Genomic DNA, 72089 nt, shown 5'->3' with positions numbered 1-72089 from the left:
AAATGCCTCTTTTGCCATTGCTATCTATGTTTTAATTTCTGTGGTGCACTTCCAGCCAGTGTCTATCCTGCTTCCAAGATACTTAAAATTTTGCACCTGTTTTAGTATTTCTCCATTCAGCATAATTTTTATTTCCTCCTAGTGTTAATACTTTTGTTGTCTTTGTGTTAATTTTCATTCCGTAATTTTTTTCCTTTAGCTTCAATGGTGTCCACAAAATACTGCAATTCTTTTTCCCTGTGGGTAGAAGGACCATGTCATCAGCAAACCTCAAACACCCTACTCTTCTTCCTCCAATTTCTACTCCTTTGTCATCTAATGATCATTGGTAAAACATATTTTCCAAGTAGAGGTTGAAAAGAGTAGGTGATAGATAGCATCCTTGTCTTACTCATTTTCCTAGTCTGATCCAGTTTGTGCTTTCTCCTCTCACTTCAACTGAGGCTTTTTGATTAAGATATAATGAGTTTATGAGTCTTCTGGTTTTCCAGTCAACTCTCTTTTCCCTCATTATAGTCACCAGCTTGTCCCAAACCACATTGTCAAATGCCTTTTCTAGATCGATGAAGAACATACACTCCTGGAAATGGAAAAAAGAACACATTGACACCGGTGTGTCAGACCCACCATACTTGCTCCGGACACTGCGAGAGGGCTGTACAAGCAATGATCACACGCACGGCACAGCGGACACACCAGGAACCGCGGTGTTGGCCGTCGAATGGCGCTAGCTGCGCAGCATTTGTGCACCGCCGCCGTCAGTGTCAGCCAGTTTGCCGTGGCATACGGAGCTCCATCGCAGTCTTTAACACTGGTAGCATGCCGCGACAGCGTGGACGTGAACCGTATGAGCAGTTGACGGACTTTGAGCGAGGGCGTATAGTGGGCATGCGGGAGGCCGGGTGGACGTACCGCCGAATTGCTCAACATGTGGGGCGTGAGGTCTCCACAGTACATCGATGTTGTCGCCAGTGGTCGGCGGAAGGTGCACGTGCCCGTCGACCTGGGACCGGACCGCAGCGACGCACGGATGCACGCCAAGACCGTAGGATCCTACGCAGTGCCGTAGGGGACCGCACCGCCACTTCCCAGCAAATTAGGGACACTGTTGCTCCTGGGGTATCGGCGAGGACCATTCGCAACCGTCTCCATGAAGCTGGGCTACGGTCCCGCACACCGTTAGGCCGTCTTCCGCTCACGCCCCAACATCGTGCAGCCCGCCTCCAGTGGTGTCGCGACAGGCGTGAATGGAGGGACGAATGGAGACGTGTCATCTTCAGCGATGAGAGTCGCTTCTGCCTTGGTGCCAATGATGGTCGTATGCGTGTTTGGCGCCGTGCAGGTGAGCGCCACAATCAGGACTGCATACGACCGAGGCACACAGGGCCAACACCCGGCATCATGGTGTGGGGAGCGATCTCCTACACTGGCCGTACACCACTGGTGATCGTCGAGGGGACACTGAATAGTGCACGGTACATCCAAACCGTCATCGAACCCATCGTTCTACCATTCCTAGACCGGCAAGGGAACTTGCTGTTCCAACAGGACAATGCACGTCCGCATGTATCCCGTGCCACCCAACGTGCTCTAGAAGGTGTAAGTCAACTACCCTGGCCAGCAAGATCTCCGGATCTGTCCCCCATTGAGCATGTTTGGGACTGGATGAAGCGTCGTCTCACGCGGTCTGCACGTCCAGCACGAACGCTGGTCCAACTGAGGCGCCAGGTGGAAATGGCATGGCAAGCCGTTCCACAGGACTACATCCAGCATCTCTACGATCGTCTCCATGGGAGAATAGCAGCCTGCATTGCTGCGAAAGGTGGATATACACTGTACTAGTGCCGACATTGTGCATGCTCTGTTGCCTGTGTCTATGTGCCTGTGGTTCTGTCAGTGTGATCATGTGATGTATCTGACCCCAGGAATGTGTCAATAAAGTTTCCCCTTCCTGGGACAATGAATTCACGGTGTTCTTATTTCAATTTCCAGGAGTGTATATTCCCATTTTTACTTGTTATTGGCGGCAGTCTATGAACTAATACTTTTATTAAATGAATTTCTTCAATAGAATCATCTAAATATTTAGATCTTGTTAACTGTCATTTGATATACTTCTTACTACTACCCCAACTATTGTTATAATATCTAGGCCCCAATAGCTCCAGTGCTAACTTCTCGAGTACTTGCTTGTTTTTACAAACCATGTTCCTCCATTAATTCTGTAGGGTACACACAGTCTTCATTATGCTTCTCCTTATTAAATTGATCTTTCATTTTCGCTAACTCGAACTGAAATTCCGCTTTCGTCCTATCTATGTCAGCTGACGAATGAGGCACACTGACAGATGATTCAATCTTTTCTTGAACCTTCCGTTCTGTTCGATCCCTGATGATGTGAGAGTGGAGCCTGAGATTGTAGTTTCTAAAACATTTAACCTTATTGCAGTGTCTGAAATTTGCGTACATCATAAATTTCTGTTTTTATTTTTTGAAATCCTTAATAATCTCTCGAAATTGTTCATTTACTTCATTTCTCATTAAGTCACACTTTTTAATAACCAGCGTGACTCACCTGATAAAGTGAAAATGGTATATTGTAGCTTGGATATTTTTATTATTTATTTGTGGGAATCACCTGATGCGTTCATCTAATTGCGGATTTTATACTTGTAATTCAGCTTTTAAGCAACTGTCTGAGCATTTGTCTCACCCAGCACTTTCTCAACTCTTAGCACCTTATATTCACATTCAAATCAACAATAGCTTCAACACTTCTTCCATTTTCCTGGTTATCACTGGCATATAATAAGAACACTTGAATAACACTACTTCAAATTTCAACTGACACAAACGTATTCTAAAAAATTCTATTAACTCCAAATTATCTTCACTTAACCCCCCCCCCCCCCATGAGAAGAAAATACAGCTGCTCAAACTTATTTGGGCAGTATGCTGTATCATAATGATCAACGAATCACACTGCACGCAACCCAGTGAAACTGTAGTGCTGTTGGTGGATGAGCAGCTAACATACTCTGCTGCTTGTGGCATAGTTACGGACCAGATGTCTCGGACATAAATCTCCTTACTTGTGGAGTTAGGAAGTTCTTTTGCAACGTATATGACGGTGTGCTCAAACATAGTGCATACAAATTTTTTATTCCGTTCTCTATATCGGTTGAGGTACTACACATCACGCATATTACTCTGTTGACTTTCCTGCTTTACTGACGCAACCTACTGCCTTTAGAAGGCTCTGAATTGTAGCATGTAACGTGGCAGTATGTAGTGGGACTGTGTCAGTGTATTAGAAAGGGCGTGCTGTAATCAAGTTTCTAACTGCAGAAAATGTGCCTCAAATTGAATTCCATACCAGAATGAAACCTGTGTACGGTGGTGACTGTATCGGCATCAGTAATGTGTGACGTCGGGTTGTTTGTTCTCGTCATGGAGGAAATGGTGGTGTTAACCTCAACAAGTGTGGCAGTGCTCAGAGCGTTTGCAAAGCTTAAAGATCACTTTAAAGGACTTCACTCTTATAGTGATGAAATGGTGCTAGCTGGAATGAGGTTGTGGCTCCGCCAATGGAGCCTACAGTGTCAGTATCGACAAACTAGTCATTCGTTGGGAATAATGTATTAGTCACCAGGGTGACTCTTCTTTAAAAAGCTTTGGGTGCTTTCACATAAAATATTCAGAGGCATTACTTTTCAGAACACCCTTGTATCTTGTCTATAATTGAATTAGTATACACCGACTAACTATTATTTCTTCTTAAATTTCTGTGTGTGTAGTGCTTATAACTAGCTGTCAGTGACAACAATGACAATTTGTAGTGCGCCTTCAATTAAAAATTGCAAATCTTTAATAATCCTGTTTGCTGGTTATTTTTGTTCACCAAGTTAATTCACTTCCAGCACGTATTTGTTCTGGGTACTTTCACTAGTTCACAGAATGTAACGATTTCACTCAATATAGAAGATTAATTCGCTCGTGAGACATAATTCTTGTTATTAGTTGACCACATTTTTATTTCTTCGTGACTAAATACTAAAAAGCTCAGCCTTCTTTTCTATTTTCTGCAGTAGTTGCTGGAAGTACAGTATTTAGTATAATATGCAATTTCATAAATAAATACGACACTGAAGAATTTTAGTGCTACAAATCGATGGAGGTTCACTTCCTTCATTTCACCTGTTGCGTGCAGTCGTGAAGGTCTAAAGATGTGTGTCTTACACAAACAGCAATTTCAAATTCTCTTGTTTGCCTGTGAAACTAGTTTGTTACATGTAAATGTTGCTTAAGTCACATCGTAGATACTATAGAACAAAAAATAATTTTCAGAACTGAACTTCTGTGTGTCTATACTGTGCTCATTCACTTAGAGCAGAAGCCAGACTGTCTCGAGTACAGTTAAGTATGATAATATAATAGAGGGAAACATTCCACGTGGGAAAAATATATCTGAAAACAAAGATGATGTGACTTACCGAACGAAAGTGCTGGCAGGTCGATAGACACACAAACAAACACAAACACACACACAAAATTCAAGCTTTCGCAACAAACTGTTGCCTCATCAGGAAAGAGGGAAGGAGAGGGAAAGACGAAAGGATGTGGGTTTTAAGGGAGAGGATAACGAGTCATTCCAATCCCGGGAGTGGAAAGACTTACCTTAGGGGGAAAAAAGGAGGAAAAAAGGACGGGTATACACTCGCGCACACACACATATCCATCCACACATATACAGACACAAGCAGACATATTTAAAGACAAAGAGTTTGGGCAGAGATGTCAGTTGAGGCGGAAGTGAAGAGGCAAAGATGATGTTGAATGACAGGTGAGGTATGAGTGGCGGCAACTTGAAATTAGTGGAGATTGAGGCCTGGTGGGTAACGGAAAGAGCGGATATATTGAAGAGCAAGTTCCCATCTCCGGAGTTCGGATAGGTTGGTGTTGGTGGGAAGTATCCAGATAACCCGGACGGTGTAACACTGTGCCAAGATGTGCTGGCCGTGCACCGAGGCATGTTTAGCCACAGGGTGATCCTCATTACCAACAAACACTGTCTGCCTGTGTCCATTCATGCGAATGGACAGTTTGTTGCTGGTCATTCCCACATAGAACGCATCACAGTGTAGGCAGGTCAGTTGGTAAATCACGTGGGTGCTTTCACACGTGGCTCTGCCTTTGATCGTGTACACCTTCCGGGTTACAGGACTGGAGTAGGTGGTGGTGGGAGAGTGCATGGGACAGGTTTTACACCGGGGGCGGTTACAAGGATAGGAGCCAGAGGGTAGGGAAGGTGGTTTGGGGATTTCATAGGGATGAACTAACAGGTTACGAAGGTTAGGTGGACGGCGGAAAGACACTCTTGGTGGAGTGGGGAGGATTTCATGAAGGATGGATCTCATTTCAGGGCAGGATTTGAGGAAGTCGTATCCCTGCTGGAGAGCCACATTCAGAGTCTGATCCAGTCCCGGAAAGTATCCTGTCACAAGTGGGGCACTTTTGTGGTTCTTCTGTGGGGGATTCTGGGTTCGAGGGGATGAGGAGGTGGCTCTGGTTATTTGCTTCTGTACCAGGTCGGGAGGGTAGTTGCGGGATGCGAAAGCTGTTTTCAGGTTGTTGGTGTAATGGTTCAGGGATTCCGGACTGGAGCAGATTCGTTTGCCACGAAGACCTAGGCTGTAGGGAAGGGACCGTTTGATGTGGAATGGGTGGCAGCTGTCATAATGGAGGTACTGTTGCTTGTTGGTGGGTTTGATGTGGACGGACGTGTGAAGCTGGCCATTGGACAGGTGGAGGTCAACGTCAAGGAAAGTGGCATGGGATTTGGAGTAGGACCATTACACCCACAACCTGACAACAGCTTTCGCATCTCGCAACTACCCTCCCGACCTGGTACAGAAGCAAATAACCAGAGCCACCTCCTCATCCCCTCGAACCCAGAATCCCCCACAGAAGAACCACAAAAGTGCCCCACTTGTGACAGGATACTTTCCGGGACTGGACCAGACTCTGAATGTGGCTCTCCAGCAGGGATACGACTTCCTCAAATCCTGCCCTGAAATGAGATCCATCCTTCATGAAATCCTCCCCACTCCACCAAGAGTGTCTTTCCGCCGTCCACCTAACCTTCGTAACCTGTTAGTTCATCCCTATGAAATCCCCAAACCACCTTCTCTACCCTCTGGCTCCTATCCTTGTAACCGCCCCCGGTGTAAAACCTGTCCCATGCACTCTCCCACCACCACCTACTCCAGTCCTGTAACCCGGAAGGTGTACACGATGAAAGGCAGAGCCACGTGTGAAAGCACCCACGTGATTTACCAACTGACCTGCCTACACTGTGATGCATTCTATGTGGGAATGACCAGCAACAAACTGTCCATTCGCATGAATGGACACAGGCAGACAGTGTTTGTTGGTAATAAGGATCACCCTGTGGCTAAACATGCCTCGGTGCACGGCCAGCACATCTTGGCACAGTGTTGCACCGTCCGGGTTATCTGGATACTTCCCACCAACACCAACCTATCCGAACTCCGGAGATGGGAACTTGCTCTTCAATATATCCTCTCTTCCCGTTACCCACCAGGCCTCAATCTCCACTAATTTCAAGTTGCCGCCACTCATACTTCACCTGTCATTCAACATCATCTTTGCCTCTTCACTTCCGCCTCAACTGACATCTCTGCCCAAACTCTTTGTCTTTAAATATGTCTGCTTGTGAGATGTCTGCTTGTGTCTGTATATGTGTGGATGGATATGTGTGTGTGCGCGAGTGTATACCCGTCCTTTTTTCCTCCTTTTTTCCCCCTAAGGTAAGTCTTTCCGCTCCCGGGATTGGAATGACTCGTTATCCTCTCCCTTAAAACCCACATCCTTTCGTCTTTCCCTCTCCTTCCCTCTTTCCTGATGAGGCAACAGTTTGTTGCGAAAGCTTGAATTTTGTGTGTGTGTTTGTGTTTGTTTGTGTGTCTATCGACCTGCCAGTGCTTTCGTTCGGTAAGTCACATCATCTTTGTTTTTAGATATAAGTATGATAATAGGTATACATTTTATTCTCTGTGTTACACACACATCGACTGAATGATATTTATTTATTTATTTATTTTTATTTATTCACTTGTCATTAGCCAACATTTGTTGAAGTAGACAGTTTTGACATTACATTTGATAGTGAATCTAAAATTGGGAAACTATATACATTCACATTACATTACATTACATTACATGAGGATAAAGAGTTATTATGTACATTATAATTCCTTAACACCATAGTTACTCTCTACCACATTACAATTCCCTTACATCATAGATACACTTATCAGCTAACAGTTTGTGCAGCTGCTTCTTGAAGGCATCACCTTGTAGGTCTTTCAGTGATGGTGGTAACTTGTTATATAATTTTAACCCTGTTTGCTTAAAGCTACTTTGGACCTTAGACAGCCTAGTAAAGTCTACATCAAGATTGTTTCTGCCACATGAACACTGTCTGAGCACCAGATGAGTTGCCCCATAATTTTATTCCATACTGTAAGTGAGATTCAAAGAAGGCATAAGAAGAAGATAAAAGTTGTTTTCTGCTAACTAATGTTTTTAGTTTCCTTACCAAAAGGCTACTCTAGATAGTCTGGTACATAACAGTTCTGTGTGGGTGTTCTGTGCTAATTTTCTGTCCAGGTGGATCCTAGAAGTCTTACATAGTCAGACTCATTTAATTTTTCCTGTAGATTCTGCAAGAAGAAATACATAGTTTCAGTCTTGCTACTGTTGAGTATCAGCTTGTTACTGTGGAGCCATATGGAAGACTTTTCAAGCATTACTTTCGTTTGTTTCTTCACTTCCTCCAATTTGTTACCTGAGGTAATCAGGGTTGTGTCGTCACCATATATTATTGACTTGTGAAGCATGAAAGTAGGCAAGTCATTCATGTATACCAGGAAGAGAAAAGGTCCAAGCACTGAGCCTTGTGGCATGCCTCTTACAACTGGTAGGGCATTTGATTGCTGGCTATTTACTATAACTACCTGAGTTGTGTTTGTCAGGTATGATCTGATTAGTGCCAGTTCTTCATTGCATGTAGGCTTTCACGGCCGGTGTCTTCATCAGTAAACACTTCCGGGCTAAGTTGCCGTGGTCGATCTGTAGAACTTCTTCTCCCTGACGTTTCGTTCTCAACTACGGAGAACGAAACGTCAGGGAGAAGAAGTTCTACAGATCGACCATGGCAACTTAGCCCGGAAGTGTTTACTGATGATAGTGCCAGTTCGTTATTTTTGACACCATAGCACTCCAGTTTATTTATTAGTATTTCATGGGATACAGGATAATACAGGACAACAGCTTTACCGGCCCACGAGGTTGCTTTTCTATAATGTGTAATACGAGGTAGGGCTTCTCAGCCTGCAGTGTTTAAACTGCAATTTTATATGCAATTCATTTGAAAATTTGAACTTAAGCAATAACATTTATTTTCCCATTATTTAAATGTTGTTTAAATACTACTCACTGATTTTGTCACACTAAACAAAGCCAGCAGTATTTTACATTTTATCACAGAAAACCACATACTTTTTTGCTTTTTATTTTTAAATAGTACACACAAATGAACTGTTAGCAAGTAAATTTTGGTTTGACTTGCACATAAAAATTACATTCAATAGGTACAAAAAGATACTCCAAAATTGACATTTAGTGCTCGGTCTCTACATTTTATCTTAACTAACACTTTAAAGTGTGCCATTGGTAAAACAGAAAGGTCCCCATCACAATTGTCACGAAGTTCTTCTTCCGAAGGATCCTTCACTAGCAGAACCGTGATTACTGTTATAAAATCATCAGCTTGCTTTTTCATCTATTTCTTGATCTACATTACTGACATCTTCCCCCATCCACTGAAAATCAGTTTCATCAAACTTACGATCGTTGAAACTGACAAGTTCCTGCGAACATATTTTGAACTATACTGAAGAAACATATATGTAGTTCATGAGGTGTAGTCTAGGAGATCCCAACATGTCTAAACAACATACAAAGAAATGTCGTCCAATATTTGATCAAATCTAGGGCCTCGCTTGTCTTCTCTTCACTGCAATGTGACATGTTACCACATGGAGCGCTAGCATCGCTGCAGCGTTCTGTCGCCTGTAGTGTTTTTATAAACATTGCCAGTAAATACAATTGGTGTGTGCCGACAACTACAAAATTAATAGAGATGTATGAAGCTGATGAGGCGCTTTACAATGTGAGGCACCTTTAATACAAAAATAGATTAAGAAGATTGGCGACCTGACCTGACCTGACCTGACCTGACCCAACCCTCTCCTGTAGCAAGGAATCGGAGTGTTACAGTGAGCCTGTCTTCTGCAGATGTAGCAGTTCTTAAGTGAATATTGTGCTTTGTGATATGAGGATACACTTCACTGAGCACATACAGAAATGTATGCTCATCCATTCTTAAGTAATTGATGTACGACTTGACGTCCTCCACTATAAGCTCACGTAACAGGTTTTGTTGAATGCTTTATCGTGTCGTCATAAAACCCACGGCTTCACCCAGGTATGTTTCCTTTTTTTTCCCCTCACTTCTCTTCCGCATGTGCTCACAGTACAATTGTGGTACATGCAAACGCTGTTGGCAAGTTGTTATTGTCAGCCATCTTGAACATTGACGAAAAATATGATGACAGTGTAATACGCCTTCTAGTGCTATGTCAAAGATCTTTGCCAAAAATATTTGATCACATCTTTGATCAAATTTTTGACAAAGAAATTTGATAGTATAATACCGGACTAAACAATCGTTGAGTGTGCAAGCTCCCATTTGACAATGTGCGCCATTGTATTCCCTGCACCAGCGGTCTAAAGTGGCAACAGCCAGCCGCTGACTGACTTTTTATGTTGCCGGCTCATGTCCAAGTTCAATGCCCTCCAGTGGTTCACTACTGGAATGTGGACGGCCAATATTTTACCGGCTGTCCAAAATCGGTGTGTGTGCAACTAACCATACGCCGCGTGATGGCAGACAGATACAGGGCGGCAATACAAATGGGGAAAGCCTGTCCCATATTTACTACAAAAACAAAAGAAAAGCTGCCTCGGTTGATTGCGTCCTGCAATTCCTAATACTACCTGGCCACAATAATTTGACAGTTCGCATGGCGGCTGCTGAGAACAGCCTTGTGCCTACACTAAAGCTGTTGAGGGGAGACTAGTGGTAAGGTGAGGGCAGCGCCTGCTGCTTGCAACACTAGCACCATTACCCCGGACACACAAATGAATATCTTTCAATTAGTGCTGGTTTTCTCTGCTTGTGCCAGCACAAGGGCAATCGTCAAGTTATTGTGGTCAAATAATACAAATTAATATTTCTGTGTTTGTGGATTGTATAAATGATCTCATAAAATAATATCACTAGTGCGAACAAACTTATAGTAGTTGAGTAATCATAATATATTACAATATATCATCCATAATTTAAATTGATAAATAGCTGCTTCGATAGCTACGCAAAGAAATTTTGATTTTTTGTTATATCCTACTTAAATAAATTTCTCGAACTTATGTTAGGTGATTATTCAATGTCTGAAGTCGGAACAATGGTTTCTGCTAATTACAGATGAGAAAGAAAACTCCCAATGTAATCTTTTTTAGTTTCGTTATTGGATAAAAAGTTGTTAGAATGAGTGATGCGAGAAAGAGACTTAGTGGAGCCGAGTATAAAAAGGCCAAAATGCAAAAAACTGTTTAGTGTTGAAAGACCTGCAACTTCAGTAACATGCAATGACACAACACAATCTGGAAAAGATGAAACAGATTAGACCTCTGCAGCTCAACAACAACAGTCATCTGTTGAATACCCTACTTTCGAAAAAAGGGACATTTTGTTTTGGAGAAAATGGCAGTTGTGGAATCACAATTGAAGATGTGTCTCAGATGTTATGTAATAACCAGGTGCAAACATCAGCAAATCTGAACGAAGATCCAGCTTTATAGGAAACCGACGATACCTTGAGGGGGATTATTGCTAGGAATGGCTTTAATCAAAACAAGTCTTGGTGACTTCTCTAAAACTGAAAAAAATATATGCTGATCAGTGTCATTCATTGCCAGTGACTATCTTCCAAGGAAAAATGAAAACTAATAAGTGAGTAACTGAATTTGGCTGGTTTATTCTAAAAGTAAAAGATCCACATATTGTGGGCCCTGTTTGGCATTCAGTCCATTGGAGAAGAAGACTAAGTCTGAGAACGAAGGATTTAATGACTGGAAAAATCTAGAAAGCCGAGTAGCTGAGCATGAAAACTCTGCATGTCTAGTATCCTTAGTTTGAAAGTAAGAAGTGAGATTTATGTCCAGCTTGGATTTACTGCATGTCTAGATTGACAAAGAAATTACTTATTGGAGAAATGTTCTGAAGAGGGTTGTTGCTGTAGTGAAGCGACTGTGTACGAGAGACCTCGCTTTCAGAGGAAAAAGTGAAGAGTTCAGTGATTTGCATAATGGAAATTATTCTATGATTTTGGAACTGTTAGCCGAATTCGATCCTTTTTTTAGCCACTCATATTGAAGATTTGGGAATCAAGGGTCTGGAAGTACCAGTTACTTATCAAAGACTGTTTGCAATGAGTTTATTTTCTTGATGGGTTGCAAAATCCTAAAACAGATTCCAAATGACATAAGAAGGGCAAATATTTTTCCCTAATAACTGATTCCGCACCAGATATAGCACACGTGGACCAACTCACCACTGTCAACAAATATGTTTTAGAAACAGGCGAACAGTGTGTAAGATTTCTCAAGTTTTTTCTCTCAGCAGGACATAATGCTGAAGAAATGTTTTCTGCCATTATTCCAGAATGCAAAACACTGGGCACGGACAATCATATATGATGATACTGCTGCAAACATGCCTGGTGTGTGCTCTGCCAACTCTTTAAATTTAGTGGCAACTACGGCTGCTGAATCTTGCACAGAAGCTTGTTGCTTCTACATTTCCTTTTGTAAGTTCAATGCAATGTCGGCAAAAATTAATGACTGAAATCGATAAAGGGAAAATGCTAACGTGAGTAAATCTGACACGTCGGTCAGTTAGATGGGATGCATGTAGAGGTTTGAGAGCTTCTTGGCACAAAGTCCTAAAAACTTTGGAATTACTCAAAGATGATTGTACCGAAAAGTCTATAACGTGAAACAAAGTGATGGGAATACTTTTGAATTTAGAAAAACTAGAAACAGTGCTAATGGTTGTTGTGTGGAGTTTCTTTTTTTGGAAAGAATAAACAAAGTGAATGTCCGAATAAAGGTGTCTACAGTGTGTGTGATCACTATTGCCGATCTTTACGGACCTGTTTGCAAGTTTTTCATAGCTGAACAAGAAAATTTTACGTATTTCGAAGAAAACACTATGGAATTAAGTGTGCCAAAGTAGTGCACAAAAGACATAGGAAAAAGACAACCAAAAAGGAAAGAAATTTATGACGAGACTCATGATGAAGAAATGCCAATGACTGCAAATGATACTTTCTGGATTACACATTTCTTGTCCTCGGTGTCAAACTCGTATCTGAATTAATAAAACGACAGGAGGCCTACACCAGATTCAATAAAAAGTTTTCATTTCTAACCAAAATCAACCCTTATGGAAAAGGCCCTTTTTCTGGAAGAAATGTATCCTAAGGATTTACAGACTGACTTAATTGTAGAAAGCACACATTTTCAATGGCACTTTTCTTCTGAAAGAATTTTAGTAAAACCATATTCTGGACCACTGAAAAGTCTATCTTCATTCCTGCGAAAAACATAATTTGCAAAATGTTTATTCAAACTTTCATATAGTAGTTCACATGACTATTTACACCAGCAACAAACTGTTTGGGTGAGAGAAGCTTTTCTTGCTTAAAATGGATGAAAAATTATCTAAGACCTACCTTAAGCCAAGAAAAGCTTAACACCTTAGCTCTTCTGTGCATAGAGTCTGAACTAAAAAATAAGATTTCATGTGACAATATAAAAATGAGTTTGCGAATAGAAAATTGTGCAAATAGGTACTGTAAAACTTTCATAACTCAATTAACTGAATTTAGTCATCATCACCAGCTGGATTGTTACCATATAACTGAATATACTGTTTTTAAGCTGTAAGTAAAGGCAATAAAAATCATTTAATTATGTTTACTGAATGTGCATTATTGTGTAAGTAGTATTAAGGCATATCTTACCCAATATTATTAGTAGTACATGATTGAGCTCGCATTAGCTCAGAAATATACCCAACAACTATTTCTTGTGCAATCTTAACCAAATTGTTAAGGTTGTAAAAATAACTAGGAATTGACAAATCGCCCTAGTTCACAATCAGAATAAATATGGGGAAAATGTGGTGCAATTAGGATGAGAGTGCACAAATCGTGAAGTTACAATTGCATTGACAAAAAATTGTAATTAATATGATTGTGAAGTAGGGTACCAAACTGCAGATATCGATAGGGGCGGTAAAATTTGAATAACCTACTGGTGGCAAATGTGTAAATCCGCTGCTGCTGTCTGCAGTTATTCAGTTCAAAAAATGCCTCTATCACAAGGAGATGAATTCCAGTACTTGTTACGGATAACATTTTGTACTATCCAATATACAAGATAAGGCTCTCACAATGGCAATGGGCAAAAAAGACCATTTGCTGGTTAGAAAAGATGCAACATATCAGCTAGCTAGTCAGCTTACCTTGCATATGACTTGGGGGGGGGGGGGATGAGAATAAAATGCTCAGACTGCCTCCCTATCACTGATATTTCAATGCAACAGAATTCAATTGGGTTCGTGTGAAAATACATATTGCTACAGAGAATACAATAAATTATATTGACTGAAGTGGATGCCTTTTAAAAGAGGTTATTGAAAAAGTGACACCTAAAGAGTTGCACACAGTAGTGAAACGTGTGAAATTAGTGATGCTGAAAGAAGGGGAAAAAGAAGGTATATTGCAACAGTGCAGTAAAGACTCGATTGTATCTTCCACTAAGAACAGGTAACTCGGTAGTTCTACCGAGACCGATTTAAGTGGTGTTTCTCCATTGTCTGACTACTGTGTGGTGTATAATGTTCTTAAATGAAGCTCTGACGCCAATCAAATCTTGTGTTTGTCAATTTATCTTTCCTGTTGTAAGACTATGGTGTTGAGTAAGCTGCCATCCCCTCCTTATGGTAATTTAACTGCATTTGTGCACACACGAGCTGCTTCACTGTCTGAGCCGTTCGGATTCTCTCTCTACCGTCACAAGTGTGTGTTAACTACGAAGGAGGGAATCGTCCCTCCTACACGTCCTGCGTTCTTGCAATGCCCCTGGCCTAAATCTCCACCAACGTGTCAATGAAAGGAACTGATGTAGTGGTACTGAAGACTGATAAAGGTAATGCAACTGTTTTGTTACCTCAGGTTGTGTATGATGGTAAGATGTATGATCTACTAAGTGACTCTACCTATAGGAGGGTTGATTACAACCCTAAAGGATTCGTGCACTGTGAACCTTCTGCACTATTAAATTCCTCCTCCTTACCTCAAGAGATCATCAAGTGGTTAAGACCTCGTGGCTGTGTACCACCAATACTGCACGGCCTTTCAAAAATTCATAAGGACGTTCGTGGAGTCCGTGATTCCTGGTCCGTTCACTGCCACTGCCTACCATCGTGATATGAAGTCTGGAGACGGCCAGGAACTGTGCGAAACCTGTAACCCCGAGAATAAAGGTTTCTTGCGGTCGAGACTGTTTATGTTCACTTCAAAATACTAAGAAAAACTGCTGTTCTCTACAAGAGATGATCTCAAAAACCACACGAGGAAAGTGTTCCGTACGTCCAATAATGCGTAACATTGGAGCACCTACCTACGGTTTAGCCAAACATCTTGGTTTGTTGCTGAGACTGTTGGTGGGAAAATGGCCTCCTTTTCATGGAGGATTTCAAGGGGAGAGCACTTGAATCAGCTGGCCTTAAACCAATTATATTTTGGAAGTATGTGGACAATGCTTTCGTAGAGTGTCCTCACGGAATAGATAAATTGACGTATTTTCTTCACCATTTCAAATCCATTCACAACATTTGGTTCACCACGGAAATAGAGAAAGACGGTTGTCTGCCTTTCTTGGATGTCTCGGTTAGACAAACGAATGATGGCTCTCTGGGGCGTCCAGTTTGTTGTAAGCCCACTCGCACTGATTTCTATTTGCAAGTGTCAAGTTGTCGTCACCAATCGCAAACTGTGAGCTCGGTTAAAACATTTGTTTACAGAGTTCCCAACACCTCAGATCTAGATACTTTATCTAAAGAGCTAGTCCCCCATAAGACAATGTTTATAAAGGATAGATATTCCACCCACCAGATTGATAGGGTTCTGTCAGATAAAATCACGTATAAGGAAGCAGATAAGGAGGAGAACAAGTCGGCAAAATCTTTAGCTTTTCTTCCTTTTGTGGGCAACATTTTGTTTAAAACAGTGGTAATACGCTGTAAATTTCAAGAGAAAATGATTTTCCGTCCACCATCTAAGGCTGCAGACCTTTTGGGATAGGTGAAGGACGACTCGTTATTGCGGAAAGCCAGAATTTACAAAATACCTTGTCAGTGGGGTATGGCTTACATTGGACAGACCACATGTACTGTGAAAGAACCCTGCACCGAACATCAATATTGCATTTGCCTTTTGCAACCAAACAAGTCTGCTCTTGCCAAATGCTGCATTTCCACTGACATTCAATAGAGTACGACAGAACTGTGATACAGACCACAGCTACAACTGTTTCGGGCTCCATTACTAAAGAATCCACAGAAACACGCCTCCTGAAAAATCTGACAAACCGTGATAGCGGCTAACAGATGGACAGCGCACGGAGCCCAGTCGTCTTCACAATCTGTTCTAATCAAAGACGAGAGAGTGCGGCAATCGCCACGGCGAGCGGTAACACGGAGGACAACTGAATTCACAGCTCCACCAGTGAGGGCACTGCCCCCGTGACATGTGGTTTGCCTGTCAACTTGAATTTTGATGCATGCACGGGACACTTGCAGCTTGCTATAACGGAGCGAGTCTCTGTCAGTCTCCAACGGCTCACTTGAAGGTGACTCGCAGATGCCCACCGAATATTGGGCAGTGAATTACACGGTGACCGGCTGCAAGCCCAAAATTCGTTTGCACACTCCACTAATGTGTTGCCTTTTCCCTGTGCTATTCTGTCCACACCACTCCTCCTCCATCCATATCAAGCACTGCTTCCTCTCACCACTCTTACCTGCCCCTCCCTATGCAGACATATTCTCTCTCTCTCTCTCTCTCTCTCTCTCTCTCTCACACACACACACACACACACACACACACACACACACACACACACACACACTCTCCCCCCCTGCCCTCAACCTCTCTCCCTTGTCCTCCCCACCATTTGTCCCTCTTCACCTTCACCCTTCTGTTCTTTTTCCCACTGCCTTTCCCTCCCCTCATGCCCCCTCTCCCTCTTCCTACATTTCTTTTGTTGTATCCTCTGTAGTGTTTTTGTCTTGTCCACCCTTCCCTACCCTTCTTCACCTCCATCTCGTCAGGCAACTGCTTTAAGTAATCGGTATCAACAATTACACCTGTTGTGCACGTGGAAGAGTGTGTTTGTGTGGCTGCATGTGGGAATGCGTGTACTATTGCTAGACAAAGAGCTAGTGCTCGAAAGCTGGTGTGAATGCTGTTTTCTGTGTGTTTCTGTGATGCCGAGCACCAATCCACTATAGGTAGGTGGATGCCTCTGCTGTATTTTACATTTTGCTTCATCTAGGAATTTCCATTATGTTTTAAATTAAGAAAAGGTTTTTTTACAAGCTTAGTAGACTAGTGAGAGCTATACTACATATGAATTTCATAACTTTCACATGATTTTTGTAGGAGATAGAGACTTTAAACTAGATAACTCTTAGTTACAGAGCGAGGTGGTGCAGTCGTTAGCACACTGGACTCACGTTTGGGAGGATGACAGTTCAAACCCGCGTCCGGCCATCCCGATTTTGGTTTTCCGTGATTTCCCTAAATCATTTCAGGCAAATGCCAGGATGGTTACCTCGAAAGTGTACAGCTGATTTCCTTCCCTATCCTTCCCTAATCCGACCTTGTCCCTTACGAGTCAAGTATTGACACAATTGCATAAAAAATGCAATTTTCAAAAGCTTAGATATAGGAAACTCAATGCAATACATAATTTTTAAAAGATCTGTCATTGAACGAGGTATTTTGGTAACCGAAGAAAAATAAGTATTACTGTGTGTTCAATAGTTTTTGAGGTATGATGCGATAATTTTGAAGCTGTTTACGACGGGAAAACCGTCTGTTTTTTTAAAAAAAATAATGTAAGTCCTACTCTAATAAAAATTAACAACAGATTTTTGACATACTTACAAACAGTATAGAGATCTATAAAGTACATGAATTTGAGGTTTTTTACTTGATTTTTGTTGGAGATAGACTTTTAAGGCAATTTTCTATCACCGCAGTGTACGATGCACTGCGTCAGGTGCCTACAGATGTCGGAACTTTGTATCGAGTGCCAGTTAGTTTTAATCATACCATATGTTTGTTGAAAAACGCGTCTTTTAGTGAGTAAGGAGTTGGGCTGAAGATGATTGAATTTGTACTAGCAAGTTTTTCTTGTGGCAGTTTCAAAAGTTCCATTATTAATCTCTTCTTTTCTCAGACTATCATATCGCACCTCGTACGGTCAACTTGAAATTTACAGCAGTTAGGGAATTCACCCATGCCCTACCCCCTGCAACCCCCCCCCCCTCCCCCCACCCACCCCGCCACACACACACACCTGAGAGAGAGACAGAGAGAATCACACAGTCATTCTTTGTGATTCTGTATGATACAAGATAATTTCATACAACAAACCAAAGTATCAAGAAGATATCAGCCATCCACTTGCTCCTGCAGTGTCTGTTCACACTGCATTTGGCTGCTATCTCAGAAACAAGCAACAGCTTTTGTTTCACCTTCCACCAATTTACTGGGCTATATGTCCTATCCACCTCAATTTGTTTGTTCCAATAACGAGTCCAACTGGCAGAAGTGTATGTTTTCCTTTTCATAAACACTAGAAACTTAGCTTTCATTCTATTTAATTTACCAAAACCTCCTCAACTCAGTTTTGACCTTCAATTTCTTTTTTTTGCGAGCCCTCCAGTCATTATCATCATCTTCAACTCCTCTCAGTACGAAATCTTATCTACTTGGAGTCTCTCAGAGGTTCAGCACATGGCCTATATAAATGACTTACCAAAGATATTGCAAGACCCTTCAAAAAACTGAAACTGTGAAGCTTCCCAAAAACACAAGTACACTGACAAAAGGACAAAACAACACACACACACACACACACACACACACACACACACACACAAAATGATGCAATATCAAACAAATAAAAATATTTATGGGTAACAGATGTAGACATCAATGGGCACAACCTTCCATGTGTAAAGTTTCTAGGTGTTTTTTGTTTGTTTAACGTGGATTGTAGCACATGTTGCTCTTCTTCTTCTTCTTCTTCTTCTTCTTCTTCTTCTTGTGATCTTCATCCGAACACCGGTTTGATGCAGCTCTCCATGTTACTCCATCCTACGCAAGCCTCTTCAACTCCAAATAACTACTGCAGCCTACATTCTTCTAAATCTGATTATTGTATTCAAGCTTTGGTTTCACTGTACAATTACACCGTTCTCCCCTTCCCCATTAAACTTCCTTCCATTGTCAACGTGATGAATCCTTGACACTTCACAATGTGTTCTACCAATCGATCCCTTCTTTTAATCAAGTTGTGCCATAGATAATTTGTTATTTCTTTTCTATCCAGTTCAGTTCAGTACTTCCTCATTATTCTTTTGTAACACCACACTTCAAAAGCTTCTATTCTCTCCTTATTTGTATGTCCATACAGATAAGAAACTTAAATAAGTTAAACCAAAAAAAGTTCAGTCCTACCTGTATCATGCCTATATAAGCTTTTCACAATTTATTGGCCTCAAGGTGGGCTTGCTAGCATACTTTTGGGGTAATGCAGCTAAGGTCAAAGAAGTCTCGTGCCATAAGGATATCGGGTACAGTTTATTAAGTGAACATCTCGCAGAAGCCTCTTCGGGGACTGAGCATGTGCCAACATAGTTATTTGTGGCTAGTAACAAGACTGAATTCAAATAATTAAAATAATTTCCGAGTAGACTAAGCATCCCTCTTTATGGATAAAAATAGTACCATATCAGCCACTGCTCATATAATTTGTGAGACTATTTGGACTTCTGGGGGACATGAAGTCCAATTAATACTGTTGTTCACATTAAACAAGTTTTTTGCTTTTCCAATCCACACACATTTACAGTGTTCTCAGAAATAAGTAAAGTTATATAAGTGGTCAACAGTGGATAAAAATAGGAGTCGGCTAGTGGCGAGGAGGGGAATGTTCTCGAAGTAGCTGCTCTTCTCCTAAATACACATATAAAAAGTAATCTGCAGCAGTGTCCACGATTATCAGGTAGTTAAACCGGTACAACTCCGGGTTAGCACCCCCAGAAGATAAAATGCTTAGTGACAGCCTAGTGGTTGTTTCCAGCACGAATCTTTGGGAGTCTGCTCCGTTTTCACACTTAGCAAATAAATGTTTGACTTTATTATCCCGGTAAGGCACATATGAGAATTTCTCTACATTTTGTATTCTGACTCGGCCCTTTTATCTATCAGGAAGTTTCGAAATGGCGGACTGTGATGCAGAGTGAGAGGTTTGTTCTGGAAGAGGAGCACTTTGGACACATCAGATCACCCCTCCCTGTCTTCTGCCTGGAGGCTCACAAATTTGTGTTGTTGACTGTTTTCTTCACCTGCTACAAAATGCTGTGCCTCTATCAGTTCTGTATACATTTTCTGTTAATATTCTGACACTATATTGTGGCACTCAGCCGCGGGCATAAATAAACGACGAGAACTGAGAACGATAGTGAATGCCGATACTAGTGAAGACACCTATTGCTACGAAGAGTGTAACAGTTCACAGATACAATATGAAATTATAGGTAAAGAAAATGTGTGACAGAAGACCAATGTAATTAAATATAAATATACACAACATTTGAAACATTTACATACTGCACAAAAAAGTCAGTAAACAAAGATTCATTTTCAGCTGTGTGTGTATCCAAAATGAGCTCTTCTGTTCCACTGTCTTTGCATTACATGAGTCATCACTAGAGTCATTAGAATGTATTATAATGTTGTCAATTGCAATTTCCGTGACACCTTTGTGCCTCCTATAATTGTTTTCCTCGTCTTATACTTCCCTGCAGTACCCTTCTCAGCTGACTGGTGTGACAGAACTAAGACATCATGTGTGAGTTTCTTGAGATTTGCTGCAAACGTGCCACCAAAAACATTTTTCTTCCTTACATAAAGTTTAATATTTGCCTACACGAATTCAGTGGTGTTCAGATCGCAGTTCTACAGGCAAGCAAACCACAGTGCGGCCCACACTATTAGCCCAGAGCGTACAGCTCACCCTCTGTCATATTGCTGTTTCATTTTAGCTTTCTTTTGTGTAGTTATTCTATGATCACCACCCTCAGACAGTATATCGGTGGAGTTTTGTCCACTCGCCTACAGTGACACAATGCGCTGTATGCGACAATGGGAGAACTGGACCGAACGAGTGGAGCACCGCCTCCAAAAACCACTTCTCGAAATTCTCAGAGTTCGTTTGGCCTCGGTAACCTCCTCGTGTCAACTTCAGCTTCCCTCGCTTTACAAACCCGTTTTTCGAACTGACACTTGCCACTACCATTTTTCTGGAGCCACTTCCCCATACTGTAACACCCAATTCGTCTCGTGGTATCTGCCGTCATCTGCCGCACATTACGATACTGTCAATCCGTGAACTGTCGAGGTAAAAAATGTTTTGTCGAGCTTCCGTAATGCTCCTCACGTGCGCGAGGAAATGTGCTCGCCCGAGAACAGTGTTACCACATTCCAGCAAGAGATTTCTTTGTTCAGTACAGATTTACGTACAAACCCCATCGCCTCGAGCGAGTTTTTTAGTGAGGTACTGCCCCATCTCCAATTTATCTTCTCACACAGCACTGGAAGGAGTTCTGCCACACTAGGAACTATTTTCTGTCGACTGTAGAAATCCTCGGCAGTACTCCTTACTACTAATTTATTGAACTTGTTGGCTTTTTCAATATCACTGCATCTCTTCCTAAGAGCAACAAAATAAAAATAAATTAATTTGAACGAAACAGCTGCCTACTTGAAAGCACTATCAAATATAAACAGCTATACACTTTTACAGTACAATTTCCAACCAAAATTGACCCTTTCTTCCCTGGGTTACCAAGTTTGCAAACTTTCTAATTTTGTTTAGGGTTGACACACTTCTGTTGATGTAAGTGGCAGCTCCCTTACAGATGTAGGCAGTTTTGGCACTCCTTTTCCACCTCGCAGTACTCTGGCAAATTGAGCATCGTTTTAAGTGCACCAGTCAGTATTCCAAATGTACCTTTCCTTTTAGGGGTCACTAGAGTCGTACCGGAAACCCGTGACGGACCCAGAGTGGCATCTTCACTCATTTCGAGTTACGAGACGTGAGCAATGAGCGACACACGGTACAGAGCAAAACAAAGTGTAGTAGTGAATGCGTGAGGCTTTTGTAACTGTCAGCAGTGCCACTAAGAGTGATGAGACAGGGCTGACTCTACCGGTAACTTTAGCAACCGTAAATAAAAACGTCACCCACCGAAAACTGTCACAGTATAGTGTCCGAGCAATAATAAAGAGTCAGGATTTTTCAATCGTCGTTTCTCTCGTGCCGGACTAATCGACGTGCCAACATTGCCCCGTGCGATACGGTTCGCAGTCTTCAGTATTGTCAATTTTCTACTTTTGCTACCATTCTGCAGTGAGACTATTACATTGTAGACACTTGCTAAAACTGAGTACTCAATGATGCCCCTTTCCATCCTCTAAAACATACGGAACTAACAACTTGCTAGGGTCACAGGTACTAACTGCAGTATAATGTAGAGAAAAACAGAGGTGTTTTACGTACCCTGTTCTTTAACTTCTATGGAAGTCCCTTTCTAGTGATGGTTGCTCTCTTGTTGTTAGCAAGTAGGCAGCAGGATAAAAAGAAACTCAAAGCAGTAGTCACTCCACTGGTTTACTAGTTCAACAACACAGGATTACATATTTTGTCCTTCGGCACATAGGCCTACGTGCCACTTAATGCTTACTGCTTCCCAAATGATCACACAGGTTCTCCCAGCAACAATTTTGTGACGTCTGCCGCAGCCAGCTTCCGGTCGACTGCTTTCAGGCGGACCGGCGTACGCTGTACAGATAAAAGAATATATGTTAGTATGCGACTGACACAGTGGAAATAGAAATACCAGTAATTACAACAAACAACCAGTCGGGTTAAATAACTGGTCCCCATTTACAGGCCCTTCCCCGACCACAACAAATAGCTTTGTGCTCTTTGCTGTAATGACATGTTAAATATTTGTCTAAGAATTACCTAAAAAACCACACAGGCACTCGATCCATTTCTATAAGGTTAATTTCACCTGAGATTACACACGTTTAAATATCACTCGTCACTCTGAAACTAGCAAACATCACACTTTTATTAGTTTGAATCACCAATGCCATCACAGCAAACTTTTTTCTGGTGGTGAATGTAACAAGCTGCAACATTTCCACAGTCAATATAAAGTGTGACTTTTGGCAGTCGTGGAGGGGAATGTCATCATCAGCACAAACTATCCGCACCGTGCGCACATACAGATTTTAGTTGTTAACTGGCTGTCAGAATATAATGTTAAGGAATGAAGAAATGGAAATACCAAAAAAGGTACTTCTGTCAGTGATTTTTTCTAACTACTGAGAGTTTTTGTGTAAGGCCGAACAACCCAATCGATGCCGTTCTCTTCCTCGGACCGAGAAATGGTACAAATTCTTAGACGAATGACCATCTCTTCGATTTGTTCTAGCAGTAATCATTCACAGATCCACGTCCTCAATTACCTTAGCACTGATCACGAGTCAAGATTCGTACAGGGTAGTAACTCTCACATCAGATTCTTTCGACAGCATTTCAAAATAAAATTTTTGTAGCTTCTTGCCACATTACTTTCCACTTGAACCTGTGTACAATGAATCACTTTGCAATATATGCTGTCCAAAGGAAGCCTAATTACGCTTTGGCCATTTAGCACAAACAGTTCGTCTAGATCTACATCGACTTACAAACTTCGCAATCCACTGTGTGGTTCGTGGGGGAGGGTACGTTACTGTTCATTTCCTTTCCTGTTTCACTCACCAAAAGAAACAGGATAAAATGACTGTCTATATGCCTCCACACGAGCCCTAATTTATCTTATATCATCTCCGTGGTCCTTATGTGAAGTGGAAGTAGAATTGTTCTAGAGACGGCTTTAAGTGCCAGCACTACAAATTTTGTCAATATTGCTTCTCGAAACAAACGTCACCTTTTCTCCAGGGATTCCCATTTCAGTTCCCGAAGTATCTCCGTATTACTCGCGTGTTGTTCGAACCTTCCAGTAACGAGTCTAGCAGCCTGCCTCTGAAACTATTCAGTGTCTTCCTTTAATCCAACACGGTGCAGATCCTAAACACTCAAGAACATGTCACAGGAGTGTCCTCTATGTGGTCTCCTTCACAAATGAATCACACTTTCCAAAAATTTTCCCAATCGACTGAAGCTAACCGTTTGCCTTCCGTATCACAATCCTCACATGCTCACTCCATTCTGTATCACTTTGTGCCATTACTCCCAGATACTTAAACGATGTGACTGTATCGAGCAGGACACTACTAATGTTGTATCAGAATGAGATGAGTTTGTTTTTCCTATTTATCGACATTAACTTACATTTTTGCCATTTAGAACCAGCTGGCACTCTTCACACAAACTAGACATTTTGTGTCGGTCACCTTGTACCACACTACAGGCACTCATCTTCAAAGACTGCCCATACAGCACAGCATCATCAGCAAACCACTACAAACTTCTGGATCATTCATGTATATAGAAAATAATAGTAGTCCTATCAGGGCACTCCTGATAACACCCTCATCTATGACGAATGCTCACTGTCGAGGACAACATTCTGGGTTCTATTACTTCAGAAGTCTTCGAACGAATCACGTACCTGGGAACCTATTCTGTACATTCGTACTTTCATTAACAGTCTGCAATGCGGCACCATTTTAAATGCTTTTCGGAACTCTATAAATATGGAATCTACCTGTTGGTCTTCATCCCTAGCTTGTAGTATATCACGTGAGAAAAGGGCAAGCTGAGTTTCATCTGAGTGATACGTGAACATGAGCTTTTTGGTCCCTAAGAATTTTATTATATTTGAACTTGGAATATGTTCTAGGATTCTGAGCAAACCAATTTTAAGGACATCTATCTGTAACTTTGTGGATCCATTCTTTCACCCTTCTTATGTACAGAAGTGACCTGCACGTTTTGCTGTCGACCAAATAGTGTGGGTTTTCTGGTCTCAACAGTAATACGAGCTCTGTAAACTACTTGTATCGGGTTAGATTTCCTCGGTGGAACGTTCCTCTCTACTTCGAACGACATCTTTACTTTCCTACAACACACTGTTTATTTACACTGATGAGCCAAAACACCTATAACCGTGTACTTAACGGTGTGTCGGTTCAAATATAGAACACAATAAGGCAGCGATTCTGTGTGGCACGGTTTTGACAAGAACTCGGTAGGTTTCCGGAGGTAGTAGCACGAGACATCTACACGCGGTCCGTGTAAATTATGGACCGATGGTTTTTAGGTGCGGAGCTGATGCCAGATAGTATCTCGTATGTATTGTCTGAGGTTCAGATCAAGTTAAGTGATCCAGAAACCAACATGCATTCACTATCATGCTCCTCAAACAATTGTAGCACAATTTTCACTTCGTGACAGGGACAGTTCCTGCCAAACAGTGCCGTCACCGTCGGGGTCGCCACAGAGCACGAAGATATGTGAGTGGTCCACAATAATGTTCGTGTAATACACAGCTACTGCAGTGCATTCGATTACTGCCACATGTCCCACATATGGCTAGGTCAATACTCCCCACAGCATACTACTTACCCACCTGACCCACGTGCGTTTCTAAGAGCAGTTTGCCTCCGGATAGTATATCCAGACACGACCGTCAATCGGATGTAAGAAGAAACGTGATTCGTTCAAATGAGCAACACATTTCCACTGATCCACATTCCAATGTCCACAATCTCGTGCCCACTGCAACCGAAGATGACGACGATGTCGGTCAAAGTGGGAATGTGTAGGTGATGTACGCTACAGAGCACCATCGTCAACAGCATCTGCCACATAGAATTCCCCGAAACACTAATGCCTGCACTAACATTGCACAGGGTGTTTGTAATTAAAGTTCCAATTTCAAAATGGTGCAGAAAGGAAACTGTTGCTAGAATGATGTCAAATTTTAACAGCATACCATTGATGCAGGGGGAAACGCCGTGGAATAAAAAAAAATAATAAAAAAAATTTAAAAAAAATGAAAATTTGACCAATAAATGGCGTCGTAAGTGACACAATATACACGTCGACAAACACGTGACACACGGCTGTTCCTCAGTTTGCGTCTGAGACGCCCGACACTACCGTCTCCACAAAGGATCACACACTGCTGGTACAACTCTGCTATGAGAATGGTGACTGTGGCCAGTAACCCTATAGAAGTTCCTGACACTCCAGAGTATGAAAATAGGCATTGGTCTGATGTCTGGAGAAGATTACAAAATTTGAAAAGACAGGTCAGTGATAGAGTGAGAAAAACAATTGATCTGACATCTGTCAAAGATGTGGCCACAGCACTGCACGAGGGATCGAGCGATGGTGTGCAAACGTACAGTGCACAGGGAATAATCCAAACGTCGGACTTCCCTGTGAACGTGATGCACAAAATCCTACAAAACATCCTACATTGCTATCCAAACAAAACCACTTGTGTTCAGGAGCTACTTCCTGATCTGCAAACTCTAGAATTTCTTGCTCCCACGGAAATGGACACTGAATGGCCACAGAATATTCTCCGGTCAGACAAAGCTCATCTGTACCTCCGAGACACGTCAATATGCAGAACTGCAGAATATCCGCAATTTATGCGAGATGGTGCTCCTCCGTACATTGCACAGCCAGTGAAGCGGCCGCTGCAGAAGCGTTACGGAGTTCCTACAATTATCAGTTGTCATTTCCCTACAGCATGGCTGTAAAGATCATTTGATCTTTTGCCATTTGGCTTCTGGCTGTGAGGTTATCTGAAAGATGATGTGTTCAGCACTCAAGTTACAAATGTAGTTAATCTAAAAGGCACACATTGCACAATGCACTCTGAATGTGACTGACGAGACACACTGATTTGTTGTGAAACACGCCGTTTCTCAATTTCAGCTTGTAATGGGAAACAGCGGACAGCATATCAAATACGTCTCACGCCGGTCTCTCGACAATTAGAAACCGATGTTAGTTTGCTTTTTATGTATTTTTGGCCACAGGACAATTAAAAAGACCCTAGAAGAATTACAAAATATTTGCAACGCTGCTTTTTATGCAGTTTTTAGCCTCGGAACAATTAAAAACCAATTTTTCCCATCCAGTGTTATACGACCTTGTCACGATGGATGAGCTTATCTAACTAATAACGTCACAGTCGTCGAGTGCACGAAGTCGTGCTCACTGGGCAGCACAGATGGTGTAATGTGCACCTCAAACCATATTAGTCAGATTGTGAATCATCTGTCATGTGTAGCAGACCTCATTTACATTAAGACAATTAAAGTTCCATCTGTTTATAGAATTTTTGTTAAATTTTTTCCTTCACTGACATTTACCCCTATGTGCTGTTCAATGTAATTCAGAGCAGTAGTTCTCTTCCTACAGCATTTAAAAACTGGAACTTTAATTACAGACACCTCGTCTTCTGTCATCCAATCTGCCACAGATTGACACGTATCCTGCGTTGCAGAGTGGGCGAGCCAGCCTCCACTTTAGTGAGGAGCCTCAGATGTCGTCACAGGTTGTCGCCTAATCGTGGGTCACCACCCTTAAAATACTACCGGCAGATGCTCACGACAGTAGCACACAATTAACCAACCAGCTTCACCACTTCTGGGAGGCTTGCTCCCTAGCCACAACAATTTGCTCTTTATTGTGGTCACTTATATCAGTGGACTTCCCCATCTGCAGCCCGTATTGTCACTAGGACGATTCCCGATTCATTTGTGTTCTTCTTTCCTCACCTCTCCACATACTTCAAATGCCTCCAGGCATTCAGTCTCACAGTGGGCAGGGGTCAGAATGTTGTAACACTACGGCCCACTGTCCGTTACTACTGTTGAATTTTTGGGAATATTTTGGATCAGAAAATTAGATAATCACTCTGTGAAACTGTCACGGTAGTACAGTGTGTATAAATGAACAAGGAGAAATAATTTCCAAGTTTTTCCCGGACTTAAGAGATAAAATACATTTTTTCCCCGGTGAAATAAGATTTTCCGGTGTGAAAATACACTTTCTCCGTGTTAAGTGACAGTATATGTTCTCTCGGAACTGTAAAACTTATCAATTCATTGAATGGTAAAGGTTATATACACCAGCATACAACTTCCCAGCACTTTAGGAAACAAAACGCAGAAAATAAAAAAAAGCATTCTGAAAAGATCTTTGACGTACAGCAACATGTAAACTGCATATTTTCGTATCACGAAAGCATAAATACAAATTCCGCCAAACACAGCACGGTAGCTTCCGAAGCACTGAAATCGAGACTGTGATGCGCTTTTGTCAGCAATGATCTCGCCAGCAGGTAACAGCAGATATTCAGATAACACGACACGTGATTTAGTCACCCGACAGCAATAATTACTGTTAAGTAGAGCGAACACACAAATACGAAAAGTTAACAGTTTAAATTAATACACGTATAGTAGAGCTACAAAAAAAGTTATGCTTTCACATGCACCATCACTCTTTTTTACGTGTTTTCCCCTTTAAGAAATACTGACCACAAATGTGCCAATAAAATTTTAAATAATGACACAATTGCCTGACCTTCTGGGCCCAAAATTTTTCTAAGTGGCTGGTCTTCAAATTCTTAATTTTTGAATGATAGTCAGATGTTCTTTAATTTAAGAAATTCATTAAACATTCTCACACGTAACGTAATTCATCTCGAGTAAAAGGAAATGTACTTTGAAAGTAACACTTCTCGAACCACCACTCACAGTATTTTCCAGCCCACATTTTGCTGTCGGCAGGCAATTGTGTGCACGTTGTGTTTTGTTTTATAAATCGTGCATTTTTTTCTGCAATTTAAGTTTTATTTTTGGTTTTTCCTCTCCCTTATGTTTTGTTGCTGCAGTATTATTCTGCATTAACAGGCTAAAGTAAAATTCTTTGTAAGAGTATCACTTCTTAGCAGTCAAAATTACAAAAATGTAATTGAAAACTAAAACAATGAAAAATCCCTGGAAATCTAAAAAATTCCCAGTTTTTCCCCAGATGAAAAAAGTCCTGGGTTTATCCCAGATTTCCCAGTTGGCCCTTTAGTAGCATATTCCTCATGTCAGCAATAACTGTACACTCCTATGCATATTGCATCCTGCCGGTATGCATCCATCTCAGTTATCTGTCTGTAACAACACGTTTTCCTGCCCAGCATTGCTACACTGTTCTCATGTTTCTGCAATGCCAACTCTCAGCACAGTAGACCAACAAATGTTAAGTGTAGCAGCTGTTCTGCCCATCACTGTCCTCTACATCTGCAATTGGACATCTACTACTGCACTCCAGTTCCAAACAGCCAGATCAGTGTCCTCGTCTGCAGACTGTAATTTCCCTTTCGACCCTCTGTATCTTCGAAGCTGGTGAATGTGTTCTCAGACTATCACTTTTACAGTAACTCACTTACCGGTATGTGTCGCTCGTTGATTAAAATAGTCCTAATCCAAAAACACTAGTTCACAACAGCAGACAAATGGAAGACTTACCGATACTCGAAAACACTATTCTGCAACAAAAGCTGACGAACACAGAAAACAGACACAATCTGTTCCTATCAACCGACAGGTCACGCCCGAGCTTGCCGATCTATCGGCAGTGCTAGAGAGGACTCTGCCTCGTCAGTGCTATTACCTGAGTAATGGCGGCACGATCCACTGTCGCAATTCACACAATTCACAAGTTATTTCGATCATACTGTAGTTTTACTGACAATATCTTGTTTTACAGAAAAACTAGATATATGAAATTTTTCAGTACTACTCATTTTGACCCTCTGAGAAACTTTTGCTAATACACTGACTTATAATGATTTAAATTACCAAGTTTCCTGAGAATTTGTTTCATTTTACCTAATATGTTTTAATTTGAAAAGTTACTTTAATTTACATATGAGGGCTATTTAGCAAGTAGGGAACGTTTCCGTCTGACACCGCTAGGCGCGTGGTGATCCGTGAAGCGGGAACATCTCTGTGCATCTGATTTTTTCGATTATTGAAATTTGAAATGTGCGCTGCAATCAAAAATCCCGTCAGTTGTGAGGTGCGGTCGAAAATCCCGTCAGTTGTGATGTGTGGTCTACGATATGGCTTTTGTTGACAAAAAACCTAAAACCTATAGAAATTTATCGTGAACTGTGCGAAGTGTACGAAAACAACGTAATGAGTGAATGTTCAGTCTGGAAATGTTGCATTCGGTTTAAAAATGGCCAAAACAATGTTCACGATGAAGAGAAGAGTGGACACCCGAGCATTGTGATTGACGATCTTGTCGCTAACGTCGATGAAACAATTCGTGAAAACCGTCGCTTCACAATAACAGAGCTTTAGCTTTCTTTTCGACAAGTTTCACGACATTTTGTTATTTGAAATTGTCACTCAAAAGCTAGGCTATCACAAATTTTGTGCACAATGGGTGCCCAAAATGCTTACAGAGCACCATAAAGAACAGTGAAAGGGGCAACGTTGACATTTCTGGAGGCCAACCACAAACATGGTAATTCATTACTGGATCAAATTTCAACTGGTGATGAGACTTGGGTGAAACACATCAAATGTGAAATAAAACTACAGTCCATGGAGTGGGGGCACACAAGGACCCCCCAAAAAAAACAAGAAAATGTTTGCAAACCTCGTCAGGAAGGAAGATGACGGTGACAGTGTTTTGGGATAGGCAAGGTGTGCTTCTTATTGATTTTCTCGAACATGGAGCAACTATAAATTCTGTCCAGTACTGCCAAACTTTGCAAAACCTTAGAAGAGCAGTTCAAAACGAAGGTTGAGGAAAACTGATTTCCAAAATTTTGTTTTTGCACGACAATGCCCAACCTCACTCGGCAAACCGCACTAAATAACTCCTCGATTCATTCAAATGGGAAATTTTCCCTCATCCGCCCTACATCCCCAATCTTGCACTGAGCACTTTCCACTTGTTTCCCAAGATGAAGAACTGGCTTGCAACGCAGCGCTTTGGTGACGACGTGGAACTCCAGGAGGGCGTGACTCGCCGACTGAAGTCTCAGGCGGCAGAATTTTACAACAAAGGTCTTTCAAAGCTTGTCCACCGCTATGATAAGTACCTCAATGTGTTTGGTGACTATGTGGAAAAGTAGTATGTAAGTCGCTCTTTCAGATGTATATAATAAAATGTATTTCTTGTACTTAGTTTTTTTTTTTATGCCTAAACATTTCCTACTTTCTGAAAGCCCTCATATTTCGTTGTTTACAAATACATAATAATTAATACTGCTTCATACTTTTGCTTAAAAAAATATGATATGATTAATTTACATGAGTGGTTTGATACATCTGGTAAATTTCCATGAAAGAATGGAAAATTTCTATTGCATCCTCATCATTGGTGAGCTAGATTATTCCAAGGACCACATAAAGAATTTCAACAATGTACGGTGTACAGTTCTTTGTCGACAGCACTCGTATTGGTCAGTTTTTTGACTGAGAAAACTGAGTTTCATGCTGTTATGAAACATTTTCATTTGAAGGGTTGCACTGGCACACAACCAAAACAGAACTGGATGAAGTTCATGCGAACCCTGTGCATCACTGAAGATCATTTACTTTTTGATTAATGAATTTAAACATGACTGGACAAGCACCAAAGATGAAGAGCACTCCGGCCATCCAACTAAGGTGACCACAAAGGAAACCATTGACAAAATGCACGATACGGTAATGTAAGACAGCCGAATAAAAATTCGTGAGATTGCCAAAACTGACAGTGAAAAACATTCTCCTTGCTTTTTGCCGGATTTATCAAACCACCTGTATATATTCAGAAGAGCAAGAGAACATATGGAAACATGTATCAATTATATTACACTATTGATTCAAAGTACATTAACATAGATTGTATGAAATAAGTTTATTTAAATAATCTGTGAATTATTAGTATAAATACAGTCCAATGTAGACGATATGTAGAGGCACAAAAGAAAGTGGGGATGGAGTTGTATTGTAGCAGTTGCAGAGTGGCTGTTAGTGCACGGAATAGCAGTTGTAATTGAGAGACGATGACCGACGGTCGGCGTAGTATCGTTCCGTATGTAATCGGTGCATTGTATTTTACACTGTTAATAGCACTTCTCATTCAGTGTACGATAATATATTGAGGCCTCATAAATACTTTTGTGCAGTTAGATTTCGAACGGTCACTGACGGATGTGATCACTATTACGAATATCAATTTTATTATTTGTGAAATTCTTTAACACAAACACTGCGCATCGATAACAACTGAGACTGGGGCGGTAGAATGCGTCTGCTCTAGATGCGTGAGCTATTCTCAGAAGTGTGACCACTTCGTGTCTGCAGATTTCTCAAATAGCCGAGCAACTGGCTACCCCCAACCTCTCGGCTACTGACAGAGCTCGGCTCGGCTCCACACGAAATCGAAACCACCGCGGAGTTGCATTTTGACTGCCGCCCACAGCCTCACAGATGTCAGTCAGAATTGGCTCTGGGGGAAACCCTTTGTTTGTTGGAATCCCAGATGTGCTCAAAATATCAGAGGAGGAGGAGGAAGGGGCAAAGAGTGCTATTCTCCATCCTCCATTTGGTTTCCAGCAAATCCTAACTTTTGCTATAGGAGCATATCAAAACTCATAACTCATCCGTTGTGGTAATGTTTTCCACATTCTGAGTATGCAGGGAAGGCACCCACGTGTCTCCTCTATCTTCTGCGGCAGTCACAGTTACACATACACGAGGCACTGACTTACCAACTGTGTGGCCACTGATCACCCATTACTGAGCACTACCAAAAGTGTGAATAATTGAATTAACTGGATCCTTCAATAGTGCTTCACCAACTCACAACTGAACTGTCACCTTCCAGGCTAATACGGAACTCGGGCTAAGCTAAAGATCAGCCAGTCACTATAACCTACATTACGTGACAAAAAAAGGATTACAACTCTTCTGTCCTCCTCTTTACGCACACCTAACATCACACACCACAGCACCACCGTGTTACGGGATGAAGGCCTCGCATCCGGTATCGGTAGATGCAACCGATCCACCTATCCGCAATTACAATCTGCAACAGTTTGCGGCAACCACTGCTGTCGAGGTGTAGTCCCCCACACGCGTCGCCTCTCGTCGTCTCCGCCTTACATGGTCACTCACGGCACACGCCAGATACGGCACCCGGTCGACCTCGGAGACAGATCGACCTACGTGGGCGACACACGAGTATCTCACTCGTACTACACTCGACCGTCACCCCGTCAGCCGAACGAGGCACGCGACACGTCGGACGTGTGACGAGCCGAGCTGCCCGAAAGCGGCAGTGACGGGACCATACTCTATCCGACGAGGTAGCCGGCTCTAAATCGTGACCACATGCAGGAATCTTAATAGACGTGTTTATTCTGTACACGTCTCGTACTCACCACTCGTACACTGAGGTCGAAACGGTTCTTGTCGAAAGATATTCCTGCGTCGACGTCGGCGCTCAGCCCGTAGTGCCGACACTCGTCCACGACTTCGGCCGCGCTGCCCGCCGAGAAGAGGTCCGCGAGCACGGCGGTCGGGTAGCGCAGGGTGCGGCTGCTGTAGGCCACACTCATCACCCGCAGGGCCTGCCTGGCAGATGCACAGCCCCATTACACGTCACAGCCACCGAGTCTGGTCAGGAGACTGGCTCCGTGCAGTTTTATGTAGTAATGTATCCCGTGTCAGCACGTCCATCTCCGAATAACTACTGCGACCTACATCCGTTCGAACCCGCTCAATGTATCCGAGCCTCGATCTCCGACTACAATTTTCACCTCCGACACTTTCCTCCGTTAACCAAATCGGTGATCTGTCGTCGCTTCGGAATGTGTCCTGTCGACCGATCCCTTCTGTTTGTGAAATTGTGCCATAAATTTCTTTTTTTACTCAGCTCAATTCAGTGCTTCCTCACTAGTTACTCAATCTACCTATCTAATCTTCAGCATTGTCATACATTGACACGTATAAAAAATTTCTACTCTCTTTCGATCTGAACTGCTTACCGCCAAAGTTTAACTTCTGTACGAGGCAACAGTTCACACAAATACCTTCAGAAAATACTTCCTACCACTTAAATTTATATTTAATGTTAACAAATTGCTCTTTTCAGAAAAGCTTTTTGCACTACAACCCGTCTGCATTCTATATCCTCCCTACTTTGGCCACCGTCAGTTATTTTGCTGCCCGAACAGCAAAACACGTGAATTACTTTTAGTTTCTCATTTCCTAGTCCAATTTCCACAGCACTGCCCAATAAATCCCACTCGTGGGGTACAGGGTAAGTTTTCCCTAAACATAGAGAGCATCTGAATAGACTTTGTGCCCTCAATGTTTGTGTACGATTGAGCAAGTGTGGACATTTCAAACGAGGTTCAGAGCAACGGCGTTCGTTAGTTAAAGTGTTTTTATTTGGCAGTAATTTTACATTTGAGGTACTCCCGGTGTGCTGTGCAGTGACACGAGGTCTCTTTACGACACGCTTACGTCATCGAACAGTGTGTCCACGGAGTCTGCGACACAGTGTGCCGTGGAGTCCCTCCTGGAGAAGTTCTGTGTCACGGACTTCTCACAATTTAATGAACAGATAATAAAGTGAGTCATTAACCGACACACAGATTTTCTATTAGGAAAGCATTGTGTGAAAATTTTTTGACACTCTGCAGGGCAGTCGTCCGACCTGCGTGAGGGCCTAACTGCGAGACGTTGCAATTCGTCAGCACGAACCCTTGCAGACTACAGTCTGTTATCCTAGTTTTACTGTTCTCGATATTTACCTCAAAATCTCTTTTTAAGACAGTATCCATTTCATTTCACTGTTCTTCCAAATTCTTTGCATGACAAAAGTTATTTCATCGTTAATCCCCAAAGTTTTTTATTCTCCTCCCTGAACTGTACTCCCGTTTCCATCTTTCTCATCAGTTTCCTTTACTATGAGCACTATTTTCGGATCGAACAATGTGGGAGATACACGACAACCCTATCTGACTCCCTTTCACATCATTCGATCTTACGAGTGCAGTCTGGATTCTGCACAAGTTGTAGATAACTTCCCCTGCCTCCCCGCTCTCCCTTAAGAGTCACCAGGTGGCCATCCTCTGTCCTCTGCCCCCGCCTTTCACATCCTCTTCTTATTTTCACTCCTCCTCCCCTTTCGATACAAAACGACTACTCGTCTCTATCAGGTTTGGTGTGCACAACGTTAGATATACAGTATACAAAAAATAAATTATTTTTGCAGAACGTAAAAAAGTTCCACCGAGAAAGAATCGGCATACAGTTCGAGACGTAAGCCATTCTAAATATTCAAATGAAATTCTGAATCCTTGTTAGAACTTGGAACAAAGGTGGATAGTGTAAAACTCTGCTTAAGATAAAACACATTATTTACAGCATACTCACAACAACGATTTCCATAATTCATGGAAATTGCATATAGGTGTCAATTAATTGCTACATTACTCTTGATTTATGTCAGGAAAAAAAATCAAGGCTTTGAGATACTGGGTAAAGAAACTGCAAGTTAGCACACTAGGTGATTGCACTAAATGGTTTAAATGTTTATAAAATATTCTAAGTGATTAGGCTGCATCATATTTCTCTTCTCCATTCTTCTTTTTCTTTTCAGACAAAAATGATGCAGCAGAATCAACAGAGCGATTTTATTTCCTTAACAAAGATTGCCAAATCTCACAGACTTGCATACTTACAACTACATCTACATTTGGGCTATGCAAACCACTGCAGCAGGGCAAAGGCTGCTTCCCACTGCACCACAAATACTGGTTGTCTTCTTGTTTCATTCACACACGAAGTTCTGGAAGAACAATTGTTTAAATGCTTATGTGCACGCTCAAATTAGTTTAACCTCGTCTTCGCATCTGAGAGATACGTGAAGTGTGAAATATATTCCTAGTTTCATCACTTAAAGCACATTCTCAAAGTAAGTGTTTGTGGGATGGCTGGCATCTGTGACTGTTCGTGGCCCTCTTCTTTGTATGCATTCTGTATCCCCTGTAGCCCTGTTTCGTATAGGACTGAAGCACTTGAGAAATATTCTAGAGCAAGCTGAGAAACCCACCACTGCCCATGTATTTATTTATTCATACGTTTGGAACTCATTTTTCACTTGTAAAGCTTCTTTGTACATGATGTCGGAAGCAGTACAATTGGGGCCACGAACGAAGAGCTCATCTGCTCATCTGCTTCACCGACACGGGAGAGAGCCACACAGAGCCGTCCGTGCGAAACGCAACTGGCACCGAGGTCCGTGCCCGCGACATGCAGTGTATGGCCTCGTCCTCTGTTTACGGTCGTGTTATAACACGAGATCGCCGGGAACTGTACACAGTTAAAGCAAAATCGTAAATTGTTAGGAATAACTGGGATTTGAGGTATAAAAACTCACTCGAGAATACCATTTCCCATCAGAATTTCTGCTTCTTTGAAGTTATGTCGAAGAGAAGAAACTTTAAACCTCTGCAAATGAAGGATTCTGAGTACTGAAATACTGCATCTTGTTCAGATTTACATTGTGCTTCGCTTTTGGAAAGAGTTTCTACACAGCAAGTTAAAGTCTGATGTTCTCGAGCTGCAGCAAGTCTCACCTCACGATCTTCTGTGGATTCTCGAGTCGGGCCCGGTCCTCAGTATTTTACCCACCCTGATGCATTAAGAAAGACTTTGCTGCTTGCTAGGGATCATTTTTATTTGTAAACAAAACGAAATCAAAATGTAATGGGTAGTCACCCAAATCAAAAAGAAATGATGATAAATCCATTTTTCCTAACAAAAAATATAAATAAAACCTATCAAAAAAAGTAAAGCAATTAATACACAAAGCAAAGTCAGTGTATCTGTATATCAAAGCCATGTAAATACAATGTTAGTTTGTATTCATATAAATGTAAGATTGTGGTACTTAATTCTGTCACTCACATAACCCAAAAATAAATTTGACCGAGTTAAAAAAATACGGGGTGTTCAAAAAGTCTCTTTGCAATGCCGTACGACTGTCAGCCTCACGTGCCGTACGATTGTTCGCCTACCCGGGTTTTTCAACGAAACAATAAACGCACAACGATACTGCAGTGATATTCTGTATCCATTCGTAGGAGAACTTGTGTTAAGTGAAACAGTGAACGGTTACTTTCAATCAGATGGTGCAACCGCGCATACAGCTCACGTTTCAATGTCACTGCTTGCCGATGTTTTTGGTGATCGCATAATTTCACAGGGACTCGGGCCTCCACAATCACCTGACCTGACACCACCTAACTTTTTCTTCTGGGGTGCAGCAAAAGCAACAGTCTATAAAAACTGTCCAAAATCTGTCGACAAATTGAAAACTGCAATATCCACTTTCACTGCTTCTGTTACGGAAGAAATGTTACAGCTCGTGTTTGGAAACACGATTAGACAAATTGAATTGTACATTCGACAACAACGGGGACACTTTCAACATTTAATGTGAAAATTCGTACATAAAAATGAATCTTCAATAAATTAATAACTCGCATTTCACCGAGTTTCATTTCGGTATATTCACTGTGGCATACGGCACGCGCGGCTAACAATCGTACGGCACTGCGGAGAGACTGTTTGGACACCTCGTACAATAATGTGACAAAAGTTGCGGAATAGTGATACGCACGCATACAGATGGCAGTAGTATTGCACACACGAGGTATATAAGGGCAGTGCATCGGCAGAGTTGTCATTTGTACTCGGGTGATTCGTGCGAAAAGGTTTGCGACGCGATCGAGCTACGCGCGAGGGACATTCCATTCAAAAAATCATTAGGGAGTTCAATATTGCGAGGCTGGCAACGTCAAGAGTTTGCCGAGAATACCAAATTTCGGTCACTACCTCTCACCGCAGACAATGGCCTTCACTCGATGACCGACAACAGTAGTGCATAGTGCTGTCAGTGCTAAACGACAAGCGGCACTGCACGAAATAACCACAGAAACCAAAACTGAATGCACTACAAACATATCTGTTCAGAGAGTGCAGCAAAATCTGTCACTAACGGGCCGCGGCAGCAGACGAACGACCCGAGTGTCTCCGCTAACGGCACGACATCGCCTGCAGTGCCTCTCCTGTCCTCGCGGCCACATCGGCCGGACCCCGCACGACCGGAAAAGTGTGGCCCGGTCAGACGAGTCCCAATTTCATTCGGTAAGAGCCGACGGCGGGGTTCGAGTCCGGTGTGGATCCCACAAAGCCACTGTACCGGTTGTCGACGAGGCACTGTGCAACCCGGTGGTGACTCCGTAACGGTAAGGGCCGTGTTTAAACAGAATGGACTGGTCCCCAGGTTCAAATGAACCGATCACTGACCAGAAACGGTTACATTCGGCTGCTCGGAGACCGTCTGCAGCCGTTCGTGGACTTCACGTTCCCAAACGGTGGCGGATTTACGGGACGTAGACGTAATCGAGAGGTCAGTTTGTGTACAAAATCCTGTGCCGGCAACACTTCTCCAATTGTGCACGGCTCAGGATGCGGCACGGCTCAGTATTTCTGCCCGGAACTTCCGTCGACCTGTCGAGTCCGTGCCACGTCGAAATGCTGCACTGTGCCGGGCAAAAGGAGGTCCGACACGATATTAGGAGGTATCCCACGACTCTTGTCACCTCACCGTTTACCGTGGTAGTTAAGTATCTGAACTACTAAGCTGAGCAGACAATTTTAGATAAAACTATAAATCGTATTTTTTCTTTGTGTTCTGATTTTCAAAAAAACAAAGCCTACACGATTCACCCAGCTGTACTCAAGTTAAATGTGAAAACCCCACGAAAATTTGTAATGTACTTTTGGGGATCAGTGTGTTCGAACAGACACGACAATCTTACAGTTTTATTATTAGTACAGACAGCTCGTACAAGTGTTTTGAGAAGCCTCCTTTGTAGACCAATTGCATTTTGTCACCGATCCAAAGGTCCGCCATCTGCTTTACGCACAACTGAACGATCCTATACGATCTTCCATTTCAGATTCCCATAAATTGTTACACCAAATAATTTGTACGAATTGACTGAGGCCAGTTGTAAAGATCATACATCACTCACTGATTCATTTCTGCATTTTGTAAAATGCACATTTTTACATTTCTGAACACTTAAATCAATATCTAACAGAACACTGTGCAATTTTTTCACATAATACTTCATTAAAGATAACTGCAGAAAGTCTGAGGTTTCTATTAATATTGTGTTCGAGGATATTAATGTATAATGTGAATTGCAAGATTCCTAACACACATATCTGGAGTACACCTGAAACGATTTTTAGTGTAACGTATCACTTTGGTGAAGTGAAGTGTCGCACAAGCATTTGTCGAACCGATGACTGACGATTGCCACCGTAGAAACTCAATTTTTGTACGAATTAACAGAACCTCGTGCTCGGATGTACGTTTTATTTGTGTGCGTGTCTCACGAAATAGATAGGTGCAGCATATCTACAAGTCAGGATGACGATAAACGTTGTGCCGCGTTCACGGTACCTGCCGGTCGGACGGTTATTCCGTGTCATCGAGTCCAGCCTCGTAGATACGGTGTGAGCCAAAGATGAAGAATGGCGGTGACAGTGTCTGTGATGTCACAGGGATGAGGGAAAACTTGTTATTTCCTCATGTAGACACTCTTTTCTATGTACTGCTGTTCCAAAATGCATTCTTTGTACTAACTGCTTTGTATTCTAAAAATGGAACACAAACGAGGCTCGAGAATCCTAACCCACGTGTGTAGAGAGGGAAGATGTTTGTGCAATCCCTCACGATTCGTTGTATTGTTATAAGATATGTAGGCAATTGTATTCTTATTACTGATTAGGTGAGACATGGCCTCATTACTCTGTCACTCGAGTGAATTCCTTCCTTTATCATCGACAGAGCTAGTGAAAAACAACTCTCGTGGATCGGGGGCCTCAGCTCCTTCTAATAGGAAATACAGCTCTCGATAAAATACCGATATATATTGGCGATATTTTTATTGAGTGCCAATATTTTTTTATATTATATTTTTTTACAATTTTCGATAAATATTTGAAGTTGTTCTTTCGAAATTGAAATATAACATAATTTTACTTTCACCGTGTAAAGGAGTCTCACTGCTTTCTGAGCTCTCATCGCATCAGTCTTCCTCTTCGGCTGTGTGAAGCGAGTACAGATGGCACAGAGAATAAGTCCGTTTGCTACGGGGAGTGGCAGTGTGAACGGAATAACGAGAAATACGATGTGAAGAAATAGCACACTATTTGCTGAAACTGATGAACGAGGATCTAAATGACAAGATTGGTCTTTGCGGAGGTCGGAGACGTTCGAGGGGAAATGCAGACACTTCGGTGGTCGACACTACTGATAGAAACTGCGACGTTTAACTTCACAGTGCAGTTTTGATACTACAACTGCTAGGTCGCAGGTGTTTGCAGAAATGAAAAAACAGGTAAATCGACACAAAGTGTTCCAGAGAAATCCGATTAGTGACGAAACCAAACGACAGACCCGTAGGATACTTTTTATTGTGCCACTTACGTGCAGTTACCACCGGTAGCAAAGTGGTTATCACCAAGCGTGAATGTGCACCATTTGTATTTCAATCCTCGATTTGAAGGGGATAAGCAGGCTGCTAGCTTCTCGGTGTACAGTATATCTACTAATAAATCAGTAGTTAAATATACAGCTCTAAAACAGGCAGTTTATTTACAATGTGCAGCCGATATTTTTTTGGCCGGTATGTCGATACTTTTTCCGTCGATATACCAAAACATTGACAATTTTGTTTCAATTTATCGAGGGCAGATAATGATATTTTTTAAAATACTGGTGTACTGGATTCCCAATTTTTTAAAAAATATCAACATTCCTAATAGGGAATAGGTGTCTCTGTCTTCTCTCTTCTTTCGGATAAGTGTATGCCCGTGCAAGCAAGCTGCACGATACAAAATAAACAGTCGAGGCCGTAATACAGTACAGCAATAGCTTAGTTCCACGACTGCTAATTAAGAGAACAAAAACTGCTTAACAAGGAAGAATCTGAATCTCTCAGAAATTTTTAGTAGAAATAAAAAACAACTTAACATTAACTCAGACCTTCCCACTCAAGTATTTCCATCACAAATATTCCACACGTGCTCAGTAATTGGGTGATGTGAACAAAGCTGCATTTACAAACGCATATGTTCAAAGTCCTGCTGCACAGGTGAACGTCACAAGTGCATCACACAATACGGCCTCAACGCACAGACGCGGTAGTTTCGACTGCGGCCGGAAGGGCACGACAGAGCAGGCGTCGGACACCTCCGGTCGTCCTCCTCCGATCCGCAAATCTCCGGACATTTCCACGTCGGACTGCTAACGTCTCACTGCCCCTCTGTGCCACAGGCAGGAGGTGCTCCGGGTACTAAACTGTAGCCGTCGGACGGACACATCACAGCTGAGGACATTCGGTACACCGACTCCGTATGCCAGAGGTGGGGCAGTGGCGGCAGGCGACCCACCTGCGGAGGTGCGGCACGTGTAATGCGGCGAGGCAGGCGAGCAGTGGCGGCAGGAGTGGCAGGCGGCGCAGCGCCCGCACGTAGTTCCCCGAGTAGCAGGCCAGGCTGAACTCCAGCGCACTCTTCACCGTGTCAGACCTGGTAAAAAGAAAGCACCGAGCGTGGAATTTTACGGATTAACTGAAGTTTGGCAGACTTACGGCCGAATTGTCACCTTTCGACCGAAGCTAGACCTCGGGCTACATTACGCCGTATTCCCGTCCGTCGGATTTGCCGAGAAGCCGTCACGGTGCCCCTTACTGCCAAACCTAGACTGTGGGCTATGCTACAGTTCAGTCTGTCACCACGACAAATGTTCCAAAAACTGAGAAAGAGAGAAAGAAATATTGTCAGTGTTCTATTCTCGTTCCGTTTGTACGTGCCGATGTCACACTCTACATCTTCATTCTGTTGTGGAACAACATTAACATCTTCTTTCTGTAGGTTCAGTGGACCCCATTCTACAGTATACTCGAATGGTCCCAACCGTAATGACTCGGGAACTCCTCCTGAGAAAGTGTGTGTAAATACTGAAAGATCACAGTTCGACTACTCGAAGACTTTTGTGCTTACAAATACGGTCTCTCTCCAGTAGTCAGGTGTGTGCAATAAACTGTTCCAAATGTCTGAAAAATCCGTGCAACTGTGTCGCCTTTTGCTACTGTAAAATACGCACAACAGACCGCGTGCAGAATGACGTGGGCAAGTGGGGGTTGGAGCAGTAGTGGTGGGGGAAATGCCGAGTACTGAAGGTGAAGTACCTTTCTAAACTGAAGCCTACACTCGTATTAAGTGGAGCCCCTCCACACCCACACTTGCACGGTGCCCATCTAAAAAGACCTACTGTCACCTCTGCTTCAGTTAGTGTCTAATAAAAATAATTCCGCTGAAAATGAAATGAAGGCAGCAACTTATTTTCACCTGACTTGTTAACTGTTTGAAACTTCCAGTGAAGTGTCAAGAGTGGAGAATTTTGAGTAAAGCCTACATTTCCCTTGTTGCTATTTTTTAATTGTTTCTTTTGCCAAAACAGACCATTATGTAGAGCACTGTGCACGATGTCAGCTCACTAACATGTCGTGCAGATTCAGTTGTGAGAGAATCTTGAAACAGTGGTTTCAAGTGAGGAACTGAGGACAAATAAAGCCAGTATCTTATGAGAAGGCACATTCTCAGTACAAAAATAAACGTCCAAATCTTCAGTCATGTTGTTGCAAAACCTACAGCAATTCTCATTTCACCCTTAAAAATTACAGTGTTCGATTGAAAAATTCTGTATTTAGTCAAATAACACGGAAGATAACGAAGTTTCGCAAATTAATCGTGTGGCAAAATACTCCACGTTCTATCATTTGACAAAATGTCGTTTCAATATCTTAAAAGTTTATCAGGTATCAGGAAAGTTTCAGATATTTCATTGTGGCTTTATTGCCAGTGCACATGATCGCAAATGAGTGCACTGTATAAAAATCAATTTTCTCGAGATTGGTGAAGGTACGGATCTCCACTCGAGTCTAAGGAAAAATTCAATATACTAGTTTAATTCCTTCCACAATAATGTATGATGTAAAACACACCTAAAGTAAAATCACAGTGGCCCTTGCTTTTCATTGCGAACATACCAAATTTCAGGTAGTGTTATACTTAAAGGCAGAAATCAATGAATAGTTTCTGTAAAAGCATTTGAGAAAAATTTCAGATCGTGCATCTCGCTTTTGCCGGTACAGTTCCTTGCCGACTGGCCGAAAGTGAGCAAACGACCATTGCTCCCCTTCTGCACAAACGAATGAACTCGCCCCGCACTTTGGAGGAAAATTTGTCACTGCATACTGGCCACAACAATCTGCGTGGACTCTGCTTACTGAATATGCAGTAATTTTTTAATCTGAGCAGACATTAATCAGAAATGGAGAAGAATAATAATCCTGTCTCCTGTTCACAAATCTCAATATCAGTGCTTATGTGGGAAATGACTGTGGCTACAGCTGGTGTCACACACACACACACACACACACACACACTCCGGCTGCCAAGTTTTCTTCCTTTCATCATTTTGTGGCATTGTCAGTGAGAAAAACTTTCATACGGAATTGGAATTATGTACAAAGCTTGTTATAAGTCACTAAGGGCTCTCACTCTCAAATACTGGTTGAATGAAGTCTAGTTATTAGCATGTCACGAGCTACACTGCTTTTTCATTCTCATCCACACATTTTTGATAGGTGGCTGGCTCTTACCTCACAGTGATTCTTTGCAGACATTAAGTGATCGGTTTACCAAGTTTGGCTGAAATCGGTCCAGTGGTTTAGGAGGACGTGTGGTATGTACACACGTAGATAAATGTACGGATAAAATAAACACATCACAGTATTAATTCAGCACCAGAAGGTCACACAAGGGTAGTTCCCACACACACGACCACCGTTTCCGGCTTCCGAGGCCCAAATGTGCACTGCAATAGTGTCTGTCATGAGCAGTAATTTCGGGTGGATGTTGGGGATAAGCAGGAGGCATTGGGTGGGGAGGGGGAGGGACAGCAGGAGAGGGGTGGGGGAAGATGATGTATTGCCTGTGGAGGATGCGGGACGTAATGGGGCAGGATAGGGTTGCTGGTGCAAAGTTGGGAGGATGTGTGGGGGCAGGTGAGCAGGAAAGGGAGAGGGCAAAGGAGAGAGGTAGAGACGGGGGAAAGACTGTGAGTACATCACTGAAATAGAAGGCGTGTGTAGTGCTGGAGTGGGGGCAGGGGTGGGGATTGGTGAATGGGAGGCAGAGATTAGTGAATGTTGAGGTCATGGGGATTCTGAGAATGAACACCCCACTAACACCCCCAATGTCCACAGCCTCGCCACTTATTGAACACTACTTTTCCCGATGCCTGTCCGACTCCACACCTACAGCCTCCTTCCAGGTCACTGCGACCGACTGTATCCTCACCCACAAATACTTCTCCTTTGAAGGCATCATCTAAGTGACGAAGGAAAGCAGATGGTGAGGTAAAAATGGAGATAAAAAAGTAAAAGGGGAAGTAAACAACTGCTAGCACTGAAAAAAAAAGGAGTGGAGGAGGGGCTATATTGTAATGGAGAATAACTCCAGGAGGGTGTCTGGATGTGAGGACATGTTGCAGGGCAACATCCCATCTCCAGAGTTCAGGTAAGCTAGGAATGGGTGTCAAGATCCTTCCCCTACAATTCTTTCCCTCTACCATCGATTCAGCTGCAGTTTTCAGGAACATCTCGTGCTGTAAATATGTGCCTCTCCCCGGTGCAATCCTCGTTATTATGTCTATCTTGCACCTTTTTTCTTTATCAGATCTAATACACAGATAGCAAAATCCGTCTTCGAGACCATCTCATCCGAGTTTAAACATTTTCCTTTCATTTATGCCCGTCTGCTAGGGCTCACTCCACTTCATTAAGCAACTGACTCACTTCCAGTCCACTTTCTGCGACAATTGCTGCGACGTGTATGAACTGCAACGTGCAATGTATATCCTCGAGAGACGACTTTTGGGATGGCAATTTTGTGCTTTTTTGCATTAGTAATTCATATTTCCCTTCTGAAAGTGGAACATTAATTACAGCCCAGTAAAGCGTGACACTATCACGGCCAATTTCCTTTACTCGATGTTCTCTCTCTACCGTCTGAAGTGTACAGTTGCCTAATTTATTTTCCTCTCGCACAAGGGACTGTGGATTACTCTGATAGGCAATGTATAAATTCCATAAAAAATCACCTGAAATCCTTAGTCCACTTGATATCTCAACTCCGTGTGTTGAAAAACAATGCCTTCAGTAAGATAACTGGTAGTAAGATGTGCTTCTCAGAAACACAGTAAAGTTAAGGTGTATTCAGTCTTGAAAGTCATACTGAAAGCGAGCCCTTCTGTGATACAAAAACCAGTAGCTATTTGCTTCCCATACTTTGGGAGGAGGCAGTATGGACCAAAACATGAATAAAGTGTCTAGTAAACGCAGTCTCTAAAGTGGATACCTTAAGAGCTATGAGTATTTGTTCAGTAGAAGAGATATGTTTTCAGTAGCAAAGATGAAGGCGAGCTTGCAATAGAAGAGATTTGTTTCACAGTATCAAAGGTGAAGAAGTGCTCACAGTTCTTAATGTATGCATTTTAGAGAAATTTTTACTATCCTTTTTGCTTCACACGTACGTTCCTGTCATATCCCTGAATACTGACCGTTCCTCGTGGGACACCGTGTATGCAGTGCCATTGCGAGGAAAGAAAAATCTAATTAAAAATTGCACTCCAGAGAGTTGCATACGCCATTAGCGACTCTAGCTGCACGACACAGAGAATAGAGGAGGGGGAAACACAGAGCCTACACTACTTCTGGACAGATGCGGAAGTAAACGCTTATGTGCAGCACTCAGCTGTCAAACGGTGCCCAGCTGTGCAGCGGTCATCTGGGCCGGAGCCATCGTCTCCTCCCCTTCTCTGCAGATACGGGCTGACGTATTTTGAGTTCACTTTACTGTGTCTTATACATTTAAATCTACCTATCCGCAGTGCCAGTATTTTGCCTGCCTGAGGTAAGTACTGGCTGCACGTTCTGCCTCCAGGAAACTGTACACAAATTCACAGCACAGTGTAAAGTAACAGAATACTAAGATACATAACAAAGTTTGCACTACAGACGACAGCACAGTAACCGATAGTAACTCCCGACGTATACACAAACTTACGTAACTTGATACGCCCGTACGAGATGTGAGAGAAAAGTCACGAGAATGACAACACTGCAAGCAATCTGGCAGCGTTACGTCGTTCTACTCGTGTCGACAGACGTGTTCGTATCTTTCAGAGGCTCAGTTCGAGTTTCAGTCCCTACAGCCGTGTCGTGATTTCTGAGAGTGCAATCGGTGAAGTTGTGTTTTTGTTGCGTGTTACAAACATGGAACAGTGAAATTTAGAGAAACATTATGAACATCGAGTTTTATGTTACATTTGGGAAATCCACGAGTACGATCTCTGAAAAGTTGAAACGGGACTACGGGGAATATTCCTTATCGAGAGCACAAGTTTTTCGCTGACGTGAATTGTTTTTGGAAGGCAGAGAATACGTCGAAGATGAATCTCGCTCGGGGAGACCTTCGACTTAAAAAACAGACGAAAACGTCTAACGTGTGCATGCTCTCGTCAGATTAAACCGACGTTTAACAATTAAGAATGGTGGGTGACCTGTTAAACTTAAACACTGTCACCATACATCAGGTTTTGACTCGGTGCTGAAGAAACGTGCATCGATCTTCTTGAGAGGACTGCCAATGACCACAAATGGTTCAGTTGTGTGATGACAAGTGATGAATCGTGGATTTTTGAGTGCTATCCTGAGACAAAGTGAGAAGTGGCAGACTGAGGTATCTCCTCAACTGAAAAAAGCTCAAATGAGCAAATCGGAGATCAAAACAATGCTGATTTGACTTTCTCACAGTAGGGATATCGTGCATAAAGAATATGTTCACCTAGGACAAAATATCACCTAGGTGTTTTACAAATATGTCCTCGAAAGGCTCCGGATGAGGGTGAATCGAGTGAGATTGGACATTGCAGACGATGGTTGCTGCATTGTGACATGCCCCATCTCACACAGTTACTTCCGTCACGAAATGCTTCACCTCAAGAGGCATTCCTATTGTTCCATAGCCCCCAATTCGCCTGATCTGCATCCTTGTGACTATTTCCCCCCCACCCCCCAAGAGAAAAAATGAAAAATGTCGTAAAAGGACTCTGGAGAACACCCGAAAGAATGTGACCGACATGTTAAAGGCACTACCAGTTGAAGCTTTTCGCACTGCTACTGAGACTGTGAACAGTGACTCTGCCAGTGCAGAGCTGGCAAAGGGAACTACTTTTAAGGGGACAATATTATTGTTTGAAAATAAATAAATAAAAATTTTGGCAGGTAGAAAAATCAGTCCAATTAATTTTCTCACACATTGTAACGATATTAGCTGACCAAGTTAATGAAACAGAGGCACGTGAACCTAAATAATGATGAAATATGGCTTCTATCCGAAAGCATGTGTAACAAATGCAAACATATGCTAAAACCAGTATTTACAAATTTTGTACAAAGAAACCTACTTGTAAATAATGTTCAATGATGTGTAAAGATCCCAGGTTTCAAGTTAGTAATGAAATCAAACTTGTATTTAAGAAGTGATTAATATTTGTAAATCAAATATTGTTATGAAAAGTATTTCATTTACTATGGCAATGACAACTGTATTATTACTGCATGTTTATTTCTGAGAAAAAATTGTGACAAATTATTTTGGAGAACAAATTATTTTAAATTGTAAATGTCAAAGTTAATGTTTTCAACAATGAATGTATTCATATTTTGACTATTACAGGGCAATTCAAAAAGGACTTTACAGCTTTGAAATGATATAGAAATTTATTGAGATAACTTACAGAATCAGTAGGGCTGTCATTTTGCAGCAAACAACTTCAACTTTGATTCACATAGTGCATCAGTATTCCATTCCACCACCAGGAGTCACAGTGTAGAGCACAGTTAAATAGGTTATTTCCACTGGTGCGGAGCACGTTCGCTGTGCATTTCAGTTTCGTGAAACAAACTCTGCAACAACTGTTTGGTGTACATTTTATACCGAATACACTAAAGAACCTCCGAGCAGGCTTACAATTTATTCCTGGCACAAGAACATTATTGAGACGAGCTGTTCACTGCGACACGATAAATCGCACGGTCACCCGCATATTGACAATTATGTCAAGTTAGGGAGAGCTTTTCCTGGAGTCCACAAATATCAACTTTTTAGTTCCACAGGTCAATGGAGATGACCGAGATGGGACAGTTCACCAACGGCAACACAGTGTACCACTTCATTTCCTCGACTATCGCTTCTCGGGTCGGTGGATTGGCTGTGAAGGGCCAATCGCATGGCCGGCCACCTCGGTTCCCAGACTTGACACCACTGGATTTCTTCCTCTGGGGTTACATTAAAGACTGTGTATGTGTTCCTCCCCTAACAAACAGTTTAGCAGATCTGAAAAATCAAACATACACTGCCATTGCACAAGTTATGCCCAATTTGCTGCAATGGTTCTGGGAAGAAATTGATTACCAGTGGGTTGTATGCTGCATCACAAATAGTAGTCACACTGAACCAAAACGTCACTTGACACTTTATTGTGAAACTTGAGATCGTTAATTACAAAATAACACATCCACTGATTCTGTAAGTTATCTCAACAAATTTCTATATCATCCCAAAGTTTTACAGTCCTTTTTGACTTGCCCTATATAAGGGACCACGGCGGCAGCACAGTCGTGGCGAGTATTGTCTCATATTTCGTAGGTTCGATGTTACGTCATCTTTGTGGTGTGAACAAACAAATAATGAAGCACATTTTCATTTCTGCAAGATTACAGTGGAACCTCACATACTGAGCATAATTTGTTCCCGAATCTTACTCTTAGTGCGAAAAACAGTCGTTACGCGAAACAATTTATCATGTATAAATTAATGTAAAATATGATAATATGTTCCTTGCAGAAAAAGTACTACAAGTTTTATCTTATTCGTGCCATAAATTCGAAGAAAATTATACATACAGTATTATGTACTTTATTATCCACAATACATAATTAATTCTTTTTCACTAGGAAGCTACCTGTAGCCATTCATTTCTGCAGACACTTCAACACTTGGTGAAAATGTGACATAGCATTATTGTCAAATATATGCAAAGTGCACATGGCCACTGCTTTTGGGATGACGATTTTCAATGTATGATCCAACCGATTTGCATGCTTTCAGAATTTCTCTTATTGTGCCAGAAGATTACAGTTTTGCTGTTACTGCTTATTCCTCTGAAGACCTCTCTCCACAACTTCCCGATGTGAAACACACTGCAACTCCATAAAGTCTTTGGTAGTAATTTCTTGGTTGTGATCTTCTGCAAGATCACTGACATCATTGGTAAACATTTCTAGTACCATGCTCTTGGCCAAAGCCACAATCTCATTGACTACAGGCTCCACAGGTACTGACTCAAATGCCTCAGAGTCACATTCGACAACACACATCGGCAGAAGCTTCTCGCAAGCAGAACTGAGAGTTATCTCGGTAATCCCTTCCTGCGCCTTCGCAATCATCTCGATATATTGAAGTGATATTCTCAAAATTCCACGAGAGAGGAATTGGTAGCTTCAGTCAACTCGAAGCAATGCTTGGAGAGTGTTTCAGTGTAGAGCTTCTTAAAGTTACAAATAATCTGCTGGTCAATAGGCTGGAGTAATGGAGTGGTGTTGGGAGGCAAAAATAGGATACTGATGAACCGAAATTCTTCAAGGAAGCGGTCTTGTAGTCCTGGAGGACGGGTAGGAGCATCGTCCATAGCAATCGACATTCCATTGATCCGATGACAAAAAACATCACGTGTCTCCCAAGCCTTGTTGTCGGACCTCCACATCACATTTACATCTTCTGGACTTTATACGTCTCGAAGGCTCGTGGAGTTTCTGAATGGTAAACAAGTAGCAGTTTAATTTAAAAATCACTGCTCGCATTGGCACAAAATAGCAGTGTGAGACAATCTTTCATTTTCTTGTGACGGTGCAGTGTATTCTCCTCTGTTGTTATATAGGTACAATCCGGCATCTTTCTCCAAAATAGATCAGTCTCATCACAATTAAAAACCTGTCGCGTAAACCCTCAGAATCTACGAGCATCTCGAAGCTGCCGACGAAGTTCTCTGCTGCCTCTGTGTCAGAGCTGGCTGCTTCGCCGTGCCTCATAACACTGCGGATGTTGGTTCTTCTCTTAAACTTCTCGAACCACCGACGGCTTCCCTCAAACACTCCTTCGATCACTGACGATCCTGGCGTCTTCTTAATGAGGTCGGCGAAAATCATTCTCGCCTCGTCACAAATGGTGTTTTCGTTAATAGTGTTGCCCTGCAACTGCTTTTCATTTATCCAAATAAGGAGCAACCTGTTGATATCATCCAAAAAATGAAACCATTGTTTAGATACTTTTGTCACTCCCTTTGAAGCACCTATCTCCTTAATCTTGAGAACAGTGCAAATAATTGATGTAGACTGATTATACATGCATGCTAGATCAGCAATGCTCACACCGAGTCCGCATTTTTCAACGATTTTACATTTCATTTCTAAGATCATTTTCTTTGTCTTACCGTCATGTTCTCGCAGCTTTATCTTCGGGAACATTTCTAGGATCGTTTCAAAAATTTGCACAAAAAAAGCACAGTGTGAACACAAGTTTAGAGAAATGTGTGATCACAAGCTGCACTAAGACGGCAGCAGAAAGAACGCCAAATCCAGATTGCAGTACGTACTGAAGACACAGTTCGTATGCCGCTGCTGACAATGAAAGGTGTTCAAACTGTTGAACGTGTGTGGCATCACACTAAACTGTTGTCACTCATTACAGGAAACGTCGCTCATTGTGTGAATCATTTTTTTCCAATTTGTTTTGCTCATTATGCGAATTGCACACTGTGCGAGGTGCTCGTTAAGTGAGGTTCCACTGTATTTAGTAGATTTTAATAACCGAGATAAGCAGCTCTATTACTGACAGCCTTAGATATTTGAAGATATCACAAACTTCGAGAAACTGCCAGATAAGTATCCATTTCTGGCGGTCTCACTTTAACGGGTCGGCTCAGACGCACCTGTACGCCGCAGGCAGCTGCAGGGCCCGCTGCAGTGCGTCTGCACTTCCCGGCGCCAGCACGAGGTAGAGTGCCTCAGTGTCCGCCCGACCGTCGCAGCCGGTCGCGCTCCCGCCACTCTCCTGCTCCTGCCGGTCGTAGAGAACCAGCAGCCGCTGCACGCACTCCAGCAAGTGCCGCCTGTGGATCACCGCGTCGAAGAGCGATGCCGGCTCTTCGCACGACCTGGAATATGCGCCACTTGAAACTCAGGTAAGTCGTACGTAAAGGGCGACGGGGGTCATTCGATCGATAGTGCCCCGCAACTTTTCTCTCGGAACGTATTTTTCTCTCAAGAGGTAGAATTTGGTGACAATGTCAATCGACATTTCTTCCACATTACTTTATTACTACACAGTCTGTGGGACACACGAGAGTATGTATTCCTTGTAAGTGTAGGCTTCTGCGAGTATGTGGTCACTGTTGACAAACTTTTTCAGGGTATGTGACTTCCTTGCCAGTATGTTGTAAAATTCTCCGACGGTTTGACCACTATTGCAAATGACCTTTCTCGAGGTGTTTTGCTTACTGTTGAAAACATATATATATATATATATATATATATATATATATATATATATATATATATATATATATATATATATATATATATATATATATAAAGACATATTTAAAGACTTTAAATATGTCTGCTTGTGTCTGTATGTGTGGATGGATATGTGTGTGTGTGCGAGTGTATACCTGTCCTTTTTCCCCCCTAAGGTAAGTCTTTCCGCTCCCGGGATTGGAATGACTCCTTACCCTCTCCCTTAAAACCCACATCCTTTCGTCTTTCCCTCTCCTTCCCTCTTTCCTGATGAGGCAACAGTTTGTTGCGAAAGCTTGAATTTTGTGTGTATATTTGTGTTTGTTTGTGTGTCTATCGACCTGCCAGTGCTTTTGTTTGGTAAGTCTCATCATCTTTCTTTTATATATATATATATATATATATATATATATATATATATATATATATATATATATATATATATATATTTCTTATAGACTACGGAAGAAGCTGTTTTGTTATCTGATAGGTTTTAAGGATGAGGAGGAAGGGCATTAAGACATCCTTTATTGGTTTTTCTTTTGTTTCTTGTTATTGGTGGAAACAGAAATCCTCTAGTGGGATTTGATTTATTCCTCACCACTGGTGAAAACAGGCGTATGAGAAATGAGTGTCAGTTGTTATGTAGTGCTGTTTACTTGCTGCCCAGTACCCTGTGTGCCTACGGTCACTTTGGTCTCCTGCCCGACTGTTCAGGTCTCTTGCGAGAACTGATAACCCGTAGCACTGTTACTGCTGGCAGCTGAGAAGCAGAAAGTCTGTACCAATCTGCTCTACTCGTGTTGCCCGGTCATTCGGTTACTTCTATCTGCTCTCTAATCTTCGTCCTCAGGGTAACGGCCGTTTCACCGGTACGCGTGCTTCTCGAAATCCTGTGCGTATTTCGCACTCGTCCTGGCGTTTTGACACTGCCGACTCGATGTGTTCTCTCGGGAAGATATAGTTTTCGCGTCCACAAATATGTGTCACAATCGGTCACCGAGCCTCACCTACGTACACTAGTTCACACTCGCGTCCGATTTCGTGAACTCCAGCTGTATGTAGTCGTCTACTGCAGCTTTCGTTGAACCGAGAACATCTTTTATTACGTCCTCGATTCGAAAAATTGGCTCGAAACTTGCTCTGTGGAGAATTTTCCCACACGTTCGGTGACCCCTCACAGGCACACTAATACGACGGTACTCTGTGTTTCCTTCTGCACTTCCCTACTGCCTTCCTTTGCCACCTAAGCTTTGCCTATTATTTTCACATCATAACCGTATGATCGAAAGGTGGACCTCAGGTTTTTTAGGTCTGCCTCCAGATGTTCATCATCGCTGATCTCGTGGGTCCTCTCAGTTAAAGTGAGCAGGGCAGATTTCTTCTGAGCAGGGAGATAGTGGCAGGAAGCACGTAGACACCTGTCTATGCTTGTGGATTTTTCTGTATACGCTGTGGTCATGTTTACTATCTGGATTTTGGTAAATTTCCACATCGAGGAAAGGCGGCACCCTATTCTTTTCAATCTCCGTAGTAAATTGGATTTTACTATACTGTTCAGTCAGGTGTTGGTGGAAATTCTCTTAATCTTCTTCTCCTTGAGGCCGGAAAACAGAGGTATCATCAATACACCGTAACCAGAATTTTGGGAATAATGGGGCTGACTGGAGAGCTGTTTCTTCAAATGCCTCCACGAACATGTCTGCTGCAATAGGTGAGAGGGGAAACATGCAGGTACATTGTCTGTTGAGGTAGGCGGTCATTAAACAGTGGCGCACTAGCTCACAGACATCGGTAGCAACGCATTCCTCTGAGATGTTCGCAGTGGCCGACTGGTACATTCGTAAATAAAGACTTCACATTGTAACTAACCAGCAGATCCATAACCGAGATACATTTTTCTTTTAAAAGTGTCCAAAATGAGTGGGGTTCTTAAAGTATGAATCTATTGGCTCACTAGATGTTGAAGTTTCAGAGCGACTTCTTTTGCTACTGTATAGTTTGGTGAGTTTATGCTGTTAACTGTGGGTCTTGTAGGAAAAGACCTTTGTGGAACTTCGGCATCCTATACGTCCTCAGTGCCGCTGAAACTTGCGGGATGAGTCTTCCAGTTGTGTGAAGTTCATTCTGGTTTGCTTTAACAGTGCTTGTATCAATTTGATTATCTTGGCTGTCAGATTCCCTTTACGTTACTTATAAATGGGTTCACTAAGGAGATCCTCCAGTCATTTGATATAATCTGATATGTCCAACACTATGGCGCCATTTGCCTTGTCTGGCTGTAATACTACTTAGCACCGTTCTTCAGGTTTGCAATAGAATATCATTCCTTCTTGCTGATGTTTTGTTTGGGTTGCTTTGTGTGAGCCAGGACTTGTACCCTTTCTTACCCATCTCTAATTGTGGTAGGTGACATATTGAAACTTCAACAGATTCAATGATACCTTCTTTTCATAACCCCTTTTCAGGCTACAGCAAAATTCATCCCCTTAGTCAGCATTTGCGTAACTGCATCACATACGGTGTGGCTAGAGAGGTTAACCACTGTCTGTCACATGTCCGGTGTCAGTCCACGTTCATGTGTCATTTTCTGCTACAGCTTCTCGAACTTCCTCGTCTGACGGTCGGTGATACTATTGTTCGACCTTGTGGCTTGTCAAAAAGTTAACCTGTCATCCTTCTACTAGTCTTTCATAACCAGTTCGCACAATATTCTGTTGTTGGTGTTGAAACTAATATGAATGTGGCATATCCTTCCCAGTAATGACAAGAAATGAAGCAAACACCAATAACAGACATCTAATACCCTTCCTCCATGTTCTAAATATCCTATCGGATCACAAAAACAGCTTCTTCCACTGGTATATAAGAACTAAAGTTTTTCTCATTCAGTAGTAAGCAAACCACCCTGAGGAAGGCCATTTGAAATCGTGGCCAAAATGCTGGAAAATTTTATATGCTTATAATGCAGTCATATACTCCAAATAGTTTTACTGACACATGTTCCATATTGGTAAATGCTCTCGTCACACGATCATAGCCGTGTTGTCGCTAGATCAATTGTGCCCTCATCACCTTCAAAGTGTGTCCCACATAAAGAAACATTAAGTCCGCACATATAATGGCATCCACATCATTCACTGTGTTGGGAGCAGTGGTCATGACAGGACATCTCAAATGCAGCCAATTGTGAAGCTCAGTTTCTGCACTTTCTGATGCTTTATCCATATTTACCCATTGTGCAACACTAGCCCTGTCAAATGCATCATTACCACACACTGTGCACAAACATTTACACGTATTCATCACAGATTATTTTTCCACAAGCAGAAATTCAATTAAAGGACTTTGCCAGTTAAAGAATGTCTCATCTGGACAACATTCTGACAGTTCACTATAGCTTTCCAACCGGTGGAACTGCTTGAAACTTCACACAAGTGTACAAGTAACATCAAGTTTGAAGCACTTAAAGGATGTTTTCCTATATATATTAAAGGCGGTTAAAAAATCTGGGGCATTATTTATTGGATGATCCTTGTTCTTTGAGATGAGTGAGGCTAAAACGTGTTAAAAGGTAAAGTGTGAAACAGAAATCTGATCCACTGCGCTCCATTTTCATTCACTCATACACACAAAAGCACAAAATATTTTAACACTCACAAGGGGACAATCAGACCTGTTAATCAAATATGTTGATGAGTCTTGTCGATAAGTCTTCGATATGTTGTCGAGGGACCTTTCACGAGTACCTGTGTAGCTGCTTTTCATGCAACGGCCCGTAGTTCCTGAGAAAATTGATGCTGAAGTTTTACACGTACCTCCTATGTCCACCACGCTAAACAAGTTTCAACCCAGATTGTAGTGCAGTGGCTAAGGTCCACAGCTACCAAGCTGACAGTACGCGTTCAGACCCTGCCCTTGTACTTTTTTTTTAATTTCATCATACAGAATATCATTAAATAGTATATGTTCTGCAAAATTATTCGAAATTAGTCATTTTTTACTTACAGAAAATATTCTTCACACATGTATTCCATTTGTTATGCAGCACATATTACAGGATTGTCTTACTCCGTGTCATTTGCGCCTCACGCTTTGCTACAACAGTATTCCAGATGGTATTTGTGGCAGAAGCAACCGAAACACAAATTCGTAGAGCATCACACACATTTAATGAAAACTACGGTCTTGCAGGTACGTAGAGTTTTCAGAAGCGGTGCTGGAAAACACAGCTTGTTTGAATTCAAAATGACTGTTCTTTCTTCAGTCAACTTTGATGGGAACTACATGTATTTGATGACTCCTGTGAATGTAGGTGCACTAAATTTATGCAGAATTAAACAAAGAAGTTTCACGGGTTCATTGCTTGGAGCAATTTCTCTATTAGGCTTTAGCAAGTCGGTAGCCTTTTGGACTTTTTTCGTACACATCACAGGGTTGCAAAGCGGAACAGATTTGTGTGGGGTAATTTTTATGGTACGTGTGCACTCTTGTCTGCCATCTACAAAGATTTCATCGTAAAGTCTCTGATCGGCCTGTCCTTCCCACAAAAAGTTTGATCATTATCAGTTGCATAATTGTGGTTAAAATTAGGGATGAGTGCTTCTGTCTGTATTTTGAATCCTTCCACAACTGCTAATAATTAATCCATCATTGAGAACTCTTTGGGGATGTCCAAACTATGAACCATAAAAGGAATACACGTTTGAAGAATTTCTGCTGCACTGATTGATTTATCAATGAAATTACTATGGCGAAAATGTCTATTTTTTAATAACTGAATTACATTCTCTGCCAGGGTTTCAATTACCTCTTGCCGTTCCCTGAAATGAGATCTGTCCTGCCCACTATCATTCCCACCCCTCCCATAGTGGTGTTCCACCATCCAACGAACCTACACAATATACTCGTCCATCCTTACACAACCCCTGCTCCCAATCCCTTACCTCGTGGCTCATACCCTTGTAATAGACCTACATGCAAGACTTGTACCGTACATTCTCCCACCACCACGTACTCCGGTCCAGTCACTAACACCTATCCCATCAAAGGCAGGGCTACCTGTGAAAACAGTCATGTGATCTACAAGCTGCACTACAGAGAAAGGCAGAATAAATGGTCACAGGTTTGTTTAATCTGTGGCAGTGTGTCACAGAGATACTGAAGGAACTGAGCTTGAAGACTCTTGAAGATAGATGTAAACTATTCTGAGAAAGTCTCTTAATGAAGTTTCAAGAACCGGCTTTAAATGATTACTCCAGGGATACGGTACAATCCCCTACGCAATGCTCACACAAGGATTATGAGGATAGGAGTAGAATGATTACTGCATGCAAAGAGCCATTCAATCAATCATTCTTGCCATGCCCCATATGTGAATGGAACAGGAAGAGACCCTAATAACTGGTACAATGGGATGTACCCTCTGGCATGCACCTCATGGCGGTTTGCAGAGTGTAGATGCAGATTTAGAAGTAGAGGTATTCTATGTAATTTTCAGAGAAGTCATTCAGTAATGTTTCACACGAGGTCTTGTCACGCTCACCACCAATAAAACTGTAATTATTGCAGCTGACTGTCAGGTGATTAAAGACTCCTCCAATGATGTACATACCTACCAGTAAACTGAGGGTTTCTCTCATGTTTCCACTTACATTGGGCGATGAATGTTGTGGCTGGTAGAACAATCCAATCATAAATTTCGGCTTACTCTCAATATTGGGTGTTTATCTTCAATATTGAGTCGTGTACCTAGTAATTATTAACTACACTGTTTTTAGGACAACTTCAAACTCTTGCAGTTTGTTGTGAATACTTCTGCTGCTGATCACATTACCTCGGTTTCCAAAATGCCCAGGTAACTATCGCAGTGACTCATCCTTTCCTTTCCTCTGTAGGTGGATCAGTTCAACATGTCTGTTTTGCTGGGTTATAGGTGTTGGATAGCCTGAGAGATCCTTAGATTGTCACTGCAGATGAAGAATTTGCTAGCACAATTTGACCTACCAGCCCTACAGTCATCAAAATCACATATAATTAAAAAATGCAGACTGTGATCTAATTAGCTAGAGAAACCTTTAGGGCACATTCAGGAAATAAAGTGCAGCCATGGAACCCCTGCTTATGCTCATCAGTGTAAAGTACAACAATGATGTAGTATTTAGATGAAATTCTCAAAAACATGGATTTGAAAGCAAAGTCAGGCGCACTATTACTTTCACCCTGATAAATCAAAAATAATTACGGGTCTGTTTATTAACCAGGCAGATGACCAACTGCACCTTTGATGAAGCACAGTCGTGTGGTCCACATTAATTGTTATTAGGCTGTGGTTCCCTCAAATTCCAAATGGCCTAAATGCTTGCAGCCCGTTTATAAAGTTCTCTCCATTGTGAGTGTGTGTGTGTGTGGGGGGGGGGGGGGGGTGACAGTAGGGAATCTCGGTGTCCGAGGCATCGAGAGTGTAGACAAGACAAGTGTCTGTTGCCAAATTGTGAGTGTGGCTCACCACCCTTGTCAAAGCAGGTGGGAACATGTCCCATCTTATAAGTTCCTGTTGCCAGCCAAATACCCACACAGTGAACGAAACAGATTAGTTTTAAGTGTGACGGCATAGCCGCACCGTGAACTTTGCATTCGTAGTCGAGGCCAAATCACACAAACATCTCGTATAACATTCAGTCTACTCTCCGTGACCTATGTCTGAGGCATTTTAATGTATTCAATGCCATTAGGTGTTTGGCCTTCATATCCCTCACGTGCAATAATTCTGTCACCCTCTCACAAATTTCGAAACCCAAAAACATCATTCGACTTAAAAATAGAGAGTTTTTCATTTTCATTTCAGAAGCAAGACAGGAATGATCAAAATTTACACAGAAACACTGCTTAAGAAAAATTTAAAACCTGTGTACCAGTGCACTCCTCTGACCACCTTATAGTCAGTATCGTCAGTTGTGACTGACGAGTAGTTGTCACGTGATCGCGTAAGGGTCAAGATATCGTAAAGTTGTCAATGAGCATTGAACAATGAATGGAAGAATTAAGTACGGATGGAATGTCGTCAACTGCTGTATCTAACAGTCACACTTAAAAAGATTTCTGAGGGATACCATTCTCCTGCTCAAATCAGTCCACAGGAGCATCACCTAACGAATGTCTAAAAAAGCGTCAAGAAAGGAAGGACATACGAGTACCCAGAGAGAGCCTCAGATGTTACATTTGTGGAGCCTTCAGAGGACATTACGCCTCTGAATAACGTCAGTCACAGCTTGAAGAAGATACCTACACGATGCCATCCACGGAGGAAGGACTATCGTCGTATTCCTACTTCTCGCAGTGTGAGATTATCGAGGGTCGAACAGTACTTCCAAACCTGCCAAAAAAGTGACTACGCAGTTCCTGCAATTCTAAGTGCTGGATCGTGTGCCAGTCGAACACAACTTCTACTACGGTGACTACTTGGCAATGTGTCATCCTTCCCGAGTTTCAGAAGGGATACTAACATTATATTCCTCCAGGAAGCCTTGAATCGGCCTAATTAAAAAGGATAGGAGAAGTTTTTCGATCCTTTTTCAGGTACTATGATACCAGTACTGGATCCCTTCCTCATTTGGTGCATTCCTAGGACATGTGTCAGCATAAATACACAAATATCTGCAACCAGTTGCAGTTAGTTAGCTGCGTGTTCCATACAGCACTTTCACAATTTTTAAAGAAAAGGTGTGAAACGAGGCCAAACATCCACAACATATTTAGGAGGTGGTACATTACCGTTTTTGTAAACCTCACAGTGGAGCAAAAATTTTACAAGAATAAACATATTAGTCTTTGACATAACTCTACTTCCTAATAATAGATATAAAGCTGCTTTCTTTAAACTGCTGTACATACTATCGCTTTTTAATAAATGGTTGTCTATGGAATAGAAAAAATTGTACTGGACTCATTTCTGAGGCAATAACAGCTTTGGTAATGGGTAATAACGGTCTTTCTTTTCCCAATGTTGAAACTGTGGGAATCACTATTCTCCTCAAACAGCAACAGTTTATCTGTGAGAATTATCTTTAGCGAATATATAAGGGGCAGTCAAATAAAAGCGGGACAGATGGAAAAAAATAAATTAACTGTTTCAATATTATGAGAAGGAAAGTTGCTACTAACCATATAGTGGAGATGCTGAGTAGCTGATAGGCACAACAAAAAGACTCTCACGATTATACCTTTCCGTTATTAAGGCCTTTGTCAACAATAGACAAACATACACAAAGGCAAACACACTCACACAAACACAGTGTGAGTTGAGTTTGCAAACACACTCACGCAAACTCAACTCACCCTACGTTTGCGTGAGTGTGTTTGCGTGTGCGTATGTTTGTCTATTGTTGACGAAGGCCTTAATGGCAAAAAGCTATAATTGTGAGAGTCTTTTTGTTGTGCCTATCTGTGACTCAGCATCTTCACTATTTGGTGAGTAGCAACTTTTCTTCTCATAATATTGTTAAATTCCAGGATTTTTGATTGTTTAAAGTAAACTTTTTATTATTTAAAAAATAATTTCCATATCTGTTAACACATTTACGCCAATGTGAGACGAGACAATCCGTGACTTCACAGAAAAATATTTGTTGGAGTGAACGAGACTGTACAGATGGTGCGTAAGGGCTTCCCAGCAAAATTTCTGCAGTGCAGTCAAAACAACCTCTGCAACATGTGGGATTGCCCACACTGGGAAGCCAAGTTCCCTTTTCCATATAGGCTATCCTCGAAAAGAAAAAAACAGCTTTTTTGGCAACGCTATAATCTTCTCGAGCCAATACCCGTATAGAAAACTGTAAAGAGGATGAAGAATGAAGGCACGCTCTGCTGTGTGCTACGTACCTATATCCGGCGTATGCCAGAAATCTCGCAATCGGCTCCAGTATCTCCACCGATTCCACAGATGGCGTGCCTTGTATTACCAAATCCTGCCTCACAGCACGCAGGCGGTCGAACACAAAGTCGTACACTTCATTCCAAGGCAGGCTCTGGCTGGGAACAACTCTGAAAGTTTACACGGGTGAGACGTTTATTGAGCGGCACTGCCAATGATCGCATTGCTCAAAAATAAACACATGTTAGTTTCATCTAGGACATTAACAATATAAACTGTTCAAAAGAAAGAGAGAGAGAGAGAAAGAGAGAGAGAATGTGCAGCTAACTTGTGACTTGCACAGTTTATGTTTGGTCAGTAATCTCTAACCCGATCTTGCTTCAACCACAGAAAGTCACTACATACTGCAACCCGTGTGACAGAGGTTAAAGTAAACCTGCACTCTCAGAACAGTAAGATAAGAAGCAATGGGTTTGCAATCGTGAATGAGACAATGCAGTTAGTGAGTACCGTTCAATCAGTCGACACACTCAGGCAGTGCATGCTTTGTCACTTTATGGCAAGACAGATTATCAACACGGAAAGTTGTCAACCAAATTGGTGTACAGAGGGATGGCTGTAAGGCAATGACCAAACACCAATAAAGTTGGGAGAAAAAAGAAACTTGGTGAACACCACAGTGGCATCCGATCATTGATCTCTCTCGTGAGAAACAAAACAATGAAGCTCTTATAGTGGTCAATTGCAGTCGACTACATCAGCTTGATGATTTTTATATACAATGGTGGTCTGATAATACTGGTAAAAAAAAAGAAAAATGTTTGTTTCATAAACAACTTACCTTGCTTCTCAACATAGTCTTCTCTGAAGGATATACATTTGGTCCAGCAATCCTCCAGCTTTTTCATCCAGCCGGAAATGTAGGTTCTGTTGAACTATCACTTCCCCATTTGATGAAAATTTCTTCCCAAAGAAACCGAAGCTTCAAGTTATGGAATGGCAAAAGTCACTTGGGGCTAAGTCTGGTGAATAGGGTGGATGCTGAACAGCTTCAAAGCTCAGCACTTTCACTATTGTTATTACTGATGTGAGGGATTGTGCATTATTCTGGTGAACCAGCACTTTTTGTGTGCCTCTCTTCGTCCTTTTTTAGCCAACCCAAGTTTCAAATGATCCGACAATGAAGCATAATAGCGTCCAGTTATGGGTCTCCCCTTTTTCTAGTATTCTATGAGGACTATTCCTTAAAAAACAGTGACCATCTCCTTATCAGCTGACAAAATGGTCTTAGCCTTCTTCAGTGCACTTTCATCAGCCTTTGTCCATTGTTTTGACTCTGGATCCAGGTTTCATCAACAGTCACAAATCAGCACAAAACGTATTGCAGATTATATTAAACATCAAAAGACATTGTGTTCAAATGTTGTGCTGGATGTGCTTTTGGTCAACTGTAAGCAACTGTGGCACCCACGTCACTCACAGCTTTTTTATAGGTCATTCTCCATGCTGGAATTCACGCATTAGCTCAGTTGAGATGCCTACAGTCTCAGCGATCTCACAAATTCTTATTCGGCGGTCTCGGATTACCGTACCATCGGTTTTGAAGGCTTTGTGGTGACCCCGACCGAATGGCCGGAACGAGCTTCGTCTTCATTGCTCGTCCAATCGTATTAAAATTTTTAAATCCAAAACTAAATGGTCTCCAATGACGGTTTGAGTCCATATGAAATACATGCAATTCTGTTTTGATTTGTGTGGCACTCCAACCCCTCACCAGAAAAACTGTAATAACAGCACGTACTTTGATTTTCTCCATTTTCGATTGCTGTTGACACATTGATGAATTCAGATAGCTGTCATCAATGAACTGTAAGCCGTACATTGTTGAAATTTTTTATACGAGCCTCGGGATAGTAAAGCTTACCAACAATGATACACAATAAACACGTTCCGTCGTTTCACGGAAATTTATCAGAATCATCAAACTGCCTCTGTATGTTCACAGAGTCACTGTCTGGGCTTGGCCAGCTACATTCTGCCAGTTCTGCAACTCGAGTGTGGAGAGGAATCGTACAAGATGGAATGGGTGTGGACACGGGGAGAGGGGAGGTGCAAAATGGGTTGAAAATTTGGCAAAAAGTGGCCGATATCTGCGAGAGAGGCAGCAGATACACGGAGAAGAGAGTCGGAATCGGTGTGCCCACTCAGGCTGAAGGCAGTGGGACTGCGTACGGCACACAGCGACGTGGACGGGTGGATCTGGACAGAGGCTGCAGAGAGGAGGTGGTGAAGGGAATCAGGTTCCCGAGGCAGAGGCGGAGGTGGGTGTCGGACAAGGCCCGGCAGAGGAGGAGGTCGGGAGGATTGACAGGAGAATGTGCTGCTGGGATACTCTGTTCAGAGACACTGGTGTCTGGTGCAATGCTCAATGACAGAGCACTGAACTCGACTGAAGAGTTATAGAGATAGACAGCCGGTTGCCGGCGTTCAGTTATCGGCAAGAGGCGTAGTCCTGAGTGCACTGGCCTGTTTCTCGTGTAGAACTGAACTTGAGGCTCTGTTCTGCCGAGAAATCAATTTCGTGGATACGGTAAATGGATTATTAGTTTTAAAAATGATGACAGCAGAGAAACAGGCCTGTAGTTTTCAGTCTACTGTGTTACTTTTCCTGAAACAGAGGCATAACTCTTGGCTGTTTAAGATATAATGGAAAGTTCCCCAATGGAAATGACTCATTCATTATGTTGGTGTAGGGAGATACCCTTCCCAATACACACTGTTTCAACGCATCTAGGCCTGTTGTTGTTGTTGTTGTTGTTGTTGTCTTCAGTCCAGAGACTGGTTTGATGCTGCTCTCCATGCTACTCTATCCTGTGCAAGCTTTTTCATCTCCCAGTACCTACTGCAACCTACATCCTTTTGAATCTGCTTAGTGTATTCATTTCTTGGTCTCCCTCTATGATTTGTACCCTCCATGCTGCCCTCCAGTGCTAAATTTGTGATCCATTGATACCTCAGAACATGTCCTACCAACCGGTCCTTTCTTCTTGTCGAGTTGTGCCACAAACTCCTCTTCTCCCCAATTCTATTCAGTGCCTCCTTTACTACTTTTAAGTGTCTCATTTCCTAATCTAATTCCCTCAGCATCACCTGACATAATTCGACTACATTCCATTATCCTCGTTTTGCTTTTGTTGATGTTCATCTTATATCCTCCTTTCGAGATACTGTCCATTCCGTTCAACTGCTCTTCCAGGTCCTCTACTGTCTCTGACAGAATTACAATGTCATTGGCGAACCACAAAGTTTTTATATCTTCTCCATGGATTTTGATATCTACTCCGAATTTTTCTTTTGTTTACTTTACTGCTTGCTCAATATACAGGTTGAACAACATCGGCGATAGGCTACAACCCTGTCTCATTCCCTTCCCAAACACTGCTTCCCTTTCATGTCCCTCAACTCTTATAACTGCCTTCTGGTTTCTGTACAAATTGTAAATAGCCTTTCGCTCCCTGTATTTTACCCCTGCCACCTTCAGAATTTGAAAGAGAGTATTCCAGTCAACATTGTCAAAAGATGTTTGCCTTTCCTTAATCTATCTTCTAAGATAAGTCGTAGGGTCAGTATTGCCTCATGTGTTCCAACATTTCTACAGAATCCAAACTGAGCTTCCCCGATGTCAGCTTCTATCAGTTTTTCCATTCGTCTGTAAAGAATTCACGTTAGTATTTTGCAGCTGTGACTTATTAAACTGATAGTTTGGTAATTTTCACATCTGTCAACACCTGCTTTGTTTAGGATTGGAATTATTATATTCCTCTTCAAGTCTGAGGGTATTTCACCTGTCTCATACATCTTGCTCACCAGATGGTAGAGTTTTGTCAGGACTGGCTCTCCCAAGGCTGTCAGTAGTTCTAATGGAATGTTGTCTACTCCTGGGGCCTTGTTTCGACTTAGGTCTTAAAGTGCTCTGTCAAACTCTTCACGCAGTATCATATCTCCCATTTCATCTTCATCTACATCCTCTTCCATTTCCATAATATTGTCCTGAAGTACATCGCCCTTGTATAGACCCTCTAATACTCCTTCCACCTTTCTGCTTTCTCCTCTTTGCTTAGAACTGGGTTTCCATGCCTTCACTACTTCATCCCTCAAAACTACCCATTCTTCTTCTACTGTATTTCTTTCCCCCATTCCTGTCGATCGTTCCCTTATGCTCTCCATGAAACACTGTACAACCTCTGGTTTAGTCAGATTATAAAGGTCCCATCTCCTTAAATTACCACCTTTTTGCAGTTTCTTCAGTTTTAATCTACAGTTCATAACCAATAGATTGTGGTCAGAGTCCACATCTGCCCCTGGAAATGTCCTACAATTTCAAACCGGTTCCTAAATCTCTGTCTTATCATTATAAATTCTATCTGAAACCTTTCAGTATCTCCAGGCTTCTTCCATGTATATTACCTTCTTTTATGATTCTTGAACCAAGTGTTAGCTATGATTAAGTTATGCTCTGTGCAAAATTCTACCAGGTGGCTTCCTCTTTCATTTCTTACTCCCAATCCATATTCACCTACTAGGTTTTTTTCTCTTCCTTTTCCTACTGTCGAATTCCAGTCACCCGTGACTATCAAATTTTCTCCTCCCTTCACTACCTGAATAATTTCTTTTATGTCATCATACATTTTATCAGTCTCTTCGCCATCTGCAGAGCTAGTTGGCATATAAACTTGTACTACTGTAGTAGGCGTGGGCTTCATGTGTATATCTTGGCCACAATAATATGTTCGCTATGCTGTTTGTAGTAGCCTACCCGCACTCCTATTTTTTTATTCATTATTCATTATTATTATTAAAATGGCCTTGCTGTTCTGGTACTGCGAATGGCTGAAAGCAGGGGGAAACTACAGCCGTAATTTTTCCCGAGGGCACGCAGCTTTACTGTACGATTAAATGATGATGGCGTCCTCTTGGGTAAAATATTCTGGAGGTAAAATAGTCCCCCATTCGGATCTCCGGGAGGGGACTACTCAAGAGGACGCCGTTATCAGGAGAAAGAACACTGGCGTTCTACGGATCGGAGCGTGGAATGTCAGATCCCTTAATCGGGCAGGTAGGTTAGAAAATTTAAAAAGGGAAATGGATAGGTTAAAGTTAGATATAGTGTCAGATCCCTTAATCGGGCAGGTAGGTTAGAAAATTTAAAAAGGGAAATGGATAGGTTAAAGTTAGATATAGTGGGAATTAGTGAAGTTCGGTGACAGGAGGAACAAGACTTTTGGTCAGGTGAATACAGGGTTATAAATACAAAATCAAATAGGGGTAATGCTGGAGTAGGTTTAATAATGAATAAAATTTAGGAGTACGGGTAAGCTACTACAAACAGCATAGTGAACACATTATTGTGGCCAAGATAGACACGAAGCCCACGACTACTACAGTAGTACAAGTTTATATGCCAACTAGCTCCGCAGATGACGAAGAAATTGATGAAATGTATGATGAGGTAAAAGAAATTATTCAGGTAGAGAAGGGAGACGAAAATTTTATAGTTATGGGTGACTGGAATTCGAGAGTATGAAAAGGGAGAGAAGGAAACATAGTAGGTGAATATGGATTGGGGCTAAGAAATGAAAGAGGAAGCCGCCTGGTAGAATTTTGCGCAGAGCATAACTTAATCATACCTAACACTTGGTTCAAGAATCATGAAAGAAGGTTGAATAAACGGAAGAACCCTGGAGATACTGAAAGGTATCAGATAGATTATATAATGGTAAGACAGAGATTTAGGAAGCAGGTTTTAAATTGCAAGACATTTCCAGGGGCACATGTGGACTCTGACCAAAATCTATTGGTTATGAACTGTACATTAAAACTGAAGAAACTACAAAAAGGTGGCAATTTAAGGAGATGGGACCTGGATAAACTGAAAGAACCAGAGGTTGTACAGAGTTTCAGGGAGAGCATAAGGGAACAAATACAGTAGAAGAAAAATGGGTAGCTTTGAGGAATGAAATAGAGAAGGCAGCAGAGGATCAAATAGGTAAAAAGACGAGGGCTAGTAGAAACCCTTGGGTAACAGAAGAAATATTGAATTTAATTGATGAAAGGAGAAAATATAAAAATGCAGTAAATAAAGCAGGCAAAAAGGAATACAAACGTCTCAAAAATGAGATCGACAGGAAGTGCAAAATCGCTAAGCAGGGATGGCTAGAGAACAAATGTAAGGATGTAGAGGCTTATCTCACTAGGGGTAAGATAGATACTGCCTACAGGAAAATTAAAGAGACATTTGGAGAAAGGAGAACCACTTGCATGAATATCAGGAGCTTTGATGGAAACCCAGTTCTAAGCAAAGATGGGAAAGCAGAAAGGTGGAAGGAGTATATAGAGGGTCTATACAAGGGCGATGTACTTGAGGACAATATTATGGAATTGGAAGAGGATGTAGATGAAGATGAAATGGGAGAAACAATACTGTGTGAAGAGTCTGAGAAAGCACTGATTGGCCTGAGTCGAAACAAGGCCCCCGGAGTAGACAACATTCCATTACAACTACTGACAGCCTTGGGAGAGCCAGTCCTGACAAAACTCTACCATCTGGTGAGCAAGATGTATGAGACAGGCGAAATACCCTCAGACTTCAAGAAGAATATAATAATTCCAATCCCAAAGAAAGCAGGTGTTGACAGATGTGAAAATTACCGAACTATCAGTTTAATAAGTCATAATAACACGAATTCTGTACAGATGAATGGAAAAACTGATGGAAGCTGACCTCGGAGAACGTCAGTTGGTTTTCCGTAGAAATTTTGGAACACGGGAGGCAATACTGACCTTATGACTTATCTTAGAATAAAGATTAAGGAAAGGCAAACCTACGTTTCTAGAATTTGTAGACTTAGAGAAAGCTTTTGACAATGTTGATTGGAATACTCTCTTTCAAATTCTAAAGGTGGCAGGGGTAAAATATAGGGAGCGAAAGGCTATCTACAATTTGTACAGAAAGCAGATGGCAGTTATAAGAGTCGAGGGGTATGAAAGGGAAGCAGTGGTTGGGAAGAGAGTGAGACAGGGTTGTAGCCTATCCCCAATGTTATTCAATCTGTATATTGAGCAAGCAATAAAGGAAACAAAAGAAATGTTCGGAGTTGGTATTAAAATCCATGGAGAAGAAATAAAAACTTTGAGGTTCGCCGATGACATTGTAATTCTGTCAGAGACAGCAAAGGACTTGGAAGAGCAGTTGAATGGAATGGACAGTGTCTTGAATTGAGGGTATAAGATGAACATAAACAAAAGCAAAACTAGGATAATGGAATGTAGTCGAATTATGTCAGGTGATGCTGAGGAAATTAGATTAGGAAATGAGACACTTAAAAGTAGTAAAGGAGGCACTGAATAGAATTGGGGAGAAGAGGAGTTTGTGGCACAACTCGACAAGAAGAAAGGACCGGTTGGTAGGACATGTTCTGAGGTATCAATGGATCACAAATTTAGCACTGGAGGGCAGCGTGGAGGGTAAAAATCGTAGAGGGAGACCAAGAGATGAATACACTAAAAAGATTAAGAAGGATGTACGTTGCAGTAAGTACTGGGAGGTGAAGAAGCTTGCACAGGATAGAGTAGCATGGAGAGCTGCATCAAACCAGTCTCAGGACTGAAGACCAGAACAACAACAACAACAACAACAACAACATAGTATGAAGTACAAGTTATGTAAGGGACTTTGCATCAAAAGAAATGTTAAAGACTAGTCCATTGTGTAATATAGGTTTTATTAATAAGGCAAAATGCGTTAAAATATCGTTCAAATGTAAACATTACGCTATGCTACAGGTCAATCTGTTAGCATAAACTTCATTTGGTTTTCATATTTATTAGCTTCATGAATCACAACCAATTATACCCTTTTAACTTAACCTAAACCTCTAGCTAGAGTATACACTGGATACCCACCTACACATGAAGTACCGTTTATGGTGACAAAGAGATCTGTACCGCTACCCATGGTACAGGTAAGGCTGAAAAGTGATACTATGACTGTGAGTTGTGGAAGGCAACGAATGTGAAAGCCAAATACATGGTGTTACAAAAAGGTACGGCCAAACTTTCAGGAAACATTCCTCACACACAAAGAAAGAAAATATGTTGCGTGGACATGTGTCCGGAAACGCTTACTTTTCATGTTAGAACTCATTTTATTACTTCTCTTCAAATCAAATCACATTAATCATGGAATGGAAACACACAGCCACAGAAAGTACCAGCGTGACTTCAAACACTTTGTTGCAGGAAATGTTCAAAATGTCCTCCGTTAGCGACGATACATGCATCCACCCTCCGTCGCATGGAATCCCTGATGCGCTGATGCAGCCCTGGAGAATGGCGTATTGTATCACAGCCGTCCACAATACGAGCACAAAGAGTCTCTACATTTGGTACAGGAGTTGAGTAGACAAGAGCTTTCAAATGCCCCCATAAATGAAAGTCAAGAGGGTTGAGGTCAGGAGAGCGTGGAGGCCACGGAATTGGTCCGCCTCTACCAATCCATCGGTCGCCAAATCTGTTGTTGAGAAGCGTACGAACACTTCGACTGAAATGTGCAGGAGCTCCATCGTACATGAACCACATGTTGTGTTGTACTTGTAAAGGCACACGTTCTAGCAACACAGGTAGAATATCCTGTATGAAATCATGATAACGTGCTCCATTGAGCGTAGGTGGAAGAACATGGGGCCTAATCAAGACATCACCAACAATGCCTGCCCAAACGGTCGCAGATGTCAACACAAGCACCGAAGTCAACATTACCTTCCTTTAATTGGGCCAACTGGCGGTGAATTGAGGAAGAACAGTACATTCTGACGAAACTAAAATGAGCTCTAACATGGAAATGAAGCGTTTCCGGACACATGTCCACATAACATATTTTCTTTATATCTGTGTGAGGAATGTTTCCTGAAAGTTTGGCCATACCTTTTTGTAACACCCTGTATAGTTTGTGGTAATAGACTGACCCACTTGTAGTGTGGCCTACATTTTTAACGCACTTTTCGTCATAAAATTACTACTACAAGGTAAATTATGAAAACATATATTGGATAATGGAACAAGTCTACAACACGTATTTTGATGCATATTATGTACTGCGTAGGGTCGAATATAAAGTACGAAAAATGGAAAGGAGGCCCAATTCGGAAGTTATACCCATTACCAGAAGTTGTAGAATAATGACTTACGCTTGCGTACCATCATTGCTGATGACTTACTCGGATAAGAGGTATTTTACAGTCTGGAGCAGCACCTGCGGGGGCCGGATATCGTCGGGGTCCGGTGGTCCGTGTCCAGCTGCCGGCCGACTGAAGCTTTTGATTACGCGTTTGTAGTCAGCTCGCCACCGTGACTTGATAGTTCTTCTGTTTCCAGTTACAGATTCACTTTTCCCCATCTGCACACTTTCCAATTGATGTAGCAAGCCATTTCGCTCTCGCCTAAAAGGGAAAAAATACGATGGCGCTTATTAAAATACCAAACTCTAATAATTATCAGAGAATTGTATACTGTATTCTTTTTCCTTTCTACTTGTGTGGTACAAATGGGTGCCTGACCGACGCAATGTCTCGGCCAGGTGTACAATGAGCATACAGGAGAGTACAAGTAGGTAGCCACATAAACAGGTTGCGGTTGAACTATAAAGCAGAGGGTTACCAGGAAAGAAATTGTCACTCAAGATATTATTTATGAATAGCATATTGCTCGGTACTCTAGTTCGAACTCACATCGTTATTTCTTTTTCTGGACACATCGACATGCATTTCCCTCGAATGAAGGTATTCAGAGTTGAGATGCTATTCATCTTAAAAGTCACATGTACTACTGAAATTCATATAAACGTGTGAAGACTACGCTCAACAATATCCAAAATTATGAAATAATAAAGTACATAATTTTTCCCCGATTCTACTGTCGCACGCCGGAACCACTCGTTCTAACATTCCCTGAGCCATGTGATCTACGACGGTTTCATAAAAGTCAAACTCAGTTCCCCCACATGTTATGCTGTTTCATCTGCATAATATTCTCACGTGTTTACAAACACACAAATGCAAAATAACACACGCCAGAGCAAAAGTAAACAAACCAAAGATGGTATTTTTTCCCCATTCAGTCATTGCTGCGTAATAATAAAGTTTTGTTCACTCACTATCCACTTTCTTTCGTGTAGGTAAGCTTTACCTATCCCTCATAGTTTACTATTAAACTTTATATCTTTATCTGTCTATTACATATAAACACGATTATCTTCTTGCAGGTTTTAATGCTCAGGTCATATAGCACAGACTTGACGGGCAATTTCTGCAGGATTTTACTCTTGATATGAAATGCTAGAAACTTGTTCCTCGCCTCAGTATATTTTCTGAATTGAAATAACATATGGTTCGTATCTCCCCGTATCGTATTAATACTAACAGGAACCTCGGGCCTTTTGCAGCTGATGCATTTATCTATAACGAAACACTGTCTGAAAAAAGCTGCATAAGATTTCAAAGTGTGCAAAGATTGACAACATAATTTAAATGTTAAGAAATGTAAAACTGTGCACTTCAAAAAACGAATAAACACATTATCCTGTGACTATAATATCAATGAGTCATTGATGCGGCCGGCCAACTCACACGGACACCTGGGTGTCAGTCATTGTAGGAGTAAGTACATAGGCTCAGGCATGGGTAAAGCAAGTGCTAGACTTCCATTTGTTGGTAGAATACTGGGGAAGGCACTCCGTCTACAAAGGAGATTACTTACAAATCACTCTTGTGACCAGTTCTAGAATATCGCTCAAGTGCCTGGGATCCATACTGAACAGGACTAACAGGGCATGTTGAACGTATACAGAGATGAAGGGTATGAATGGTTACAGGGCTGATTTATCCATGGGAGTGTCTCAGAGATACTGGAGGAACTATACTGGAGCTCTCTTGAAGATAGATGTAAACTATCCCGAGAAAGTCTACTAACAAAGTTTCAAGAACTCGCTTTGAATTGTATCTCTCGGAATATACTATTTCTGTTCGTGGACAGTCGACTCCTTTGTGTAGTGAGCTCTGCATCCAGGTTTCCTGTCAGTATTCGATTGCTTGTTTCTGAATAAGTTGTCCATATTCCGTATAGTTGAGCTTTATTTCTAATGGTGTTCTGCTGCTTGTAGCCTGTTTTGCCAGCTGGTCTCTTCTTCATTGCCTGAGATTCCAAAATGGGCTTTCACCCACGTAAAGGCGATTTGCTTCTGTCTTTTGAGGTATTCATAATGCCAATAAAGAACTTGGAGTAGGTACTCATTGGTGGTTTTTGAGACTTTTATATTTGATATTGCTTGAAGGGACTTTTCCAGTCTGATAATATTGCATAGGATGTATAGTTCTCATTCATACACCATAGTATCGCTTTTAATATTGGGATTGTTTTGGACAAATAGGTAGAAGTTGTCGGTAATTTAAAATTTTTGACTATCTACAGTTGTGGACTAAATATAACACATCCTGTGTGGTCCTCTGCTGCTGTCTTTGATCCATTTGCGAATATGTCGGTTTCCCATTGTCTTGTTTCCTCCATTCGTCTTTGCATTGCTGTAAGTGTCTCCAAGACATCAGACTTTTCCTCTGTCATTTCCAATGAGATGCGATTCCTGATGATGAAATAGTCATATTGGTAAGCAGGTCACTCTATACTTTTGGC

At 41.9% G+C, this 72089-nt stretch overlaps 1 protein-coding gene across 3 annotated transcripts; it reads right to left on the bottom strand.

Annotated features, from left to right (window-relative positions):
• Positions 1 to 22226: 22226 nt before the first annotated feature.
• On the bottom strand, positions 22227 to 70482 carry LOC126215093 (SAC3 domain-containing protein 1). Of its 3 annotated transcripts, XM_049941740.1 has the most exons (7): positions 70133 to 70482; positions 69623 to 69844; positions 60356 to 60517; positions 50890 to 51114; positions 41160 to 41297; positions 33056 to 33248; positions 22227 to 22413 (listed from the first exon to the last, which is right to left on the bottom strand). In XM_049941740.1, exons 1-7 carry the CDS (start codon positions 70207 to 70209, stop codon positions 22330 to 22332), a joined length of 1101 nt encoding a protein of 366 aa, XP_049797697.1. In that variant the 5' UTR covers positions 70210 to 70482; the 3' UTR covers positions 22227 to 22329. The 3 variants fall into 3 exon arrangements, with proteins under 3 accessions (XP_049797697.1, XP_049797699.1, XP_049797698.1); XM_049941742.1 differs by lacking the exon at positions 33056 to 33248; XM_049941741.1 differs by lacking the exon at positions 41160 to 41297.
• Between the last annotated feature and the right edge of the window lie 1607 nt (positions 70483 to 72089).

Source organism: Schistocerca nitens, chromosome 12, assembly GCF_023898315.1.
Source record: "Schistocerca nitens isolate TAMUIC-IGC-003100 chromosome 12, iqSchNite1.1, whole genome shotgun sequence".
Lineage (NCBI taxonomy): Eukaryota > Metazoa > Arthropoda > Insecta > Orthoptera > Acrididae > Schistocerca > Schistocerca nitens.
The sequence above is the reverse complement of the archived record's forward strand: the minus strand, read 5'-3'. Positions and strand labels throughout refer to the sequence as shown.

What these genes read in the sequence shown, in the direction of transcription:
- LOC126215093 (XM_049941740.1), bottom strand. Translation starts at nt 70,209, where the DNA reads ATGAATAGCATCTCAACTCTGAATACCTTCATTCGAGGGAAATGCATG. An exon ending in CCAGAAAAAGAAATAACGAT is followed by an intron (nt 69,845 to 70,132) that starts GTGAGTTCGAAC and finishes TTTCCCTTTTAG; the next exon opens with GCGAGAGCGAAATGGCTTGC. An exon ending in CACGTGCCGCACCTCCGCAG is followed by an intron (nt 33,249 to 41,159) that starts GTGGGTCGCCTG and finishes TGCATCTGCCAG; the next exon opens with GCAGGCCCTGCGGGTGATGA.